Source organism: Rhinichthys klamathensis, unplaced genomic scaffold (genome assembly GCF_029890125.1).
Source record: "Rhinichthys klamathensis goyatoka isolate OS25496 unplaced genomic scaffold, OSU_Roscu_1.1 h1tg000248l_1, whole genome shotgun sequence".
NCBI lineage: Eukaryota > Metazoa > Chordata > Actinopteri > Cypriniformes > Leuciscidae > Rhinichthys > Rhinichthys klamathensis.
Genome location: NW_026606770.1, coordinates 345793 through 417881, shown reverse-complemented (window position 1 = coordinate 417881; position 72089 = coordinate 345793). Strand labels below are relative to the sequence as shown.

Sequence of the window (72089 nt, the reverse complement as noted above, 5' to 3'; positions counted from 1 at the left end):
AAACGATGCCCAATTGGCACTAAGGGGCCTAAAGTGTGCCAAGAAAACATCCCCCACACCATTACACCACCACCACCAGCCTGCACAGTGGTAACAAGGCATGATGGATCCATGTTCTCATTCTGTTTACGCCAAATTCTGACTCTACCATCTGAATGTCTCAACAGAAATCGAGACTCATCAGACCAGGCAACATTTTTCCAGTCTTCAACTGTCCAATTTTGGTGAGCTCTTGCAAATTGTAGCCTCTTTTTCCTATTTGTAGTGGAGATGAGTGGTACCCGGTGGGGTCTTCTGCTGTTGTAGCCCATCCGCCTCAAGGTTGTGCGTGTTGTGGCTTCACAAATGCTTTGCTGCATAACTCGGTTGTAACGAGTGGTTATTTCAGTCAAAGTTGCTCTTCTATCAGCTTGAATCAGTCGGCCCATTCTCCTCTGACCTCTAGCATCAACAAGGCATTTTCGCCCACAGGACTGCCGCATACTGGATGTTTTTCCCTTTTCACACCATTCTTTGTAAACCCTAGAAATGGTTGTGCGTGAAAATCCCAGTAACTGAGCAGATTGTGAAATACTCAGACCGGCCCGTCTGGCACCAACAACCATGCCACGCTCAAAATTGCTTAAATCACCTTTCTTTCCCATTCTGACATTCAGTTTGGAGTTCAGGAGATTGTCTTGACCAGGACCACACCCCTAAATGCATTGAAGCAACTGCCATGTGATTGGTTGATTAGATAATTGCATTAATGAGAAATTGAACAGGTGTTCCTAATAATCCTTTAGGTGAGTGTGTATATATATATATTCTGTTTATGTATACTGTGTATTCTACCAGTCAAAAATGTGTACACATGAATGGGAAAGTGTGTCCAAACTTTTGACTGGTACTGTACTATAATATACACATATATAATAATGCCACTGTATTATAACATACACATAAAAAATAATCGGCCGATATATCGATATCTGGCTTTTTTTACTCCCTAATATCGGCATCGGCCCCCAAAAATCCCTATTGGTCGGACTCTAGTCATAATATATCTAATGATATGATTGTGTTGTTTAACTGGTGTAACGTCTCATGAGTGTTTGTTCAGGATCTCTTACATGAGATTGGCATCTTTGGATGAGAGGAATACCCATTCTTCTCCTTCTCTCCCTTCGCCCTCTTTCACCACTCGCTCTATCGCTCGTCCCACCAGCCCACTGCCACCCGTCACCAACACACGCATCGGCCCGTCCATCTGAAAGAGAGAGAGAGAGAGAGAGATAAGGATTGAAGAACACTTCAGGTGTTAACAAATGTGTAAAAACAGGAACTACTGTAAATAATAAAGTATTTGAAGAAAAATTCTAGCAAGACCACAACAAAACTCATGCAGTCTATTTGTTACACATCTATGTAGCCTTCTAAGTGTGTTCAGAGTTAATGACCAAGACAAAGACTACAAGTGATGGTTGACCATTAGTGGGGGGAACTAAAGTAGAAAAAGAGTAGAAACAACTACATCTCTAGTTGTAGAATTCCTGAGTGCAGTGACACACCTTTTATTAAATGAGTGCACTATTTGGATTCAGTGTCTTTTAGCTGGATTTTCTCAGCTAACTTGGAACATTCTCAGAACTTTGACTAACGTCAAAGTCCCTTTAACACAAGTCATTTCACTCGGCGGCCATCTTTGAAACGTCTCTCGGGCAGGAAAGTGCAGATCGGAAAACATCAAATTCTCCAAAACTGTTCGCCAAGCTTAGGATTAAATTTCATAGTTGAAATCACCAATAAAATCTGACAACAACTGTCATATTGAGCGTTGCACTTTTCCCCATTCAAAACAATTTGAGTGAGTGACGCGTCTTGTGTTATGGTGCATTCAAGTCATCTCGTATAGATCGTATTTACGAGTTGAACACACATGAACGCCACCACAATGTCGTAAATATGAGTGGGTAGCTCGGGATTTTCTTTAAGTCCCGATCTAACGAGTTGGGGGCGTGTCAGTGAGAAACATGGCGGAATACCACAATACCGAAAGGTATTTAGCTGTGATATTGTCAGGCTTTTCTATTTACAGCGCAGTAAGCTAATTGCCTGCACAGAATATGATAGCATTATAAAATAACAATGTAGGCCTAATATAACGATAAAGTTTGCAGTGGCTCAATAAATTAACTAAAAACATAAAAAAGCAAAGCACACCTTATGCAAATCTATGTTTCTTCATTTTCTAGAACTAGAGTTTACGAACCTTGCTGCATTTTTGTGTAATTAATTAAGAGAAAGTACAAAGTCACCTTACTCCGACGAAAGTGACTTGACCGCACTACCGTCGGAAACACGACTTCCCACCTCGTAAGTACGAACTTCCCAGGAGGACTTGAACGCACCATTATTCTTTAGTCTTTGCTAACATTCTGGCAAGGTTCTCTCAAAGTAATGAGCAAACGTTCTTTCATTAACATTAATGTTTGTTCAAAGTTATCTAGTCTTTAAAAATTTTCTCAAAACGTCAGCACAAAAACATTATCTTTTGTGGATGGAAGGTCTAGAAGTTGGACATTTGTCTAACATTTTTAAATGGAATGTTCTCCTAATGTTCACATAAATAGGAAAAAAAAGGTTCAAAACAATTTTAAAAATAGACGTTTTAAACATTCAGAGAACATAACTTTTCATAACTTAAAGGAAATTTTAACAAAACATTCTTAGAATGTTTGTTAGCTGGGTTGACACGTGAGTTCCTAAATGTGCATGAAAAAAAAAGGCACTTTCAATGCTTTCATTATCAAGTTATTAACTGTATTATTGAATCCTTAAATGTTTTTTCAAAAATCTTGTAACTTATGTCCAACGAAGATTAAGAAAAAATGTATGCATTTTATGCAAACTACTACTGATGTATATTATTTTGTCTCTGTGATTTTACATTTTAATTTAAAAAAAGTGTTATTCACATCATCAGATGACATTTATTAATAATATATTCATAACTTCAAAATTTTCATGTGTTAAATGTAAAACTTGGAAAGCCACCTTGACCAGAAAGACAATTTTCACTATTCGTTCGGTTCACATGACGTCACTGTACGCCATCTTGACGACCCAATAATGCCTGCAACATGTTGTGCAGTTGGCTGCAACAACAGCCGAAAGAGGAACGCCGAACTGGTATTTTATTCTATACCAAGAGAAAAGGATAGAAGAAATGTCTCATATTGTATGTCTCATCTTTCTGTGCGCACACACCCGACCCGAAGCGCCATAGAGCCCTATACAGCGCGCGAGTAATGAATTGAGCTCTGTTTCATGTCTGAATGGACAAATACACACAACAATATGTTTAAATGTCCGTTTTAGAGAGTATTCACGTAAAATATGTCGGTTATGTCTTAAACAGAGTTGTCATCCAGTCTCTTTGGTAGAGAGAGAGAGAGAGAGAGAGAGAGAGAGAGAGAGAGAGAGAGAGAGAGAGAGAGAGAGAGAGAGAGAGAGAGAGAGAGAGAGAGAGAGAGACGAGGGGAACAAAGCATGCAAATGGGAATTATCGCGGCCGGAAAAATTATCGAGCTCTTTTTTTTTTATCGTGCGATTAAATTGATTTATTGACTATCGCGACAGGCCTAATCCAGATTATTGACAGCTAGCCGCGAGCTGTGGCTAACAACTGGCAAGCTACCAGCTGAGCCACTTAACTAGCTAACAACTCGCTACCTAGTCAGAGCAAACTACCACCAAAATCATACATTTGAATTTTTTTAATGATACCAACATTTCCCATAATTAAATATAAATCATTGGTGGCCAGGTGCCGCACTTTTACGTCTTTTACCCATCCAGCAACAGCTGATACGCGTCTGTACTCTTGAAAGCCTTCAAGCGATCCATGGGGAGGGGTTATGCACAAGATATATATATATATATCTTGTGCATAACCCATATATATATATATATATATATATATATATATATATATATAACCATGGAAGGCAAATTGGGGCAAGTCTGGGGCAGATAATAAAGGACAAAAGGAAACTGGGGGTAACAAATAAGGATCGGAATTAAAATTGTATCTCTGTCTTTCTCTCTCATTCAAATGGGCAGTTTGGGCGGCCACCGGGCGAGATCGGTCGTCAATATGGCGGCGTTCTATTTCTAGTGACGTAGGTGGCATCTATGAATAGCTCCATGCTGGGGAGCAAATTCTTGCTGGTTTATGCTGGATCTGTCTATCTATCTAAACTGTATAGTTTCCTACAGTATGTTTATTAGTGATAGAGCGGATCTTCTTTATTATTGTATTCCCATGTCAAGAAACCATTCCCATATCATGGTGATCATTAAGTATTGTAGGGTACAATGGAGCAAAAGGTGCACCAGGGAAAAAAGGCACATTTGACTTTATTCTCTATTTGGGGTAAAAGCAAAAACGTACTTTTTCTTTCTGCAATCATAGACTATGGGAGCAGTGAGAAGCAAATGTTTTGCCTTTAACCCTTCCATGGGCCTCATCTGATACATTACATTTCATAATCCATCACAATAGATACATCTCGATACACATTTTGTTTTCAGAATTTGAACTGCTTCCCTCAGGTAGGCGAAATAGAGTGCCCAGATGGAGGACTGTCAAAGCTTCTAGATCTCTTGTTTCAAATGCAGTAATGAGTGAAAATACTTATCTGAAACAAAGATAAAGGTACCGTGAACTTTAATAGTAGCTAGAAGTATCGTAAATGCTCTGGGTTTGTGATGTGTTGTTTGTGATTTATTATAAAAATTGTATGTTTGTGAGGTTGAAGCTGCTAAAATTGCTCTGCAAAAGGGACAAATAAAGATTTTACTACTACTACTACTACTACTAAAAGCACAACAGTATTTTTGTAAGGGTTAAATGATCTTAGTAAAAGCACCTCTTTTTTTCTCTCGACAGCTCACAATGAACTACTAGACCACTGAAACAGGTAAGACAAGTTTATCCACCGACACTCTGGCACAGGCGGTTGTAAAATAAGTTGAAACAGGATCTAATCGCACCAGTTTTCAGGCTTTGGTAAACAAAACTCAGGATACTGAACCAAACACGCACACACACACGCAACCATAATAGACAACCGAACTGAACCAAAAACACAGAGCAAAGGAGCTAAATGGGATTAATCAATGAACATACACTGTGAAACTACATCAAACAAAGGCAAACAGAAACTGATCACAGTCAAAACTATTTAAAAAAAGACATGTGACACACTGCTAGTAAAGTTAACCCATTACTGTTGAGGTATCAATATGACCCCAAAACACAATAATATACAGACAAAAAATACACATATTAAGTGCCTTACAATCATTTTCATCAATGAAAGTCAGTACATAAAATTATAATACGTTTAACATTCAATGAATTTTATAAAATTCATTTGAGCTTAAAATTTTTTACAGCTTTAAACAACTGCTAACCGAACAAACCATCACATCTGATGAATCGTGTATTAGATTGTGTATTAATTCTCTTAATAACTAATAAATTACCTGCTCTCTGGCTGTCGCTCTGTGAGTTCTGAGGAAATGGTAAAAAAAACGTATCCAGCTTATTGGTTTATGTACTTACACACACCTATCAGGGGCGGAGCCAGACATCGTAAACCCAAATGTAGTTTGTCCATGGGCTGATTTAAAGGAACCCCCACCCCGTAAGAAAATGTTGTAAATTTTTACGATTAAATGCATCAATCTGGTGCACTTTGAGACTCTTCAAAATTAAGCATCTACATCTAACAACGACTGACAAAGTAACAAGAGAAACACTAGGGCTTATATACACACACCAGAGATAGAATGTTAACAAGATAACAAAGGGGATAATAGGAAACACCTGGGGAAAACTAATCAACAAGAAAAACTACAAAGGACTACAAAACAGGAAATAAAAAGTCCGAACAAGACAGAAATCATGACAGAGCCCCCCCGGTGGAGGAGCAGGTAGACCGGGTGGCCAGGGCGGAGCAGTCCGTGCGGGTGGCCAGGGCGGAGCAGTCCGTGCGGATGGCCAGGGCGGAGCAGGTGTTGCGGGGGGCCAGGGCGGAGCAGGTGTAGCGGGGGGCCAGGGCGGAGCAGGTGTAGCGGGGGGCCAGGGCGGAGCAGGTGTAGCGGGGGGCCAGGGCGGAGCAGGTGTAGCGGGGGGCCAGGGCGGAGCAGGTGTTGCGGGGGGCCAGGGCGGAGCAGGTGTTGCGGGGGGCCAGGGCGGAGCAGGTGTTGCGGGGGGCCAGGGTGGAGCAGGTGTAGCTGGGGGCCAGGGCGGAGCAGTCCGTGCGGATGGCCAGGGCGGAGCAAGTGTTGCGGGGGGCCAGGGCGGAGCAGGTGTAGCGGGGGGCCAGGGCGGAGCAGGTGTAGCGGGGGGCCAGGGCGGAGCAGGTGTAGCGGGGGGCCAGGGCGGAGCAGGTAGAGCGGGTGGCCAGGGCAGAGCAGGTAGAACGGCTGGCCAGGGCAGAGCAGTCCGTGCGGGTGGCCAGGACACAGCAGGTAGAGTGGGTGGCCAGGACACAGCAGGTAGAGTGGGTGGCCAGGGCAGAGCAGGTAGAACGGCTGGCTAGGGCGAGCAGTCCGTGCGGGTGGCCAGGGCGGAGCAGGTAGAGCGGGGGGGCCAGAGCGTAACAGGTAGAGCGGGTGGCCCGGGCGGAGCAGGTAGAGCGGGTGGCCCGGGCGGAGCAGGTAGAGCGGGTGGCCCGGGCGGAGCAGGTAGAGTGGGCGGAGCAGGTAGAGCGGGGGGGGGGGGGCAGGGCAGAGAAGGTAGGGCGGGGGGGGCTAGGGCGAAGTAGATAGAGCGGGGGGGCCAGGGCGGAGCAGGTAGAGCGGGGGGGCCAGGGTGTTGCGGGGGGCCAGGGTGTTGCGGGGGACCAGGGCGGAGCAGGTGTAGCGGGGGGCCAGGGTGGAGCAGGTGTTGCGGGGGGCCAGGGTGGAGCAGGTGTAGCGGGGGGCCAGGGCGGAGCAGGTTGAGCGGGTGGCCAGGGCAGAGCAGGTAGAACGGCTGGTTAGGGCGAGCAGTCCGTGCGGGTGGCCAGGGCGGAGAAGGTAGAGCGGGATGCCAGGGCGGAGCAGGTAGAGCAGGGGGGCCAGAGCGGAGCAGGTAGAGCGGGGGGCCCAGGGCGGAGCAGGTAGAGCGGGGGCGGGGGGGCAGGGCGGAGCAGGTAGAGTGGGGGGGGGGGGGCAGGGCGGAGCAGGTAGAGCGGGGGGGGCCTGGGTGAAGCATGTAGAGAGGGGGGCAGGGCGGAGCAGGTAGAGCGGGGGGGGCAGGGCGGAGCAGGTAGAGCGGGTTGGCCTGGGCGGAGCGGGTTGGCCTGGGCGGAGCGGGTTGGCCTGGGCGGCGCAGATAGAGGGCGGTGCCCTGGGCGAAGCAGGTAGAGCGGGCGGCCAGTGCGGAGCAGTCCGTGCGGCTGGCCAGTGCGGAGCAGGTAGAGCGAAGGGTCAGGGCGGAGCAGGTAGAGCAGGGGGGCCAGAGCGGAGCAGGTAGAGCGGGGGGGCCAGGGCGGAGCAGGTAGAGCGGGGGGGCCAGAGCGGAGCAGGTAGAGTGGGGGGGCCAGGGCGGAGCAGGTAGAGTGGGGGGGCCAGGGCGGAGCAGGTAGAGTGGGTGGGCCAGGGCGGAGCAGGTAGAGCGGGTGGCCCGGGCGGAGCAGGTAGAGCGGGTGGCCCGGGCGGAGCAGGTAGAGCGGGCGGAGAAGGTAGAGCGGGCGGAGCAGGTAGAGCGGGGGGGGGGCCAGGGCAGAGGAGGTAGAGCGGGGGGGGGGGGGGGCAGATCAGCTAGGGCGGGGGGGCTAGGGCGAAGTAGATAGAGCGGGGGGGCCAGGGCGGAGCAGGTAGAGCGGGGGGGGGCAGGGCGGAGCAGGTAGAGCGGGGTGGCCTGGGCGGAGCAGGTAGAACGGGGTGCCCTGGGCGAAGCATGTAGAGCGGGGGGGCCAGGGCGGAGCAGGTAGAACGAGGGGGGGCCAGGGCTGTGCAGGTAGAACGAGGGGGGGCCAGGGCAGAGCAGGTAGGCCTGGGCGGAGCGGGTTGGCCTGGGCGGAGCAGATAGAGCGGGGTGCCCTGGGCGAAGCAGGTAGAGCGGGCGGCCAGTGCGGAGCAGTCCGTGCGGCTGGCCAGTGCGGAGCAGGTAGAGCGAAGGGTCAGGGCGGAGCAGGTAGAGCAGGGGGGCCAGAGCGGAGCAGGTAGAGCGGGGGGGCCAGGGCGGAGCAGGTAGAGCGGGGGGGCCAGAGCGGAGCAGGTAGAGTGGGGGGGCCAGGGCGGAGCAGGTAGAGTGGGGGGGCCAGGGCGGAGCAGGTAGAGTGGGGGGGCCAGGGCGGAGCAGGTAGAGCGGGTGGCCCGGGCGGAGCAGGTAGAGCGGGTGGCCCGGGCGGAGCAGGTAGAGCGGGCGGAGAAGGTAGGGCGGGGGGGCTAGGGCGAAGTAGATAGAGCGGGGGGGCCAGGGCGGAGCAGGTAGAGCGGGGGGGGCCAGGGTGTTGCGGGGGGCCAGGGTGTTGCGGGGGACCAGGGCGGAGCAGGTGTAGCGGGGGGCCAGGGTGGAGCAGGTGTTGCGGGGGGCCAGGGTGGAGCAGGTGTAGCGGGGGGCCAGGGCGGAGCAGGTTGAGCGGGTGGCCAGGGCAGAGCAGGTAGAACGGCTGGTTAGGGCGAGCAGTCCGTGCGGGTGGCCAGGGCGGAGAAGGTAGAGCGGGATGCCAGGGCGGAGCAGGTAGAGCAGGGGGGCCAGAGCGGAGCAGGTAGAGCGGGGGGCCCAGGGCGGAGCAGGTAGAGCGGGGGCGGGGGGGCAGGGCGGAGCAGGTAGAGTGGGGGGGGGGGCAGGGCGGAGCAGGTAGAGCGGGGGGGGCCTGGGTGAAGCAGGTAGAGAGGGGGGCAGGGCGGAGCAGGTAGAGCGGGGGGGGCAGGGCGGAGCAGGTAGAGCGGGTTGGCCTGGGCGGAGCGGGTTGGCCTGGGCGGAGCGGGTTGGCCTGGGCGGCGCAGATAGAGGGCGGTGCCCTGGGCGAAGCAGGTAGAGCGGGCGGCCAGTGCGGAGCAGTCCGTGCGGCTGGCCAGTGCGGAGCAGGTAGAGCGAAGGGTCAGGGCGGAGCAGGTAGAGCAGGGGGGCCAGAGCGGAGCAGGTAGAGCGGGGGGGCCAGGGCGGAGCAGGTAGAGCGGGGGGGCCAGAGCGGAGCAGGTAGAGTGGGGGGGCCAGGGCGGAGCAGGTAGAGTGGGGGGGCCAGGGCGGAGCAGGTAGAGTGGGGGGGCCAGGGCGGAGCAGGTAGAGCGGGTGGCCCGGGCGGAGCAGGTAGAGCGGGTGGCCCGGGCGGAGCAGGTAGAGCGGGCGGAGAAGGTAGAGCGGGCGGAGCAGGTAGAGCGGGGGGGGGCCAGGGCAGAGGAGGTAGAGTGGGGGGGCCAGGGCGGAGCAGGTAGAGTGGGGGGGCCAGGGCGGAGCAGGTAGAGTGGGGGGGCCAGGGCGGAGCAGGTAGAGCGGGTGGCCCGGGCGGAGCAGGTAGAGCGGGTGGCCCGGGCGGAGCAGGTAGAGCGGGCGGAGAAGGTAGGGCGGGGGGGCTAGGGCGAAGTAGATAGAGCGGGGGGGCCAGGGCGGAGCAGGTAGAGCGGGGGGGCCAGGGTGTTGCGGGGGGCCAGGGTGTTGCGGGGGACCAGGGCGGAGCAGGTGTAGCGGGGGGCCAGGGTGGAGCAGGTGTTGCGGGGGGCCAGGGTGGAGCAGGTGTAGCGGGGGGCCAGGGCGGAGCAGGTTGAGCGGGTGGCCAGGGCAGAGCAGGTAGAACGGCTGGTTAGGGCGAGCAGTCCGTGCGGGTGGCCAGGGCGGAGAAGGTAGAGCGGGATGCCAGGGCGGAGCAGGTAGAGCAGGGGGGCCAGAGCGGAGCAGGTAGAGCGGGGGGCCCAGGGCGGAGCAGGTAGAGCGGGGGCGGGGGGGCAGGGCGGAGCAGGTAGAGTGGGGGGGGGGGGCGGGGCGGAGCAGGTAGAGCGGGGGGGGCCTGGGTGAAGCAGGTAGAGAGGGGGGCAGGGCGGAGCAGGTAGAGCGGGGGGGGCAGGGCGGAGCAGGTAGAGCGGGTTGGCCTGGGCGGAGCGGGTTGGCCTGGGCGGCGCAGATAGAGGGCGGTGCCCTGGGCGAAGCAGGTAGAGCGGGCGGCCAGTGCGGAGCAGTCCGTGCGGCTGGCCAGTGCGGAGCAGGTAGAGCGAAGGGTCAGGGCGGAGCAGGTAGAGCGGGGGGGCCAGAGCGGAGCAGGTAGAGCGGGGGGGCCAGGGCGGAGCAGGTAGAGCGGGGGGACCAGAGCGGAGCAGGTAGAGTGGGGGGGCCAGGGCGGAGCAGGTAGAGTGGGGGGGCCAGGGCGGAGCAGGTAGAGTGGGGGGGCCAGGGCGGAGCAGGTAGAGCGGGTGGCCCGGGCGGAGCAGGTAGAGCGGGCGGAGAAGGTAGAGCGGGCGGAGCAGGTAGAGCGGGGGGGGGGCCAGGGCAGAGGAGGTAGAGCGGGGGGGGGGGGGGGGCAGATCAGCTAGGGCGGGGCGGGGGGGGGTGGGAGGCAGATCAGCTAGGGCGGGGGGGCTAGGGCGAAGTAGATAGAGTGGGGGGGCCAGGGCGGAGCAGGTAGAGCGGGGGGGGGGGGGCAGGGCGGAGCAGGTAGAACGGGGTGCCCTGGGTGAAGCATGTAGAGCGGGGGGGCCAGGGCGGAGCAGGTAGAACGAGGGGGGGCCAGGGCTGTGCAGGTAGAACGAGGGGGGGCCAGGGCAGAGCAGGTAGGCCTGGGCGGAGCGGGTTGGCCTGGGCGGAGCAGATAGAGCGGGGTGCCCTGGGCGAAGCAGGTAGAGCGGGCGGCCAGTGCAGAGCAGTCCGTGCGGCTGGCCAGTGCGGAGCAGGTAGAGCGAAGGGTCAGGGCGGAGCAGGTAGAGCAGGGGGGCCAGAGCGGAGCAGGTAGAGCGGGGGGGCCAGGGCGGAGCAGGTAGAGCGGGGGGGCCAGAGCGGAGCAGGTAGAGTGGGGGGGCCAGGGCGGAGCAGGTAGAGTGGGGGGGCCAGGGCGGAGCAGGTAGAGTGGGGGGGCCAGGGCGGAGCAGGTAGAGCGGGTGGCCCGGGCGGAGCAGGTAGAGCGGGTGGCCCGGGCGGAGCAGGTAGAGCGGGCGGAGAAGGTAGAGCGGGGGGGGGGGCCAGGGCAGAGGAGGTAGAGCGGGGGGGGGGGGGGCAGGGCAGATCAGCTAGGGCGGGGGGGCTAGGGCGAAGTAGATAGAGCGGGGGGGCCAGGGCGGAGCAGGTAGAGCGGGGGGGGGGCAGGGCGGAGCAGGTAGAGCGGGGTGGCCTGGGCGGAGCAGGTAGAACGGGGTGCCCTGGGCGAAGCATGTAGAGCGGGGGGGCCAGGGCGGAGCAGGTAGAACGAGGGGGGGCCAGGGCGGTGCAGGTAGAACGAGGGGGGGCCAGGGCAGAGCAGGTAGAGCGGGTGGCCAGGGCGGCGCAGGTAGAGCGGGTGACCAGGGCGGAGCAGGTAGAGCGGGCAGAGCAGGTAGAGCGGGTGACCAGGGCGGAGCAGGTAGAGCGGGCGGAGCAGGTAGAGCGGGCAGAGCAGGTAGAGCGGGCAGAGCAGGTAGAGTAGGGGGGTCAGGGTGGAGCAGGTAGAGCGGAGGGGGGGGCCAGGGCGGAGGAGGTAGAGCGGGGGGGGGGCCAGGGCAGAGCAGGTAGGGCGGGGGGGCCAGGGTGGAGCAGGTAGAGCGGGGGGGGCCAGGGCGGAGCAGGTAGAGCGGGGGGGCCAGGGCGGAGCAGGTAGAGCGGGGGGGGGCAGGGCGGAGCAGGTAGAGCGGGGGGGGGCAGGGCGGAGCAGGTAGAGCGGGTGGCCAGTACGGAGCAGGTGTTGCGGGGGGCCAGGGTGGAGCAGGTGTAGCGGGGGGCCAGGGCGGAGCAGGTAGAGCGGGTGGCCAGGGCAGAGCAGGTAGAACGGCTGGTTAGGGCGAGCAGTCCGTGCGGGTGGCCAGGGCGGAGAAGGTAGAGCATCCCGCTCTCCAGGGCGGAGCAGGTAGAGCAGGGGGGCCAGAGCGGAGCAGGTAGAGCAGGGGGGCCAGGGCGGAGCAGGTAGGGCGGGGGGGCGGGGGGGCAGGGCGGAGCAGGTAGAGTGGGGGGGGGGGCAGGGCGGAGCAGGTAGAGTGGGGGGGGGGCAGGGCGGAGCAGGTAGAGCGGGGGGGGGGCCTGGGTGAAGCAGGTAGAGAGGGGGGGCAGGGCGGAGCAGGTAGAGCGGGGGGGGCAGGACGGAGCAGGTAGAGCGGGGGGGGCAGGGCGGAGCAGGTAGAGCGGGTTGGCCTGGGCGGAGCGGGTTGGCCTGGGCGGAGCAGATAGAGCGGGGTGCCCTGGGCGAAGCAGGTAGAGCGGGCGGCCAGTGCGGAGCAGTCCGTGCGGCTGGCCAGTGCGGAGCAGGTAGAGCGGGGGGTCAGGGCGGAGCAGGTAGAGCAGGGGGGCCAGAGCGGAGCAGGTAGAGTGGGGGGGCCAGGGCGGAGCAGGTAGAGTGGGGGGGCCAGGGTGGAGCAGGTAGAGCGGGTGGCCCGGGCGTAGCAGGTAGAGCGGGTGGCCCGGGCGGAGCAGGTAGAGCGGGCGGAGAAGGTAGAGCGGGCGGAGCAGGTAGAGCGGGGGGGGGGGGGCCAGGGCAGAGGAGGTAGAGCGGGGGGGGGGGGGGGGCCAGGGCAGATCAGCTAGGGCGGGGGGGCTAGGGCGAAGTAGATAGAGCGGGGGGGCCAGGGCGGAGCAGGTAGAGCGGGGGGGGGGCAGGAAGGAGCAGGTTGAGCGGGGTGGCCTGGGCGGAGCAGGTAGAACGGGGTGCCCTGGGCGAAGCATGTAGAGCGGGGGGGCCAGGGCCGAGCAGGTAGAACGAGGGGGGGCCAGGGCGGTGCAGGTAGAACGAGGGGGGGCCAGGGCAGAGCAGGTAGAGCGGGTGGCCAGGGCGGCGCAGGTAGAGCGGGTGACCAGGGCGGAGCAGGTAGAGCGGGCGGAGCAGGTAGAGCGGGCAGAGCAGGTAGAGCGGGCGGAGCAGGTAGAGCGGGCAGAGCAGGTAGAGCGGGCAGAGCAGGTAGAGTAGGGGGGTCAGGGTGGAGCAGGTAGAGTGGAGGGGGGGGCCAGGGCGGAGGTGGTAGAGCGGGGGGGGCCAGGGCAGAGCAGGTAGGGCGGGGGGGCCAGGGCGGAGCAGGTAGAGCGGGGGGGGGGCCAGGACGGAGCAGGTAGAGCGGGGGGGGGCCAGGGCGGAGCAGGTAGAGCGGGGGGGCCAGGGCGGAGCAGGTAGAGCGGGGGTTGCAGGGCGGAGCAGGTAGAGCGGGTGGCCAGTACGGAGCAGGTAGAGTGGGTGACCAGGGCGGAGCAGATAAAGCGTGTGGCCAGGGCAGAGCAGATAGAACGGCTGGCCCGGGCGGAGCAGTCCGTGCGGAGCAGTCCGGGCGGAGCAGGTAGAGTTTGGCAAGGCGGAGCGCAGGTAGAGCGGGTTGGCCTGGGCGGAGCAGGTAGAGCGGGGTGCCCTGGGCGAAGCAGGTAGAGCGGGTGGCCAGTGCGGAGCAGTCCGTGCGGCTGGCCAGTGCGGAGCAGGTAGAGCGGGGGGTCAGGGCGGAGCAGGTAGAGCGGGTGGCCAGGGCAGGGCAGTCCATGCGGCTGGCCAGGGCGAAGCAGGTAGAGTGGGTGACCTGGGCGGAGCAGATAGAGTGGGTGACCAGGGCGGAGCAGATAAAGCGTGTGGCCAGGGCAGAGCAGGTAGAACGGCTGGCCCGGGCGGAACAGTCCGTGCGGGTGGCCAGGGCGGAGAAGGTAGAGCGGGTGGCAAGGACGGAGCAGATAGAGTGGGGGGCCAGGGCGGCGCAGGTAGAGCAGTTGGCCAGAGCGGAGCAGGTAGAGCGGGTGGCCAGGACGGAGCAGATAGAGTGGGGGGCCAGGGCGGCGCAGGTAGAGCAGTTGGCCAGGGCGGAGCAGGTAGAGCGGGTGACCAGGGCAGAGCAGGTAGAGCGGGCAGAGCAGGTAGAGTAGGGGGGTCAGGGTGGAGCAGGTAGAGCGGAGGGGGGGGCCAGGGCAGAGGAGGTAGAGCGGGGGGGGCCAGGGCAGAGGAGGTAGAGCGGGGGGAGCCAGGGCAGAGGAGGTAGAGCGGGGGGGGGGCCGGGGCCAGGGCAGAGCAGGTAGGGCGGGGGGGCCAGGGCGGAGCAGGTAGAGCGGGGGGGGGGCAGGGCGGAGCAGGTAGAGCGGGGGGGGGCCAGGGCGGAGCAGGTAGAGCGGGGGGGCCAGGGCGGAGCAGGTAGAGCGGGGGGGGGCAGGGCGGAGCAGGTAGACCGGGTGGCCAGTACGGAGCAGTCCGTGCGGCTGGCCAGTGCGGAGCAGGCAGAGCGGGTGGCCAGGGCAGAGCAGTCCATGGGGCTGGCCAGGGCGGAGCAGATAGTGCGGGTGGCCAGGGCGGAGCCGGTGGCCAGGGCAGAGCGGGTGGCCAGGGCGAAGCAGGTAGAGTGGGTGACCAGGGCGGAGCAGATAAAGCGTGTGGCCAGGGCAGAGCAGGTAGAACGGCTGGCCCGGGCGGAGCAGTCCGTGCGGAGCAGTCCGTGCGGAGCAGTCCATGCGGGTGGCCAGGGCGGAGAAGGTAGAGCGGGTGGCCAGAACGGAGCAGATAGAGTGGGTGGCCAGGGCGGCGCAGGTAGAGCAGGTGGCCAGGGCGGAGCAGGTAGAGCGGGTGACCCGGGCGGAGCAGGTAGAGCGGGCGGAACAGGTAGAGCGGGTAGAGCAGGTAGAGCGGGTAGAGTGGGGGGGTCAGGGCGGAGCAGGTAGAGTGGAGGGATGGGCCAGGGCAGAGGAGGTAGAGCGGGGGGGGGGGGGGGCCAGCGCAGAGCAGGTAGGGCGGGGGGGCCAGGGCGAAGTAGATAGAGCGGGGGGCCAGGGCGGAGCAGGTAGAGCGGGGGGGGGGCCAGGGCGGAGCAGGTAGAGCGGGGGGGGCCAGGGCGGAGCAGGTAGAGCGGGGTGGCCTGGGCGGATCACGGAGAGCGGGTGGCCAGGACGGAGAAGGTAGAGTGGGGGGCCAGGACGGAGCAGTCCATGCGGGTGGCCAGGACGGAGCAGGTAGAGCGGGTGGCCAGTGCGGAGCAGGTAGAGCGGGTGGCCAAGGCGGAAAAGGTAGAGTGGGGGGCCAGGACGGAGCAGTCCATGCGGTTGGCCAGGACGGAGCAGGTAGGTAGAGCGGGTGGCCAGTGCGGAGCAGGTAGAGCGGGTGCATGTTTTTGTCTGTGCCCTGATCTTGCAGTTAAACTCTGGATTCTGTCCAAGAACCCTCAATGCTGTCAAGTGAGGTCTATGCAGAATGAAAGAAGTCTTCTGATATGCATTTAAAAAACTACACAAGCTGTGGCTACATGAAAGGGGTAAGGGATGAAAAGTAGTAGTTATTGTCAATGTACAGGAAACCCAAGGTACTGCAGATTCAGTGTCTCTTACCACAGTAAATGTTGTGCTATCAGTTAACATTACCTTATTTTGTCATTGCAAACTGCCATGACCTTGTCAAGCGCAAGAAGACGCGAAAGAGAACTGAATTCGGCAATCACACATCCAAAGCGTGCAGAAAATGCTGCCTCTCAGATAGTGGAAAAATAATGAATTTAGTTCTCTTTCGCGTCGTCTTGTACTTGAAAGGACAAATATACACACAATTACGTCAAGATATTCTTGTAAACACAGCATAGGTTTTTAAGTCAATGTAAACAGTTGAGAAAGACAATGCGTGCATTACAGTACCAGGGCTGGATTTACCTCATATTGTGACAGTCTTAAAGTGACAGCAGCCTAATAATCCTGCTGCAATCAGTGTCATTAATGTTAACCAAAGAACAAAAGAAAAGGAAAATTACACACTTTAGCTTATTGGAATCGAAACTGGGAATCGGTAAGAATTAGAATTGCTAAAATTCTAATGATACCAACCCTATTCACTAACTGACTATAAATCAATAACAAAAAACAAAGAAAATGAAACGACACAAAAGTGTGGTCGCTACTTTTTAAATTATTTTTTAAATGTATTTTAGAGTGTCCTGCTTTTTCTTCATTTATATTTGTAAATCTAACTTCTCCTCATGACTTGGATTTGGATGAAAGTCTCTTGAAATTTTCCACATGAAAAACTTCTGGGAATTAATTTCTAGACATTGTCTACATTGTCATGTCTACTGATTTTCCAGATATGTATGAATTTGGGTTAGGGTTAATATTTTAAAAATTCTGTATATAAAAAAGACATTAAACAACATTATTTAAAATATGAGTGTATTATAGAAATCCACAGTACAGATCATTAGACAATAAACCCAGAACATACCCTGATTGACAGATTAGAAAAAAAAGAAGAAAATGTAGAGCAGCAAACACAGAGGAGCCCTAAACAAAATCTAAACAAAGTAAAAATCTAAACAAAACACTTTAAATAAATATGAAAAGAGCACTAAAATGGAAGTGTTTACTGATTTATTTTTTGTAAAAATTAAGTGTTGTTTGAAAGGTGTTTGATAAATCATTGGTTTCCAGTATTAAGATGCTTCCCCCACCGCCAATGAGATGTGAAGATCTTCATTTACGGACGATGTCATAATTTGCCGCTAACCAATCGCACGTCTCCTTGACGGCTGTAAAAGAAAAGCACTTATAAAGGTTCTTGTTTTGGTCTTCGGTTTTTACTACTATTGAAAAAAACATTTAGTTAATGCTGAAGCAAGAAGTGAAGATTAAATCACCTGCTTTGAACGGTGTGAACTTGAAGTCTGGCAGGTATTTGCGTAGTTTGGCGTTACTGGCTGTTTTCTTGATCTGGCCATCTGATTTACCAGTGTCATACTGAGAGCGGTTAGTTAAGGATTAAAGGGTTTCTGTCATTCAAGTGGTGCTTTTTTAAGCTCAACAGCTCAAGAACAATCGGTCGGGACATTCTGCAAAATATCTTATCTTGAGTTCCGTAGAACAAAGATTGCAGTTCGGTCACCTGTACAAAATAACTGCAGACAATGTTTACATTCAAAAGGATACAATCACTTCACCTTTAAACCCAAACCCTTCAACCACAGCGTCCACAGCATCCTTTATGGTCAACTCATCCTCCTCTCCGACTAGAGAGAAAGAAACAAAGACAAAGAAAATCAAGAGAGACATGATCTGGATATTTGATCAGCCATTGAGCTCTGATGAAACAGATCCAATATGTTTGATGTCAAACACTCGTCGAGTACCTGACGCAATGATGGGCTCCACCTCGTCATACTCCCTCAAAACCCACACAAAAAGACGAGCCAGATCCACAGAATAGATGAACTGACGCAGGGCGCGACCTGAACCCCAGACTTGCAGAGGTTTACCTTCCTCTACAAAACACACAAACACAGGCAAATTTACCAATATGTGGGATGCTCTGAATGTGACTGTGGCTTCAGATTGTTCTAGAAAGATAAACATGTCTTACTCTTTGCCAGGTACGTCTTGTGTACCAACCCCGGCATCACGTGGCAGTCCTCAATGTTGAAGTTATCATGTGGTCCAAATATGTTGGTAGGGATGACTGCTGTGTATCGCAGACCGTACTGCTGAAAACACGCCCTAATGAACAAACACACATACACACAATTAAAATACTGTATTTGGAAACATTTCAGGTACATATCAGTTTTTCTTAGGAAAACAAATTATTATTAATTATCATTAGCACATGTCAAACTCCAGTCCTGGAGGGCCACTGTCCTGCAGAGTTTAGCTCCGACCAGCTCCAAAACACTTGCCTGGTAGTTTCTAGTTGTCCTGAAGAACTTGATTAGCTTGATCAGGTGTGTTTAATTAGGGTTGAAGCTAAACACTGCAGGGCTGTGGGGCCATAGATATCCATAATAAAGGCTAGATGTCTCGTCCGCGCTGCTGGCCAATGGAGGTCGACGTCCACACCTGGCGGCCATCTTGTCACAGGCAGCTCGCTCACTCGTAACATTGTGTTTTAATGGTGCATGCACTTTTTAAATAACCATAACTTGCTCAATTTTGTACCGATTTTCAAATGGTTTGGTTTGTTATAAACGTCAGAGATGTAGTTATGATACTGCATACTTATGAATAATAAGTGTATCAATAAACAGTCATCCAGAATTATGGCCGCATTAACAACGTTTGTAAGAAACCAAATCGTTTGTAAATCCGTCAAGATTTCAACGAGATAAGAGTATTTGTGTTCGTGCTGATCACTCATCTTACATCAGGTACCACAGAGCCCGCCAGAAAGCTTGCCTGTGACAAGATGGCCACCGGGGATGACGATAGAGACTCCGCCGTAAGACATCTAGCCTTTATTATGGATATCTATGTGTGTGGCCCTCCAGGAACTTGGTAAACTATCGGCCAGCAGCCATCACCCTGTAGCCCAAGACTGGTTGCCCACTGAAGCTAAGCAGGGTTGAGCCTGGTTAGTACCTGGATGGGAGACCTACTGGGAAAACTAGGTTGCTGCTGGAAGAGGTGTTAGTGGGGCCAGCAGGGGGCGCTCACCCTGTGGTCTGTGTGGGTCCTAATGCCCCATTAGTGATGGGGACACTATACTGTCAAAGAGCACCGTCCTTCGGATGAGACGTTAAACCGAGGTCCTGACTCTCTGTGGTCACAAAAAATCCCAGGATGTCTTTGGAAAGAGTAGGGGTGTAACCCCGTCATCCTGGCCAAATTTGCCCCTTGGCTTCTGTCCATCATGGCCTCCTAATCATACCCATATATATACTAATTGGCTTCATCACCCTGTCTCCTCTCCACCAATAATCTGGTGTGTGGTGGGCGTTCTGGCGCAATATGGCTGCCGTCGCATCATCCAGGTGGAGCTGCACATTGGTGGAGGTTGAGGAGATTCCCACTTCTATGTAAAGCGCTTTGAGTGCCGAGAAAAGCGCTATATAAATGTAATGAATTATTATTATTATTACGAAACCCTCTCTCTTGGGTAGGCCTACTGTACATTATATAATGTTAAAATTAACAGTAGAGCCAAAACTATTAAAATCAACTGCTATATATTTTCAGATATAATAACCCACACTCAAATAACAACTTTGTTGTATACAATCGTTTAAATTGCGCATATGCAATATTTCTTTTAAATAAACCTTCTAATGATATACAGTTATTGTTCAACCCCCATTGCAAATCAGGTTTATTGGCAAGATTTACAGACTTTCAGCTGTTTGCAATGAACAAATCAAACAAAAGTATTTGAAATAGCTCAACACAACAAATGTTTCAAGTGGTTTCCCCAAATTCAACTGAAAATGCAACTTGTAATGACTTCTGCAGTCTCAAAATTATTCATTATTCAGTGTATATACACTGCCCTGCCCAAAACAAAGTCGCTGTTTAGATTTAAAAAGGCAAATTCTTAAGAGTTTATGATTGGATCATTATTGCAGTGATTATGTTTGTAGCAGGATATATGTTTGGCAACAGTTCTTCTAGGCCTAATTGATGGAATGTATAGTTTTTCATTTCTTAAACAATACATGTAGGAAGACACATCATGGCCATATTTCAGGATGACAATGTCAAGATTCATCAGGCTCAGATTGTGAAAGAATGGTTGGGAGGAGCATAAAGAATCATTTTCACCCCTGAGTCCTGAACTTAAAGTCATTGAAAGTCTTTGGGATGTGCTGGAGGAGACTTTACAGAGTGCTGGACTCTTGCATTGCCAATACAAGCTCTTGATCAAAAATGTATGCACCCCTTGATGGAAATAAATGTTGTGATGTTATTGATATCAAGAGGTGTATTTATTGGTACTTTTGGTAATTTTAGGACTTACTAATTTACTTAATTATAACATTGCATACTCATAACGAGCATACTTATTACAGGATCTTAGTGCTGCATTTGATACTATCGACCACAACATTCTTTTGAATAGACATGTTCGAAATTTGAAAATTATGTTGGCAAAATTATGTATTATATTGGCATGATTTAAGCCATACTTATCTGACCGTTGTCAGTTTGTAACAGTAAATAAAGAGATGTCATGCTGATCACAATTTCAGTATGGAGTACCGCAAGGCTCAGTACTAGGACCTTTTATTTTCACTCTGTACATGCTACCCTTGGGAGATATCATTAGGAAGCATGGCGTGAGATTTCACTGTTATGCTGATGATACTCTATATTTCTTCACACCCTGACGAAACTTACCAATTCACAAAATTAACAGAAAGCGTAGATGATAAAAAATTGGACGACTAGTAATTCCCTACTTTGCTCTGAATGCCAAATGTGGAACAGTTAGTTCATGCGTTCATGACCTCAAGGCTAGATTATTGTAATACTCTACTGGGTGGTTGACCTGCACGCTTAATAAACAAACTCCAGCTGGTTCAAAACGCAGCAGCAAGAGTTATTACTAGAACCAAAAAGCATGACCATAGCCCGGTTCTGTTAACACTGCATTGGTTCCCTATTAAGCATTGTATACATTTTAAAATCTTGCTGATTACTTGCAAATCACTAAATGGTTTAACTACCTAGTACTTGAGCGAGCTCTTAATGCATTATAGTCCTTCACGTCTATTGCAATCTCGAAATTCTGGCCAGTTGATAATAATACCTAGAATATCAAAATCAACTGCAAGTGGTAGATCCTTTTCCTATTTAGCACCTAAACTCTGGAACAGTCTTCAAAGCATTGTTCGGGAACCAGACACACTGTCAGTTTAAATCTAGAGTACTAAGCACATCTCTTTAACCTGGCTTACACATTATCAATTTCTATAACTCAAATCAGTTAAATGATTGTAGGCTGGATAAATTAGGTCAGCCGGAAACCGGGAACGCTTCCTTTAACACCTGGTTTACTCGTTACATCAGAAGAAGAATTACATTTACGCTAATATTAGTCTTAGGACCTGTGCCTAGACACACAACGACATGACCACAACTCAGGCCTGAATGTCAGCCGAGATTGTGTCAACTAGACTCTCCCATTTAAAGACCTCATCAACACAACAGCCAGTGGCACTGATCTTCAATAAACCTGTCTCCATACCGGCGTGATGAATCCGATCTTCAAACAGATGGAACTGGATAAATATTTTGAATGCTCCTGATCCACAATCTGACTTCTGACCTGTAATGCTGCCTGAATCTTCATCATGTTTAGTTTTTTGGCCTGAGGAGAACTGGTCCCTCGACTGAGCCTGGTTATTCCCAAGGTTTCTTTCTCCATTCTGTCACCTGATGGAGTTTGGGTTCCTTACCATTGTTGCCTATGGCTTGCTTACGGACAGTTAATATTTAACAATATTACTGATCTGCCTGCATTGACACCATTGTATGAGAACTGAACTGAGCTGGACGATGACATCATTGTTTTCTCTAGAGCTGTTGTATAGATAATTTAACTAAATTAATAACTTTTTATACAACATAAATGAATCAGCACTGAACTTACTTAAGCTGGACAATGAACCCATTTTCTTCTGGAGCTGCTGTACAGCCAAAACAAACTTTGTTGCATTATTTTCCTGTTAGCACTGTAAAGCTGCTTCCTTATCCTGCTTCTACCTCATTGCCAGTTTGCTGCTCTGGTTTGGCAGTATGTCCATCTTCCAGAGCTTCTCCACATTCTGCATCAGCTCCGTCGTCTGGGGTGAGACACTAGTGTTAAAACACTGCTGGGTGTTTAGTGCCCACTAGGTAAGGTGTGCAGGTCCTTGAAGTGTCCATTCCAGTCTCTTATGAATGGTTGCTGGACCTCCAGGAGGAGCCATTCTCTCTGGCTCGATAGGGGTAATTAGATGGGGCCCAGGCCCAGTTTGTCAACTGTCTCAGGGAGGATCATTGTGCACTCTGACCCATCATCCAGAACTGCTTAAGTGTCAAGAGTCCCGCCTCTTTTTGCACAGGAGAACTCTTACGGCTTTCAGCAGAACACGAGAGTGGGCAGATGGTCTGTCCAGGTAGAGACTGTTCATACTGGTGCTCACTAGACAACCTTCAGCCTTCGGCTGCTCAGTGTTGGGGCATGCGTTGGCATCATGCAGGACTCTCAGATGCTTCCCTTGACACACATCACAGAGCCTCTTGAGATCCCATTGCGCTGCTTGATGTGCTCTCCCGCATCTCCTTTAACTCTGATCCACTCTATGACCTCCTCTCTGGTGAGCTTCTGAAGCAAATGGGAATCCCCAAAGTTTTTTTGCTGAACATTCTTCTTTTTTTTTCTTTTTTCTTCTTTAGTACTAATATATTTTGGAATTCCAAAGCTGACACACAAATAATTTAACAAATGCATAAATAAATATACAAAGAAATGTGAAAAAAGAAGAGTGTATATATATATATATCTTTTTTTATTTTTTGTGTTTTTGAACAATCGTCTGAATGACTGATTAAACTCAGTCACTAATTAAAACAGTGACTTGCTGCCACCTACTGTCTGTTTTAGTTTCATATTTAAAAGTATAATTTCATTGTTTCCATTTCATATTTCTACATTCAAAATGTTATATTTCCAAAATTAATCTCATTACATTATTTATGCACTTGTAACTGCAGTGTAAATTGCAATTGGGTTTTTTCAGAAAAGTTTGTTTCTGTCGCTGTCAATGTTGTTTTTGGAAGTTACATAAAAAAATGCAGTTGCCTCAAAAATCTGAGGGGGCTCGACAGGTGCTGTCTACAATGTATGGCATGAGATGCTTATTTCACTTACATAAGCACTTTTGTTTGATTGAATCCCGAATAATTCCAATTGATGATTTGGCCTAAGACGTGTGATTAATCAGTATCTAAGAGCAGGATCTTTGAAATATGAACGCAAATAACGGCGCGCTTGTTCAATTGGATTGAAGCAATAGCGAAGATTGGTTAACAGAAAAGACATTGTTATTTTCCAACATCCTACATTTTTTTAATGTTCTTTGTACAGTATTGATCTGTCCACCTAAAACACATTTTTAGTGAAAAGGATGAGGATGAAAGAGGAAGGGAGGAGATGGCTAGACAGGGTTTTGTTTGAATAAGAAATGAATGTATGAAATCCAAATGTTATGATGTAATAAATATAAGCTGTGACATAGTTAATCTGGTTTAATTCTTTTTTCTTTTTCTTTTTTTGCTAAGTAGAAGTTCTGAATAGCTGGTAACTTAAAAATGTAGAAGCCAAATTGGCCAGTGAGTGAAAAAGTTAATTTCAAACCCTGTTTGTAGGTGAAGAATGAGACATGGACATGACATGACCCCGCCCCATGTGACTTCATGACCTCATCAGCCACTCCCACTGTAAACAAATAGCCTAAGACCCAATGGGTTTATTTAAAATAAAGCTAAATTTCATAATAGACGTGATCTGAGATACACCCATTCAAGAACCAATTAACTTTGACACTAAGAGATCAAATCTCACCTGTTGTGGACATCAATCATGCGTTTGGCGTAGGCATAACCGTAATTAGACTCATGTGGGGCACCGTTGTGCATCTGACAAAGACAGAAAGAGAGAAACACGTCTGTAGAAGTTACAGAAACACAATTACTGCAAATAGACTCATGAAACCAATCAGACACTGGCTTAAATCACTCACATCCATGCGTTTTCAATTAGTATTTCTCACCATGATGGGACGGGACAAACACCCAACAGGTATTTTTTACATAAATTTTGGCGCAAATGTTTTATAAATTATTATATAAATAAATTCAATTAATGCTTTCGAGTTTCTGACATCAAAAACCCAAAGGTCGTTTTTACAGTTGAGTCTTTATTTACTGTGAAGGAAATTTGAGTTGAATTAATGAATATCAAAATATCAAGAAACACATCTTGTGATGATTTTTGCAAAGGAAAACATACCCAACATCTGGTTATTAAAGTGTTGTCATGGTTGGGTGACTGTAATGAAAACGCAGGAGGAAGGAGTAAACGACAAAAGCAGTTTTTAAAGGTGCAGTATGTAATATTAACAGCTAGCGGTTGAAATGGATAATGCAGGCCACATTTAAAATAGTGGAGAGATGTTTCCCCGCCCCGTCCTCCTCAGACTTGATGCTCACGCTCGACACTCACTCGAGGACATGCAACAGGAGCGTGCGCAATCCACAATGGAAGGCGGGGAGACTTACGTAGTTGATTTATCCGTGTTTTAATATGCTCCCATTTTTAGATGGATGCCAAGGCTTTCTGACCCAGTTCATTTGCTGGCTTTCATGGCTGCAATACGCTGTGTTTTCTGCCAACTGGCAATCCAGGTTGTCGAAATACTATTGGGTGAATTGGCAGTAGGCGGAGTCACACAGACCAAAACAAAATCAGACATTCTGACACGGAAATGCACATTTCAAAGTAAAATAACTGGCTGTAGAAGTGTTTTTCAGTGAAACGAGTATGTGAACTTAGCATGTTTCTTAAATCTCTGCAAAGATATTTTGGTATTTTTATGCTTTAGTACAGTCAAAAAAATAACATACAGGACCTTCTGAATCAAAACATCACACTCAAAGTAAAATAGTGCTGAACTTTATTACAAAAATAAACAGTATTGACTGATGCATGAATAAATAAATATTAATATACACTCACCTAAAGGATTATTAAGAACACCATACTAATACTGTGTTTGACCCCCTTTCGCCTTCAGAACTGCCTTAATTCTACGTGGCATTGATTCAACAAGGTGCTGAAAGCATTCTTTAGAAATGTTGGCCCATATTGATAGGATAGCATCTTGCAGTTGATGGAGATTTGTGGGATGCACATCCAGGGAACGAAGCTCCCGTTCCACCACATCCCAAAGGTGCTCTATTGGGTTGAGATCTGGTGACTGTGGGGGCCATTTTAGTACAGTGAACTCATTGTCATGTTCAAGAAACCAATTTGAAATGATTCGAGCTTTGTGACATGGTGCATTATCCTGCTGGAAGTAGCCATCAGAGGATGGGTACATGGTGGCCATAAAGGGATGGACATGGTCAGAAACAATGCTCAGGTAGGCCGTGGTATTTAAACGATGCCCAATTGGCACTAAGGGGCCTAAAGTGTGCCAAGAAAACATCCCCCACACCATTACACCACCACCACCAGCCTGCACAGTGGTAACAAGGCATGATGGATCCATGTTCTCATTCTGTTTACGCCAAATTCTGACTCTACCATCTGAATGTCTCAACAGAAATCGAGACTCATCAGACCAGGCAACATTTTTCCAGTCTTCAACTGTTCAATTTTGGTGAGCTCTTGCAAATTGTAGCCTCTTTTTCCTATTTGTAGTGGAGATGAGTGGTACCCGGTGGGGTCTTCTGCTGCTGTAGCCCATCCGCCTCAAGGTTGTGCGTGTTGTGGCTTCACAAATGATTTGCTGCATACCTCAGTTGTAACGAGTGGTTATTTCAGTCAAAGTTGCTCTTCTATCAGCTTGAATCAGTCGGCCCATTCTCCTCTGACCTCTAGCATCAACATGGCATTTTCGCCCACAGGACTGCCACATACTGGATGTTTTTCCCTTTTCACACCATTCTTTGTAAACCCTAGAAATGGTTGTGCGTGAATATCCCAGTAACTGAGCAGATTGTGAAATACTCAGACCGGCCCGTCTGGCACCAACAACCATGCCACGCTCAAAATTACTTAAATCACCTTTCTTTCCCATTCTGACATTCAGTTTGGAGTTCAAGAGATTGTCTTGACCAGGACCACACCCCTAAATGCATTGAAGCAACTGCCATGTGATTGGTTGATTAGATAATTGCATTAATGAGAAATTGAACGGGTGTTCCTAATAATCCTTTAGGTGTATATATTAATTAAAACATTACAGGACAAATGTATGTGTGTGTGTGTGTGTGTGTGTTTATTAAAATACACTAGAAACATGTCATGTAAATTTAATAAGTAACACTTCACAACAAGCTACCATTTAAACTAACTTTCATGAACTAACAATGTGAAATATTTTGACAACGTTTATTGGTATTTGTAAAAAAAAAAATTAATTGACGTTAGTTTCTTTAGTGCATTAATCAAACATAAGTTTTGTAAATGTATTAGTAGTAAATTATTGAAATTGACATGACCTAACAATAAACAATACTTCTACAGCATTTATTAATCTAAGTTAATGGCACCGACAACCTGTCCATCATCTTTAAATATCAACACTATAAGACCAGGCCTGGTTCCAGAATCAAATCACAGAGGGTGTGTGTGTGTGTGTGTGCGTGTGCGTGTGTATGTGTGTGTTTACCATGGTCTCATCTATCGGGTAGGTGGTTTTATCTGGAAAAACACACGTAGACAGACAAGAAACGACCTTCACCACCCCGAACTCCTGAGACATGTACAGCACATTGTCATTGATGTGCACATTATCTCTCTGAAAACAACAAAACAATACAGTCAACGTACAGTTCAATTATCCAACAGTGATATTTCCAACCTTATACTACTGATAATAATTACCCAGAAGTCCAGGTTCTGTCTCATGTTTTTGTAGAGCCCACCCACCATGGCGGCCAAATGAATGACGTGTGTCGGACGATGCTTCTGGAAAACTGATCTCGTCTCTTCAGCGCTCCTGAAACACCACATGGAAATACAGTTATCATGCATTTGACACAAATGAAAACTATTTTATTTGAGCTTATTCTTTGTATATATATTCCATTCATAAACTAATATGATGCTTGTAAACACTAAGAAAGAACAAAATAAAATATAACAATTAAATAAGCTAATTCGGTTAAGTGATTAGGGAACATTGCAGTTTTTTATAACTTGCGCTTAGAATATAAAGTACATGATATATGTGATGATTTGATATTGTATTGATTATTGGTGTATGCGAAATCTAATTGTAATCTATTCAATTTTATTATTTTTATGGATGTCTTTTATTCATTTTTCCTTATTAATCTTTTCCTTAAGAATTCTATTACATGATTTTTCCTGTACATGTTAATGATTTCTCCGGGTGTATTTTCCTTCAGAATTGATTGTATGATGTGCCTTGGTATCAAAGTTCATCTGTTTTCATCTCTGCAGACATGAGATAATGCAAGATCTGCTATATTCTCTTAAAAGTGTTAAAACCATAATTTCTTGGGGCAGACTTGCACTTTCACTCTTGACGTCACTAGCGAACAAAATTCAACATGAACCGTATGCATATATTTTTTGTCGATATATAATTAAATGCTATGTTTAGACTTTAAATCACTGATATGCAATTTCTGTCAGGACCACTATCATCAAATACGATTGACAATTAGCATATAGTTTGGATTGGCGGTGTGGTTCTGTTCTGGGCGAGAACTCCTGGTAACGCTTCCTTTTACAGTCCTGTTTCCCATGTAGTACATACTATGTACTTACTATAGTAATTACAATTACTGGGTAATAACTAGGCACTTACCCTGAACCTACCCCTAAACCTATCCCTAACCCATGTACTTACCTTATATTAGCCAGTACTTTCTAGGTAAGTACACTGTAAGTACACGTAAGTACTGTACTGTAAAAGGAAGCGTTACCGAACTCCCTACGCATCCATGCAGTCTAGCAGCAATAACTAGTATAATGAGTTTCTTTCTTCTGCTGAACACAAAGGAAGATATTTTGAAGAACGATTGGAACTTTGGCACCATTGACTTCCATAGTATTTTTTTTTTTCTACTATGGAAGTCAATGGTGCCAAACAACTGTTTAGTTCCAATCGTTCTTCAAAATATCTTCCTTTGTGTTCAGCAGAAGAAAGAAACTCATACAGGTTTGCAACAACTTGAGGGTGAGTAAATGAGACAGAATTTTCATTTTTGGGTGGAGTATCTCTTTAATGAGTAATGTGTGTGTTTTGACTCTATTCTCTTAATGAGTAATGTGTGTGTTTTGTCTCCATTCTCTTAATGAGTAATGTGTGTGTTTTGTCTCTATTCTCTTAATGAGTAATGTGTGTGTTTTGTCTCTATTCTCTTAATGAGTAATGTGTGTGTTTTGTCTCCATTCTCTTAATGAGTAATGTGTGTGTTTTGTCTCGCAAAGGATTAAATTCATCACAATTATTTAATGAATGAAGCACACAAATTTTTTTACAACAAAGCCCTAAAACTGGCAATTAATCGGCATAACTGCAATTATTTTTTAGACAATTAATCGTCTGCCAAATTTCATAATCGTGACAGGCCTAATTGGAAGAAAATGTTTTGGTCCTGAGACTTCCACAGAAGATATATGTAATTTTATATATATATATATATATATATATATATATAGACCACTTCTATTATTGATTACTGTCAGGATGTGAAGTGTGAAGAGAGTTTCAACCAGAATAAAAAAACCTGTATAAAAAAAATAATTGCCTACCCTACCTTTAATGGTTGCACGAGAAGTACAAAGAATTTAAATACTTTCCCTTCTTTACTTTTCCCTAGTCCCTTACTGTTACAGATGCACGGCAATAAAAGACTCTTTAAAAAGGCTTCTTCTCTTTTTCCTCTCCTTGCATTCTGCAGATATCTTACTTTTTTGGGCCTGGAAAGTATTCTTACTTTACACTCTGATCTTCACAAACTTCATATGTTAAATACACTACTTTGAATTTTTATAATCTATTGATCTATAAGATTTATTTTTATTTTTTGTTATTACAATTTAACATTGATTTGATTCATTTGTCATCTATATAATTTGACATTTTATTTAATAAAATGTGTTATTCCTTATTCAAAATTTGATCTCTGACATAATCATTGCTCATCTGCCTGGATCTCACTGCATCAATTATGTTGTGATGTCTGATGAGGGTTTTCTTACACAAGATTGGCATCTTTGGATGAGAGGAATATCCATTCTTCTCCTTCTCTCCCTTCGCCCTCTTTCACCACTCGCTCTATCGCTCGTCCCACCAGCCCACTGCCACCCGTCACCAACACACGCATCGGCCCGTCCATCTGAAAGAGAGAGAGATGAGGTTTGATGAACACTTCAGGGGTTAACAAATGTGTAAATACATCAGATATCCATTGATACGTACTATAATAGCACAGTCTTTTTATACGGGTTTATTTGATCTCAGTCCTATCACATCTTTTTTTCTCTTCCTCTTCAGCTCACAATGAATCACATGCAGAGAAAACGCCCTTGGTTGCTTATACAACCCGGTGTCTGAACACATGTAAACATGCTAATCTATTGGCAGATGGCAGGGCATGATGTCATACTAAAATGATGCCTGTGCGAATAAAAGGCCACGAATTTACATGTAAACAAATCTTTTGTCTGAAGGAGACTTGCAGTAGGGTTGGGTTATGTCTTGGGGATGTCATTTTCCACAACAATACATTAATAGTTTGTAAAATACACAATGGAGTATATTCAGTGTTTTTAACCACATAATGTTTATTTTAGGTTTCAGACATTTAAATACATATAAAATTTAGCAGAACAATACTTTTATAGTTCTATTCAGTGTTTTTAACCACATAATGTTCATTTTAAGTTTCAGACATATAATTTTTAGCAAAACAATACATTTACAGTTCGTAAAATACACAATGGTGTCTATTCGGTGTTTTTAACCACATAGCTAATGTTTATTTTAGGTTTCAGACATTTAAATACATATAATATTTAGGAAAATAATACATTTATAGTTTGTAAAATACACAATGGTGTCTATGGAAGCAGCAATAACAATCCATTCACATATATTTGCCGACTTGTTTTATTCAAATCAGATACACAGTGTAACTATAAAATTGACTCTTTTCCTCTCCCAGTTCACCGCCACTTTCATGATTTTCGGGAGAAACGGATGAATTCACGTGATGTAATAAATCCAACAGACGGGAATCTCAAACAAACATGGTGGCATTTATAAAGGGTTTTAAACGACAAAACAAAGTCACTTACACGTATTTGAGAATCGGAATAGAAGATTGTTGATGACATGGGAAGCAAGTTTGTTAATATTTAGATATAAAAGCGCTTGCCTTCATCTGTCATACAGGGGGTGTTGACGCTAGCGCAGGGATAGAGAAATTGCAGCTTCGGTCCTGGAGGGCCACTCTCCTGCAGAGTTTAGCTCCAACCCTAATGAAACACACCTGAACAAATCAAGGTTTTCAGGATTACTAGATAGATAGATAGCCTACAGGCAGGTGAGTTTTTATCAGGGCTGAAGCTAAACTCTGCAGGACAGTGGTGCTTGTCACTGCCAAAGATTTCCCCTATATGGCTGAACTTGATGTGATTATTATCAAATAGGCTAAATATTAGCTAATGAGACCATGCATGAAAAAAAATCCAAGTAGCCTATAAACAGCTTTATCAAAGAATAGCGTCAAAAACGGGCAAACCATGACATTGGATGAATCATTGCATAGTTCTGTTAAAATGTGTATGAAACCCAACCCGATCTCACGACCAATTCGATGAACCCCCTAATGCTGTCAAGTGAGGTCTATGCAGAATGCAAGACGTTTTCTGATATGCATAAAAAAAAACCCCACAAACTAGAAACATGACAGGGGTTGGAAAGTAGTGGTTATTTTCAATTATGAAACTCAGTTTTAGTTAGACACTTTTTTTTGCTATAGACCATCAGTTAACAGTTTCTGTTCAAAATCTGAATGTGTGAGACGTGACGTTCTTTCTTTCACACAGGAAGCACCTATAATCTTTGACCTATATTTTTTTAATTATCTGCATCGGCCAATAAGTATACACTCACCGGCCACTTTATTAGGTACACACCTGTCCAACTGCTCGTTAACACCTAATTTCTAAGCAGCCAATCACATGGCGGCAACTCAGTGCATTTAGGCATGTAGACATGGTCAAGACAATCTCCTGCAGTTCAAACCGAGCATCAGTATGGGGAAGAAAGTTAATTTGAGTGACTTTGAACGTGGCATGATTGTTGGTGCCAGAAGGGCTGGTCTGAGTATTTCAGAAACTGCTAATCTACTGGGATTTTCACACACAACCATCTCTAGGGTTTACAGAGAATGGTCCGAAAAAGAAAAAACATCCAGTGAGCGGCAGTTCTGTGGGCGGAAATGCCTTGTTGATGCCAGAGGTCAGAGGAGAATGGCCAGACTGGTTCGAGCTGATAGAAGGGCAACAGTGACTGAAATAACCACTCGTTACAACCGAGGTATGCAGCAAAGCATTTGTGAAGCCACAACACGCACAACCTTGAGGCGGATGGGCTACAACAGCAGAAGACTCCACCGGGTACCACTCATCTCCACTACAAATAGGAAAAAGAGGCTACAATTTGCAAGAGCTCACCAAAATTGAACAGTTGAAGACTGGAAAAATGTTGCCTGGTCTGATGAGTCTCGATTTCTGTTGAGACATTCAGATGTTAGAGTCAGAATTTGGCGTAAACAGAATGAGAACATGGAACCATCATGCCTTGTTACCACTGTGCAGGCTGGTGGTGGTGGTGTAATGGTGTGGGGGATGTTTTCCTGGCACACTTTAGGCCCCTTAGTGCCAATTGGGCATCGTTTAAATGCCACGGCCTACCTGAGCATTGTTTCTGACCATGTCCATCCCTTTATGGCCACCATGTACCCATCCTCTGATGGCTACTTCCACCATGTCACAAAGCTCTAATCATTTCAAATTGGTTTCTTGAACATGACAATGAGTTCACTGTACTAAAATGGCCTCCACAGTCACCAGATCTCAACCCAATAGAGCATCTTTGGGATGTGGTGGAACGGGAGATTCGCATCATGGATGTGCAGCCGACAAATCTGCGGCAACTGTGTGATGCCATCATGTCAATATGGACCAAACTCCCTGAGGAATGCTTCTAACACCTTGTTGAATCTATGCCACGAAGAATTGAGGCAGTTCTGAAGGCAAAAGGGGGTCCAACCCGTTACTAGCATGGGGTACCTAATAAAGTGGCCGGTGAGTGTATATAATAGCCCTATATTTTTCTGTTTGGCCGATGTTTTGAAACTTTTATTTTGACTCAGCGCCAGAGCAAACAACGCTTCTATTCTCCGTCTTCATTAGCTATGGTCTAATGTGTTACTAGACCTGTTTAACACCGTAAACTGAATACGAAAAACTATTAGTTGATTAGCTGAATACGAAAAACTATTAGTTGATTAGTAACAGAAATCAAACGTCTAGGTCGTGATTAAAAGATGGCTAATTCGTAACAATTCGTACGACCTCACTCATACGAATTACTACGATTTTTGCTAAAACGTACATATTTGACGAGTTGCCCAATTCGTATGAATTCGTACGAATGACCTACCCCTGACCCCGCCCCTAAACCTACCCATCACGTGGGTTTAGACAAATCGTACAAATTCGTACGAATGAGGTCGTACGAATTCGTACGAATTAGCCATCTTTTAATCACTCGTCAAATTCGGACGAATTGGTCGTGAGATAGCTAACCCCGTTCCCTGAGGGAGGAAACACTGAACTAATGAATTGGGATCTCGCCTGAAAGCCAACGCACCTTCGAGTGTACCGTAAAACTTCAAATAGTAGCCCGGGCTTTTATTTTCCCAAATCGTCGAACTGCACCGGCTTGTAGGCCTATTTGAGACAGGCGTCTATATGAGACAGGCCTTTATAATTTAGTGTTCAGATGTTGTTCATTGAGTGTATAGGCCTGTCTCTAATCTCTAAAAATCTCCAAATGCTCCGTGCGTGAAACTGCGGTCTTGCGACCTTTTACTATCGCGTCAATTGATTTAGATTAATATGCGCGAGGGAGAGAGCAAGACAGCGCTCGTGTTGTTTGAAGACGTGAGAGTTCGCGCGCGCGCGGCCGGGGCGCTCTCTCTCTCTCTCTCTGTTCGTACGCGCCCTGTCATTCAAGCGCAGCAGTCATTCTATTCTACATCACTTACCGATCAAAAAAGGCTTTGGAGGGACAAAAATTTGCTTTGGCGGCCGCGAAAAAGCGGACGATCTGACGGGTTTAAATGCATTAAATACAACCCGAAACTATAACAGACCCGGTCTCTATTTGAGACCGGCCTTTATTTACCCAAACTTGCAGCCACACCAGGCGTGTAAAAGAGACAGGCGTCTATTTGGGACTCGGCTATTATTTGAAGTTTTACGGTAAACTAAACGAGCCAATGGAGATTAGTGGACGAGATTTGCATTACAAACTAGGGATGCGCTGATACCATTTTTTTCAGAACCGATCCGATACCAAAAATTATCGGCCGATACAAATACCAATCCGATATCAGAGCAGTTTTTTTTACCTCTTCGTGTTGAACTGATTATCACTCTTTTGTGTTAAACATCATTATAAAGAAAAACAACAAGTGAAAAAATTATATAATCATAATCTATGACAAAATACTATTATAAACTAAATTAGTGGAAAATTCAGCAACAAAAGTTACTTTAGAAAAATGATGAGTGCACAATAATTGTATTAAATCTAAACATTAAAAAAAACATTATTTCGAGAAGATGGAGAACAAATAAAAGAATACACTCACCGGCCACTTTATTAGGTACCCCATGCTAGTAACGGGTTGGACCCCCTTTTGCCTTCAGAACTGCCTCAATTATTCGTGGCATAGATTCAACAAGGTGCTGGAAGCATTCCTCAGGGAGTTTGGTCCATGTTGACATGATGGCATCACACAGTTGCCGCAGATTTGTCGGCTGCACATCCATGATGCGAATCTCCCGTTCCACCACATCCCAAAGATGCTCTATTGGGTTGAGATCTGGTGACTGTGGAGGCCATTTTAGTACAGTGAACTCATTGTCATGTTCAAGAAACCAATTTGAAATGATTAGAGCTTTGTGACATGGTGGAAGTAGCCATCAGAGGATGGGTACATGGTGGCCATAAAGGGATGGACATGGTCAGAAACAATGCTCAGGTAGGCCGTGGCATTTAAACGATGCCCAATTGGCACTAAGGGGCCTAAAGTGTGCCAGGAAAACATCCCCCACACCATTACACCACCACCACCAGCCTGCACAGTGGTAACAAGGCATGATGGTTCCATGTTCTCATTCTGTTTACGCCAAATTCTGACTCTAACATCTGAATGTCTCAACAGAAATCGAGACTCATCAGACCAGGCAACATTTTTCCAGTCTTCAACTGTTCAATTTTGGTGAGCTCTTGCAAATTGTAGCCTCTTTTTCCTATTTGTAGTGGAGATGAGTGGTACCCGGTGGAGTCTTTTGCTGTTGTAGCCCATCCGCCTCAAGGTTGTGCGTGTTGTGGCTTCACAAATGCTTTGCTGCATACCTCGGTTGTAACGAGTGGTTATTTCAGTCACTGTTGCCCTTCTATCAGCTCGAACCAGTCTGGCCATTCTCCTCTGACCTCTGGCATCAACAAGGCATTTCCGCCCACAGAACTGCCGCTCACTGGATGTTTTTTCTTTTTCGGACCATTCTCTGTAAACCCTAGAGATGGTTGTGCGTGAAAATCCCAGTAGATTAGCAGTTTCTGAAATACTCAGACCAGCCCTTCTGGCACCAACAATCATGCCACGTTCAAAGTCACTCAAATCACCTTTCTTCCCCATACTGATGCTCGGTTTGAACTGCAGGAGATTGTCTTGACCATGTCTACATGCCTAAATGCACTGAGTTGCCGCCATGTGATTGGCTGCTTAGAAATTAAGTGTTAACGAGCAGTTGGACAGGTGTACCTAATAAAGTGGCCGGTGAGTGTAAGTGTAGCACTAAATCTGTTCAAATGTTACACATTGCTCTTTGTATTGTTGTAAAATACATAAATGAAAAACAAGTAAATATATTGATTTATAGGCCTAATATGTACTTTAAAATTAAAATAGTTATTTTAAACGTATATCTGTTACGATGTGGTTGAGACAAGAAAGAAGCAGGATCCACTTGCAGCATAATTTATTAAACAAACTCCAAACTGGACAAGGACTCAGACAGGGAACAGGACTCAGGAACAGAACAACCAGCATCAACGTTACAACAACAAGAACTCACAAAGACTGTACTGAAACACAGGGCTTAAATACAGAGCCAAACAAGCTAAACAAGATAACAAGGGGGCGTGGTATACATGAACACAAACGAGGAGCGGGAAAACTGAACAGGACTGAACCAAAAGCACAAAGACAGGGGGAACACAGACAGACATTACAACATAGCCCCCCCTCTATGGGTGGCTCCCGACGCCCATCAAAACTAGAAATATAGTTCGGGAGGGTGGTGGAGCGGAGGCGGTCCTGGGGGAGGGATGGAGGGCCAGGTCCGTGCAGGGAACGGGACCGGGGTCTTGCGATGGCGGACCTGGGCCATGGAACATGGGCGGAGCTGGACAAACAGACTGCCAGGGCGGAGCAGGCTGTGGGCGTGTCCACGATGGAGCAGGCTGAGGGCGAGGCCACGGCGGAGCAGGCTGTGGGCGTGACCAGGGCGGAGCAGGCTGTGGACCCTCGGGCATCCAGGGCGAAGCTGTCGGACCCTCGGGCGTCCAGGGCGGAGCTGTCGGACCCTCGGGCGTCCAGGGCGGAGCTGTCGGACCCTCGGGCGTCCAGGGCGGAGCTGTCGGACCCTCGGGCGTCCAGGGCGGAGCTGTCGGACCCTCGAGCGTCCAGGGCGGAGCTGTCGGACCCTCGGGCGTCCAGGGCGGAGCAGACCCTTCGGGCGGCCACGGCGGTGAAGACCCCTCGGGCGGCCACGGCGGTGAAGACCCTTCGGGCGGCCACGGCGGTGAAGACCCTTCGGGCGGCCACGGCGGTGAAGACCCCTCGGGCGGCCACGGCGGTGAAGACCCCTCGGGCGGCCACGGCGGTGAAGACCCTTCGGGCGGCCACGGCGGTGAAGACCCTTCGGGCGGCCACGGCGGTGAAGACCCCTCGGGCGGCCACGGCGGTGAAGACCCCTCGGGCGGCCACGGCGGTGAAGACCCTTCGGGCGGCCACGGCGGTGAAGACCCCTCGGGCGGCCACGGCGGTGAAGACCCTTCGGGCGGCCACGGCGGTGAAGACCCTTCGGGCGGCCACGGCGGTGAAGACCCTTCGGGCGGCCACGGCGGTGAAGACCCCTCGGGCGGCCACGGCGGTGAAGACCCCTCGGGCGGCCATGGCGGTGCGGCCTTCACGGTCCCATCCAGGGTCCTACTGCACCCCCCCAAAATTTTCTTAGGGGCAGCCATGGGGTCATCAACAGGAACAGACACGGGCGCAGGATCAGCGGGCTCTGGCGCAGGATCAGCGGGCGCAGGATCAGCGGGCTCTGGCGCAGGATCAGCGGGCGCAGGATCAGCGGGCTCTGGCGCAGGATCAGCGGGCGCAGGATCAGCGGGCTCTGGCGCAGGATCAGCGGGCTCTGGCGCAGGATCAGCGGGCTCTGGCGCAAGTGTGTGCGCAGCCCACACACACCACATGGCTGTGGCCATAATGGCCAGTGTTGCGGTCACTGTGGGCTCAGGCAGCGCACGCGTGGCGTGAACAGTCTCTGGCTGGGCAGACGTGATCTGGGCAGTCTCTGGCTGGACGTGGCTGACGTGAAGCTCTGGCTGGACGTGGCTGACGTGAAGCTCTGGCTGGACGTGGCTGACGTGAAGCTCTGGCTGGACGTGGCTGACGTGAAGCTCTGGCTGGACGTGGCTGACGTGAAGCTCTGGCTGGACGTGGCTGACGTGAAGCTCTGGCTGGACGTGGCTGACGTGAAGCTCTGGGCTGGACGGAACCAGCGGCGAATGGGGCCCTGGGCTAGACATCACCAACCCAGGGTCGAAGAGTGGCCAGCGTGGAGAGTGGTGTCGGGGCTCCTCTCGACCACCTCCTCTACTGAGGCCTCCACGTGTACCACGAAACTTGACCAAACGGGTCCCCTCAAAAGAGTGGCCTCTCCTCCGCTCGGTGGCTGGAGAAGAGACACTGGCGAACATGCTGCTGGATTCAGTGCTGGTGAGTTCTTCTGTTACGATGTGGTTGAGACAAGAAAGAAGCAGGATCCACTTGCAGCACAATTTATTAAACAAACTCCAAACTGGACAAGGACTCAGACAGGGAACAGGACTCAGGAACAGAACAACCAGCATCAACGTTACAACAACAAGAACTCACAAAGACTGGACTGAAACACAGGGCTTAAATACAGAGCCAAACAAGCTAAACAAGATAACAAGGGGGCGTGGTATACATGAACACAAACGAGGAGCGGGAAAACTGAACAGGACTGAACCAAAAGCACAAAGACAGGGGGAACACAGACAGACATTACAACAATAGCACAGCTGTTTAATGAAGCAGCAACTGCTAGTCTTCTGGCACATTATGCAGTAAATCATAAGCGATCCAGTGGTACTTCTTTTAGCCACTATATGCTCCACATTTTTTTAATTTAATTGTCTACCAAATGAAGTGTAAGAGGCTACAAGCATTCATATTTTTAAAAGACAAGTATATAATCAATTGAAGAATATGGTGTAAAGTTGAAAGTCTGTTTTTATTTTACCTTCCGATTCTCTTATAGTTGGTTTAATTTGTATACGCCTATGTTTAATTTATATTATTTTTATTTTATTTTGATATTGAGGTAAAACTGTATTGCCAATTTCTTTATTTTACATTGTGAACCTTTTATATTTGTTTTAAAATATTTTTAAATTGACATTGTGTGAAATTATTTGTAATGACATTATGTAATACATTATTTGTTTTTATTCTACAGGGCTGTTGAATGCTTGATTCTGATTGGTTGAGAACGTTCTAAGGTGTGCAATTATTTTCAGGGAAACGACGGCTAAAGTAGTTCCAGGCAGGTTTGACCGCATTACAGTTCCATATCACTGCGCGTAGTTAACTGTAATAACAGAAAATAGGATACAATTCATAACAAGAAAAAACATGCAGCCCCATGCGCTTGATCTGCAATTTTCGATGTCTAACTTCACAATCAATGGACACGTAGGGTAGACTGGGTACAGTTGAGACACTTTTTGCGTTTTGATTTTTCACACAAAAATAGATGCTGAAAAGACGTGAATTTCCACATGATATGCCACATGACATTTCATGAGCTTGTAGACTAAGATATTATCAATCAATATTACTCATAAGTAGTTTATATTTTCCACAATTAGCTCATAAAAATAAGGTGCTTTTTGTCTCAACTTTGTCTCAACTGTACCCATATGTGGTACAGTTGAGACAGTACCATGGTACAGTTAAGACACCCATTTTTAATGATGTAAAGGTAACTAATCGTTCATTGAAAATATAATAAATAAAGACAAATAAAAAAAATAACAATTGGGCAACATGTTTGTTTATTCATCCATTCAAATTCATTAATGTTATTTAAATTAGCACTGGTTAAATTTTATAAAACAGAAACAATATATTTTATATATTCATTAATAATACACAGTTTAATTATCACAAATACCAAATTTTTATTTCATTTGCAGCTTATGCTGGCTAATTATGACATTTAACCTGTTATCATAACACTGAACAACTAAACAGTGTGTTTCCTAATAGAACTCTATCGCGGGTACAGTTAAGACAGTGTGTCTCAACTGTACCCTGATGGCCACCTCGCGCATTTCTCTAGATTTTGCAATGACCATGCCTGAAACAATCCCATGAAATATGCCCGTTTTTAGGGCACAGAATAACGTTTGTTATTATACCAGTTACGTTTAACAGTCACATAAGGATAATAAGCTATTCATTGTGGAGTGTGCATGGTGAAGTGAACGTCTTACCTTAAAAAAAAAACTTTTGCCGATATCTTCGGAGCGGAGATGCGTCCATTGATCAAATTTCCCACGACCAAAGAGGACACTAATACGCATGTGCACAGCAAAAATCACAACTTGTGCTGGCTGCGCACGCAAGTTATTTAAGGTGTCTCAACTGTACCTATGTCTCAACTGTACCCAGTCTACCCTACAGTTAATTTTTTATAATGTAGTCCTATCTATAGGCTAAATAGAAAATTAAATTGAATAGTCTATATAAATAAATTGATAGTCCTGCTGGGTTTTCGTAATTTTTCCAGATAATATAACAAATAAATAATTATTGATATTATCTCTCTCTCTCTCTCTCTCTCTCTCTCTCTCTCTCTCTCTCTCTCTCTCTCTCTCTCTCTCTCTCTCTCTCATAACGGCATTAATAACTGCATAAAGCCGGGACACACTTGACTCACTGACTAAGGCCAGTTATGAATGTAATTTGATACTTATGACTGATCATGCCCAAACGCGTGTTCAGCGCGTCTGTACTAGCCTATTCACAGTCTGTGTTTAAGAGAGTCGATGGAAACAGTCAGTCTTCGAATGTTTCAGCGAGTCGTAGCCTAAGTGTGTCAGCGCATGTCTTCGCTTCGCGTTGTGACCGCATTACCACCTCGGGTGTGCATTATTTTTCTAATAATTCAATGGCCTGTCGTCAATTATTCCTTACTTATCCTTGCGAAGCACTAGATTTGCCATGCACGGGACAACGGTTCAGTCTCCAAATTATGACCAGAATTGGATAAATATTAAGTCTGCTGTTTAAAACAAATAAAGAACCGTACGTAGAACGGTTATTAAGCGACAACAGCGGGAAACTCTGTATGTGTGCGCATGTAAAAAAAACTATTCCGAGTTGAATATTTTGACTTAAAAACGCGCACATCAACCCGATCATGCATCACATTACGATGTTTAGCATAAACTACAATACATACAGATTCATCGGAATGAATTCAGTCCGATTGAAACAAAAGTTGTGCATGTAAACATATCCAGTCTCTGCGGAGTTGCCAGTTATGTCGGACTTTCCAGCTCTTAACGCTGCATGTGCTCTTGGATGGTTATAGCCTACATGATGGGCTAATGTAGGAAAAAATAATAACTTAAGGTAATTTTGTGATGACTATATTTTGGAAATCCTGCTTTTTTTGTCATTAAGGGAAATCATCTTGTCTCATACAAATTTGACTGGTAAATCATAAAGAATGTTTTTCTGGATGTAACTTTTTATACTTTGCGGTAAAAATGGCTCTACTGACTTTGTCCTATCAATGCGGCTCTCGTGAAAAAAAATAGTGAAGACCACCACGGGACACTGTTTGCAGTGCAATATTTGACTGGAAGGGTAAAATAACATCATGGAGAAGATCACAGCTTTGCAAAGGCAAATGGATCGTTCCGGACACCAAAATGGACCATGAGAATAGCCGTGTAAATTGGAATATGGCTACTCGCCCCAAAACCAAACAATCCCAATCTTATCTGTTTTCGGCCGCCCTCAACCAGCACTGGCCTTGGCCAAGGCCGCTGTTGGAACAACAACTCCCCCGGAAGAGCACTGCAGCGAGCCGCTCTTGCGTTCCTTCCCCGACACCCCAAACACCTGGTGATTGTTGACTCTGTCTGGGACCTGATCAAGGTTGTCTCCATGGCAACTCACTGTGTATCGCTATGACAATCCTGCGGACTGAGGCACCTGGATTATGATGCCAGGCCTACACACACACATGAACTCTTACATACAGATATGCAATCACCCGTCCCATACCCCATCCCTCGCCTTCGTCGCTTTGTACCCCCAGTCTTAAATGGCTGCATCCCCCACCTCCACCCCTCACCCCTCACCCCTGTTGCAAGTCTTGTTCATGTAAAGTGTACTGATTGTGTGCTAATGTTGCTGAGGTGTTTTTTTTCCTGTTCCCACACTGTACTCCTTGAGGAGCATAGTCTGGGGGTTGCCTTTTTTTTCTCTCCTCACCTCTCCTCATGTCATGCTGTATTTTTCCTTGAAATTTCTCACTTGTGAGACGAATAAAGGCATTGTCTTATCTTATCTAAAACTGGCGGCTATTTTCGTCGTGAGAAATATAATGATTCAGCAGAAATGGAGTTTAATTTATTAGGGCATTCCTCAAGTGGAATGAATTTGACTGACGGCGCTCTGAAAAGTGAACAGACATATGCGCTGAGAGACGGTGAAAGTGGGTGGGTCTGGGTCCAATATCATTGGTCTTAAAAAGTGGGTGTGTCTTGTCCTATCCATGGTTCCGACGCCCATGGATTCTATAACAAGAGTGCACCTCAAAAAATATCTATAACATAGTTCTGACCTTCATGCAGTCGATGCACACACTTTTAATCATTGAAACTGGTTTTCATCCTAAAGGTTCATAATAAAACATATATTCTAGTATTTGTCAATAAAAAAATATAAAATAATATTATCCTCTAAAAAGTAGATATAGCCTATAGACCTAGGCCTACTATCCCATAAAATATATTTTTTAATCGCCTTTTTTAAAAATCACATATTTTAGTAATTATCATAAATTAGGTAGGCCTATCATTCGAAAGTTTACAAACTCAAAATTCAAAAAAACGTTTTGAAATTGGACATTGCGTTACAATATGACCTGGGCTGCGTTCAGCCCTGACAAAACATTGCACAACGTTTTGTAAACAGAAACGGTGATCCGTTGAACACACTGTTCTGATGACGCAAGAGTTGCAACTATGGCAGCTGAGAAAGGCCATTCTTTGTGTTCTTTGTGTAGAATTTTCGGAGCCTGAAGTCGGTAAATATGTGTTTAATACTACAAATTATGCCCGATGTTACAGTTACTGCACTTGCCGCCCAGAACATCCCAATCAAGTGAAGGGATTTGTGGAAACTGAAATGGAAGCACACATCTTACCTAATTAAAACACATCTGTTTAGCCTCACATAGGCTACTGACTTTATTTGTAGTTCATACTGTTTTAATACCCTGTATTTTCTTTCTCATTTTTAGGAAAAGCACTTAATTACCATTGTTTATTTCTATACGAAATGTCATACACTTGGAATGAAGCTAAAAATATAAACAACTACATCATTATGTTGATATCCTATATTTTTACAATGAAACTAATGACAAACATGTCTTCTAATATCCTCAGTTGTTGCGTATACCGAGCTGCGTCGAACAAATTTGTAAATTACTTTCCTTAATTGAACCCATTGTGCGAGTTCATTTTAATACCGCGCGCTTTATATACATGTTGCTGCTGATTGGACTGCAGTTCTGAACTTCTGACACCCCCCCACCAAACAAGAGAAAACGTATCTCAAACCCCGTTGCACACCGGTACACGCCATAGCAGGTACACGCCGTTTCCAGGAAACATGACGTTCAACCCGGAAACCGAAGCAAAACGTTGCGCACCGTTTTGAACTTGAACGTGCCCCTGTTAAACTGGTCATATTGGGCATTGTCATATTTCATAATTTATAATCAAAATCAATCTCGACAAAACACATAGCCTATTGTCGGAAAGGTCTGAGTCTCAAGGTTTCATATTATTTAGAAGTGAAATTTGGACAGACATATATTACAATGGAATGTCGGCCGGCGGCCATTTTTGGTTCGTCTAAGGAAAATCTCATAGGAACTTATTGTGATATGATATCAACTACAAATTTGGAACACAACTTATTTAGACATATGACTTTGTTTTTTTAGTAATTTTAGAGTAAAAATATTTTATGAAATAGGCCTATATATTTTATATAAAAGAAAAAAATATTTAGTATAGTATAGCCTACATTTGATTTAGCCTACTACAGTAGCCTAAATCTTTGTCATACCTTTTTTGATGTGCTTTCACTTCAGAAATAGCTGAATGTCTTCTTTAAGGGATTAAGCTTCAGAAATCGATTTTATCCATTGACTTCATTGATGAAAAGTATTATAAGGCATTTAAGATGTATATTTTTTGTCTGTATATACATACTGTAGAAAACTGTACAGTTTAGATTTATAGGCTATGCATTTATTTAACGGAAAAACAATATAGGGCGGCTAATACATTTGTCACAGATGGTGGTTGTAAATAGGCACACGCCGATGAAGACGTCAATGTAAAGACGACACACTGGCTGCGTGGCGTAACCCCTCATTTACACTGCACACGTCTGCGGCGCATTACGGCTGCGACACGGCTACCGGAGCTGATCGCGGCCATTCTAGTCAATGCGTGTGTTTACACCGGCCGCGAAGCGGCGCGTTTCAGAAGCTTCCCAGAAGCGGCTCTCCGCGTCTGAAATGCTCCTGGTGTGAGTTGGCACTGTGTGAAGGACGGAATAAAACCGTGTCGCAGCCGTAATGCGCCGCAGACGTGTGCAGTGTAAATGAGGGGTAAGCGTCTCAGCTGCGTGGCGTGTCCGTTTTTATTTCGGCTCCCATGTTTGCAGACTGCTTGCGTGACACGCGCGTCTCAGGCGCGGCATGAGCCGCGCGGAAAACGCGTGCATGCTAGAAATAGAACCGACGCCTATTTTTCACGCGACACGCAAGTGTGTTGGAAGCGTTTCCAGGCAAAATAGAATAGGAAACGATGTTTATATGTCATTTTGTACAGGAATACATATTCATAAATTACATTTTGTTGTTTGAAAGTCTAGGTTTTGACATAAATTCAGATATCAATGTAATTTAAACAAATAATAATAATAATAATTATCGATTTTCAAATATTGCCATTATTTTTGCCTACATATAATTTTATGTCATTTTTATTTTTTAAACAATCGAGTCCTGGTGTCCACTACAGAGGTCATAGCAATTGTAATTTTGTTAATTTGTAATTGTTTTAGATGTGATTTTATTATTAATCAATGTCAAAAAAAATAAAATAAAACATGAGACAAAATAATAGAAATCAGTGGTAATTTACTACAACTTTGTTTTATCTTGTGATGCATATGTTTTCTTAATCTACAACAAATACAAGTGCTCCATTTTACATGCATATTTTACGCATAAAAGCGTCAAAATGTTATTTCGTTTTTAGTAAAAATGTATTTAGTAAAATACAAAAAAGTATTGTTAGTAAAATTATTTAAGAGTTAAAAACACTTCAGAACAAAAACATTTTTAAATGCGCCAAATAAAGGCATAATCATGAGCAGTGAATAGAGAAGAGCTCCTTCAATGTAATGTTAATAACAACTTGAAAATGAAAACTCAACATTTAAAGTTGCTGTTTTTAAATGATTTTATGCACATTTGGGAACTCACGGCTAAAATACACTAAATCCACATAGTGCACAAGAACTTCATAAACATGTAGATATTGGTAAGATTATTATTTTAGAATTTTATTTCGTTTATTGGTAGATTTTTCATCTGCATTTAATATTAGGCAACAGGGCTGCAACTAATTAATTATTATTTTAAACAATGGAAAAGTCAGCCGGCTATTTATTAACATGTTAATTAATGTGCCTTTCGCCGTTTACCCCAAATACCATACTTTAATAACAATATATCGAGTCCAACCTTTTAAACTGATAATCCCTCGTTTTAATTTATCTAGGATCTTTCGATTTGGAGCGTGCTCGACAGTGCATAAAGGTGCCCGATTATGCAGTGTTTTATAAACTAATAAAAAAACTTTAAATCAATACTTTGATGAACTGGTAACCAATGTAATTCCATTAAAACCGGTGGAATATAGGCTACTCTCTCCTTTTTAATTGCATTAGTAGGCAACTCTATTGCATTTTGTATCAATTCTAGCATTTCTGAAAGATTGCATTACCTGCTCTCTGGCTCGTTGGCTGTCGCTCTGTGAATTATGAGGAAGTGATAAAAAGAAATGTCCAGTTTACTGGTTGTTACACACACACACCTACATTGAAGGACGGTGTTCTGAAATATTCAGTGTCTGATATTCGGTGACACTGGGCGGAGCTTACATGAATATTCTCCTGTTTTGCTTAAAAAACTGGCGGAGCAAGACCATTTAAGATCTAAAAAAAAATTATTTTAGCAAATGAGGCATCCTTTCATCATGCTGTTTCAAACTGTAAAGGGATGGTTCACCCAAGAATGTATAAGGAACCAAAATGTTTTTTTTTTTGTTCTGCTAATCCCACAGGAAGATATTGTGAAGTCAAGGCAAGACAAGTTTAGCACATTTCATACACAATGGTAATTCAAAGTGCTTTAGAGGAAATTAAAATAATCAAAAGAAATAAGAATAATTAAAACAGTTTAGAAAAATAAATAAAATACAGTACAAACAGTGCTTATACAGTGCTACAGTAAAATATAGTACTGAATGTCAGTAAATGTTCTAGGTAGGGCTGTACCACATGTAACACTGGAAAAACTAGTTGAGGAACGACCACTCCTCAAGTAGACAAAGGACCTTGCTGAAAATCAACATTAGAAACTCCCCCTCGAGCACTATTGAGTGGAAGGTCTCACCTTATCTCTCTCACCTAATCTACATTACTTCCCCTCATCCTGCACTTTTGCAGAGATCCCCCAACTCACACAAGAATCTATATGTTTTAATGTGAATAATTATCATCGAGTATTATACATATTTAGTATCATTCGAAATGTCTCAGGGTGACTACAAGTGTCTCATTCCCAAAAAAGTCAAACAAAAGGTAATAAGGTTTTTAAGAGTAGAGATCTGGCACACAAAGGAATGTGGTCTCTTGACAAACGGTCTCCTACACACACAACACACACACACACAGACACTACCCCACACCACGGTCTCCTACCCCCAGGTGTAACCTCAATGCAAATACCCATTATTTGCACATGTTTCAAATTCCATGTGAAAGAAGTTTCTGTCTATATAATGAAATTAGCAAGAGGCTCTGGGCTTTCTATATTTCAGATGAGCCCGTGAGGCTGAGAGCGGCCGAGTCTCTCGAGACTAGTCAGCTTCATGTATTTCTTAAATGTCGTGCATTTGATGTTTTGCATTGATTATCTTTGCATTGATCATGAAATTCGCATGATACATTTACCTGACGTAATAAATTGTTACATTTGATTATTCTAACTGACTTTGACATTATTTTCATTAGAGTTAAAAGGAATAGTCTAACATTCGCTCACATTTAATGATGCACGGATATCATTAAAACCTTTTCATTTATGGAGTCAGATGAAATAACGAGAAAATACATATGAGGAAATGTATTGCATTTAATCAAAATACTTTGCCATGAGAAAAGACAGTAACACGTAAAGACCTTCCGTGCTGGTCGGATGCCGATCGAGCGCGAGTTTACATGATCCAACAATTTTAGCAAACATCCCAGTATGATTTAACAGAAGGAAAACATATTAAGACTTAAAGGTGCAATGTGTGGTATTTCTGAGGATCTATTGACAGAAATGCAATATAAGATCCATAACTAGGCCCTTATGGGTTCAATGGTGTATAAAGACCTTACTCAATGAACCGTTATGTTTTTATTACCTTATAATGAGACATTTATATCTACATAACCGCGGGTACCCCCTTCTATGAAGATCGACATATTGTGACGTCATGTTTCTACCGTAGCCGACAGCGAACATCCCTACCTTGAAAGAGAAGCCGCAGAAAGCTAGAAGGTAGCCATAGACACCGTGAGTAGTGACTTTTCCCCTTGTCAGTGGTGTAAAATATGTAGTTGGATTGTTTCATGTAACTTTGTTCTTCTCCCTCGCTGTGTTATGGCTTTGACAATCAGCTGATTAGTACTCTTGTCATTGACCGTAAAACAGTAACGTTACAGGAGTCACCAACCGGTCAAAAAGTCGATCTTGGAAGCATTTTAAGTCGATCACGAAGAGTTTCCAAAACCAGAGGAAAAAAACAATATTTTTATTCATTATTATTTATTAATTTGTGTGTAGTAAATGGTGTCTAGGGGATGCTGAGGTCCCCTAGACCTTTGCGCCCATGCGGACGCGTCGAGTATAAACAATGCTTTAACCAGCTCAGTCACAGCCCTACAGCGCAAGGATTTGTTTTATTGTCAACATTTTGAATGGCCGTCTCGTGAGAGCGAGAGCCTGTTTAAATGAATGACGGCAAGGATGATGCTGTGCTGGTCTCCCTCAAACAGGAGCGGAGACGGTGTCTGGGTAGGGGAAAACAAAGCACGCGGGGACGTGGCTGGCGTGGGATCGTTAACCTCCCTACCCTCCGGTTGACGCTGGCTGCGGCGCTTCTTCTTCCTGGGCCGTAGAAGGGCAGGGAAAGGAAGCGTGGGTGAAGCGGCGTCGCCATATTGGATGAGACCGAGCCACGACCGCAGCGCCGAGACGGGCATGCCCTTGCAGACCGAGCAACCGCCGGCAGAGAGTGCAGCTTGAGCTCTAACCGTAGGGCCTGATTCAACGGCGAAGCTTTCAGAGGACTCAGAGACGTGAAGTATGTCGCTGAAGGAGATGAAATCTGCTATAATGGCTATTTCAGGGGCTTTTATGGGCACTGGCCACGCCCCTTGTGGCGGGCTCTGACGTGTATGACGTAATGATAGCTCATTGGCACACACGTTGGAGCCGCCCGCGCCATTGGATGTGCAGTTGCCGCAGCACAGCCAATGAGTGAGTCAGTCACTCAATGTGCTAGTTGTCCAGTTGCAAAATGCGTTTTACATTTTAAGCTTCAGAATTTCGAGGAAAGGGGGTTTCCCCCACTGCGTATAGCTACGCAATACGAAGTGGACGTTCTCGAAAGGGAACAGTAGGGTTTCAGCACTTCGTGCTTGAACCCCTAATAAACATTTATTTGTATAGCACTTTTCAATTTTCATACATGTAATGCAACTCAAAGTGCTTCACAAGCATAAAAACAAATAATGAATACAATTTCACACAATGTCAATTTAAAAAACAACAGTTTCACTGTTCAATTTTAATATCAGTTTCACCTCAATATCAAAATAAAATAATATAAATAAAACGTATGCAAATTAAGCCAACTATAAGAGAATCAGAAGGTAAATTAAAAACAGACTTTCAACTTCCACCATATTCTTCCATTAATTATAAACTTTAAAAAGAAATGTCTTATAAAAATATGAATGCTTGTAGCCTCTTTCACTTCATTTGGTAGACAATTAAACTAAACATTTTTGGAGCATATAGTGGCTAAAAGAAGTACAACCGGATCGCTTATGATTTACTGTATAATGTGCCAGAAGACTGGCACTAGAGGATAATAATAAATTTTATTTAAAGCGCCTTATCAGGACACCCAAGGACACTGTACAAAGCAGATAAAAACCATTAAAACAGTAAACAATAAAATTGGCAAGACAACATTTAGGTGAAATGGGTCAGGCGGAATATGAATGTCTAAACAACAGAGTTTTGAGTTTGGATTTGAAAAGATTAAATGAGTCCATGGTACGTAGATCTGGAGGGAGGGAATTCCAAAGATGGGGAGCAGAGCGACTAAACGCCCTGCTCCCCATTGTGACAAGACGAGCAGGGGGAACAGAAAGCTGGCAGGTGTGAGAGGATCGGAGTGAACGAGTAGGGATGTTTAAATGGAGAAGATCTGAAATATATGGAGGGGCCATGTTATGAACTGCTTTGAAAGTAATGAGAAGTATTTTAAAGATGATCCTCTGTTTGACAGGAAGCCAGTGAAGTTGTTGCAGGATGGGAGTGATATGATGAGAAATGGGGGTCTGAGAGATCAGGCGTGCAGCAGAGTTCTGTAGGAGCTGCAGCTTCTGGAGCGACTTATTAGGAAGGCCAAACAGGAGTGAGTTGCTGTAATCTAACCGGGATGTGATGAGGCTGTGAACCAAGATGGCGGTGGTTTTGGGAGTAAGAGAGGGACGGAGGCGGGAAATGTTGCGCAGGTGGAAATAGGCTGACCGGGTGTGTCATGATTCTGCCATCATGTTATTGATTATTCCTAGTCTTGTGGCAGGATCATGACAGAACCAATGTTTTGTGTACAAGCGCATGGCCAATTGTTTGGCCATGTGCTTGTGTTGTCTCGTTACGTTACCCCGCCTCCTTGTTATCCTCGTCTCGTCATTATTGTCTAGTCAGTTTCACCTGTCTTTGTCTAGTCAGCTTCACCTGTCTTTGTCATTAGTGTCTCCCTATTTAATCCCCTTGTGTTTGCTGTCCTGTGTCGGTACATTGTCTAACTTTGCGTGTATTTCCCTGTGAGTATTTAACCTGAAAACCTGTTCAATTAATTGAGAGTTTGCTTCTTGTCAAGTCAGAATCTTGTTTGTCATCGTGTCTTAGTTTAGTCGTACTCTGCCCCTGTCTTGTTTTGCCCCATCGTGGGTTTTGTTTTCTGTTTTGTCTTCAATAAACCCCTGTTTGTATCATCTGCTGTCTGCGCCTGGGTTCCCCATTCCATCCACATGACAGGGTGATGTTATTTAATGTGAGAGTGGAAAGATAATGTGCTGTCAAGGACGACACCCAGACTCTTAACCTGAGGGGAGGGGAGGACAGTTGAGTTATCAATGGTAATGGAAACGTTATTAGCTTTGGAGAGGGTATGAGGTGTGCCCACCAGGAGGACTTCAGTTTTTGAACTGTTCAGTTTGAGAAAGTTGGATGAAAACCAAGAATGAATTTCTTGGAGACAGAGGTTAAGAGAGGTTGGTGGGAGTAGAGAAGATGGTTTAGAAGAGAGGTAGAGCTGGGTGTCGTCCGCGTAACAATGAAATTTAATGTTATGTTTACGGAAGATGTGACCAAGAGGGAGGATGTATATGATAAAAAGGAGAGGCCCCAATACAGAGCCTTGGGGCACTCCAGCGGAGACGGGGAAGGTAACGGATTTCTGGGTTTTTAGCTGTATGAACTGTGTGCGATCAGAAATGTATGAAGTAAACCAGGCTATGGGAGTGTGGGTGATACCAATAGATGATAATCGACTTAGGAGGGTGGGATGAGAAATGGTATCAAAATCTGCTGTGAGGTCCAGAAGAATGAGAATTGAAAGTAACCCAGAATCAGAAGCCATGAGAAGGTCATCTGAAATTTTGATGAGTGCTGTGAAGGGGACGGAAGCCATATTGAAACTGCTCGTAGATGTTATTCGACATGAGGTGGTTATGAAGTTGAGAGGCGACTGTTTTTTCCAGAATTTTGGATATGAAGGGTAAGTTAGATATAGGACGGAGATTGCTAAATTTAGTGGGGTCCAGACCAGGTTTTTTCAGAATGGGTGTGACCGAGGCAATTTTGAGTGAATGGGGGACTGAACCGGAGCTTAAGGAGGAGTGGATAATCTCAGTGATGAGAGGGGCAAGTGAAGAGCAGCAGGATTTAACCAGGGTGGAGGGAAGTGGGTCGAGCTGACGTGTGCAGGGTTTAGATTTATGAATAATGTCCGAAATGGCTTGGACAGAGGGAAGGTCGAAACTTGAAAAAGTAGTAGTTGGGGATGGATAAGGGGTGTTAAAGTTGCCTCCAGAAGCTGCAGCTCCAGATGAGGTCAAGTGTTTATGGATGTCTGTGATTTTGGAAACAAAAAAGGACATAAGTTTATTGCAAAAGTCTTGGGATTGCATATGGTAGGAAAGAGAGTCAGGAGGTTTTGTGATGGAAGTGAGGATGGAGAACAGGGTTTTAGAATTATGATTATTAGAGTGGATTAAGTGAGAGTAATATGCAGATTTAGCTGAAGAGAGGGAATCCTTATACAAATTAACATGTTCCATGTACATATTTTTATGAATGATGAGTCCAGTTCTGTTAGCAAGACGCTCCAGCTGACGGCCCTCAGATTTCAGGAGGCTGAGGGCGGGAGTGAACCAGGGTGCTGAGCGGGTGAAGGAAACTGATCTGGATCTCATAGGAGCATGGGTGTCCAAGAGAGTGTGAAGATGTTTGTTATAGTAAGAAACTAATTCATCAGGTGAACAGCAGGCAGGTACACTTGGAAAATTATTGATATCAGATGCAAATTTAACAGTGTTAATGTCCTTGATGTTCCTGAAGGAAATGGTGCGCGGGAGGGTCAGTTTAGCTAGCGGGAGGGTAGTATTAAAAGTAATAAGCATATGGTCGGAAAAGGCAACAGAGTGAGTTTTACAGGCAGAGGGGATGACACCGGAACAACAGACTAAGTCCATTATATGCCCACCACAATGAGTTGGAGAGTCGATATATAGGTGCAGACCGACGCTTTCCAGGGAAGATGAAAAGTCTCTGGAGAGCGGAGAACTGATGTTATCCATATGAATATTGAAATCACCCAGGATGATTAAGTTATGAGATAGAGTTGAAAGATAAGTGAAAAGCTGGGAAAAGTCATTCAGAAAATCTTTGTTATATTTTTGGGGACGGTAAACAGTGACCACGACTGTGGGCGAGGGTCCGGGCAACAGTGAGGCAGAGTACTCAAACGATGAAAATAGAGGAGAAACAGGAATCGGCAAAACTTTCCAGGTCTCGCGATGAAACAATGCGAGACCTCCGCGACGTCCAGAAGCGCGGGGCTGGCAATTGTAAACAAACCCCGGCGGGGCAGACGCGTTAAGAGAAATAAAATCATTAGTCAGCTGCCAGGTCTCAGTCCAACATAAAAAGTCAAGATTATAGTCCATAATGACATCTCTGATTAGTGGACCCTTGTTGTTGAGAGAGCGAATGTTTAGGAGACCAAAGTTGACGGTGGCAGAGCTACTTTTACAGGCAGAGTTAGCTCCTCGGCTAGCGCTACGAGAACGACGGCGTGTGGTAAACCAAGTTGTTATGGAAGAATAAGAGTTCTTATAAAAGCGCTTACCGCGCGGTCCACGGTGGATGTGTCTCCGGTTCGGCTGGAAAAAGATGTCCGATGGAATGGAGCAACCAGATGGGGGCTGGAGAACATCAACATGGCGTCGGAGCTTCAAAAGCTCAGCAACAGAGTACTGAAACAGAGCGTCGACTTGCAGGTGGGCAAGAAACACTAGAAGCCAGCCAAGCACGAACCAGAAAATTGACCGATGAGTCCACGTCATCTTGCACTGGAGAGAGAAAGAGAGGCTGGGGGGCCGGAGATCCTCAGGTAAGCAGCAGCAGCGGTGAAGATGTTAGGACGCAGCCGGGATCACAGAAGAGCATTAATCCAACAGTTAGTGGTCATGAGCAGCAACCAATGTTGTACAGGCAATATAATGATTCAATTTGATCAGATTGAAGCACTATCTGTCTGAAAATTCGCTGGAATTGTCAAGATGTATGCCAAAGTTCTACCGGTGAGTAGCGGCGACAGTTTTATAAACTAATAAAAAAAACTTTAAATTAATTAGTGCTGTCAAACGATTAAAATATTGAATCGCGATTAATCGCACATTTTTATCTATTCTAAATGTCCCTTGATTTCTTTTCTCATTTTAATGCTCTTATCAACATGGAAAACTGGATCGGCTTGCTTTTTTGCAATGTTTTTTTTTTTGTTGAAAACAACATTGACACACTCACCTAAAGGATTATTAGGAACACCTGTTCAATTTCTCATTAATGCAATTATCTAATCAACCAATCACATGGCAGTTGCTTCAATGCATTTAGGGGTGTGGTCCTGGTCAAGACAATCTCCTGAACTCCAAACTGAATGTTAGAATGGGAAATAAAGGCGATTTAAGCAATTTTGAGCGTGGCATGGTTGTTGGTGCCAGACGGGCCGGTCTAAGTATTTCACAATCTGCTCAGTTACTGAGATTTTCACCCACAACCATTTCTAGGGTTTACAAAGAATGGTGTGAAAAGGGAAAAACATCCAGTATGCGGCAGTTCTGTGGGCGAAAATGCCTTGTTGATGCTAGAGGTCAGAGGAGAATGGGCCGACTGATTCAAGCTGATAGAAGAGCAACTTTGACTGAAATAACCACTCGTTACAACCGAGGTATGCAGCAAAGCATTTGTGAAGCCACAACACGCACAACCTTGAGGCGGATGGGCTACAACAGCAGAAGACCCCACCGGGTACCACTCATCTCCACTACAAATAGGAAAAAGAGGCTACAATTGGCAAGAGCTCACCAAAATTGGACAGTTGAAGACTGGAAAAATGTTGCCTGGTCTGATGAGTCTCGATTTCTGTTGAGACATTCAGATGGTAGAGTCAGAATTTGGCGTAAACAGAATGAGAACATGGATCCATCATGCCTTGTTACCACTGTGCAGGCTGGTGGTGGTGGTGTAATGGTGTGGGGGATGTTTTCTTGGCACACTTTAGGCCCCTTAGTGCCAATTGGGCATCGTTTAAAGCCACGGCCTACCTGAGCATTGTTTCTGACCATGTCCATCCCTTTATGGCCACCATGTACCCACCCTCTGATGGCTACTTCCAGCAGGATAATGCACCATATCACAAAGCTCGAATCATTTCAAATTGGTTTCTTGAACATGACAATGAGTTCACTGTACTAAAATGGCCCCCACAGTCACCAGATCTCAACCCAATAGAGCATCTTTGGGATGTGGTGGAACGGGAGGAACCATACTAATACTGTGTATTACCATGGCTTAATACTTTCTTTGAACATAGCAGTCAGGCTACTGCTCTTTATACATCATCAACCCAGCCTCTTATTTCAGAAAGAATGAACAGGTAAGCCGACTAATTATTTGCTTTGAGCCAGTTACTTGGCCCATATTGATAGGATAGCATCTTTGGGATGTGGTGGAACGGGAGCTTCGTGCCCTGGATGTGCATCCCACAAATCTCCATCAACTGCAAGATGCTATCCTATCAATATGGGCCAACATTTCTAAAGAATGCTTTCAGCACCTTGTTGAATCAATGCCACGTAGAATTAAGGCAGTTCTGAAGGCGAAAGGAGGTCAAACACAGTATTAGTATGGTGTTCCTAATAATCCTTTAGGTAAGTGTATATTATATTGTTCAATTTCACACTAACATTCACACTTGGAGCAAATATTATTATTATTATTATTATTCTTTATTTCAGACCCATGGGTCCATATATAAAAAAAGAAGAAAATACAAACATAATTTTACAAACAACAGACAAATTTTTAATAATCTCTCACACAATGTAATAACACTCCATTAATAAAAGGGTGGAAAAAAAACTTTGTAACAGAAACAGCCTTTTCAAGGGATCAAAACAGGGCGATACAATTACAAAGTGCACATCTAAGGTAAATGACTCAGCCTATAGTGTAGTTAAACCATGGCTTAATACTTTCTTTGAACATAGCAGTCAGGCTACTGCTCTTTATACATCATCAACCCAGCCTCTTATTTCAGAAAGAATGAACAGGTAAGCCGACTAATTATTTGCTTTGAGCCAGTTACTCAAACAGAAAAGCTTGTTGACATTTTCAGACAACAGGGAAGCTCGCTTCTTTTGTACAACATGCCCAGACAGTGAAAACGACCTTTCAGAAGGTAGGCTAAATGATGTGGCCGGTGGTGCTACTTGATTGCAAGGCAGACAACACAGACAACTTCCGGCAAATTTAGATTTGCTCTGCAAGTTAGTCTGGCAAAGAGCTCATTCAAGCCCATTTCTAATCCGTCGGAATCGCGGCACCAATCAGAAACGTTGGGGCGGGCTTTACACGATGACGACAGCACAGCGACGGTGAAGCAGATTTTGTACATTTACAAAGATGGATGCCGCCGTGGAACTAGGGGTGTGACGGTTATAGTTGAACACCGTCATTAGAACTCTATAACCGCCAAAACCATGTTATAAAAATATTTTTTTCACAAAAATGTATTTTCACAAAAATGTATTTTCACAAAAATGTATTATCATAGAGAATGTTTAAATACTAATATCAGCTTACGAGGGAAACGGAGGCGGAGTTAGTGGTGCTTCGGAGGCTGAGTGCTGGAGATGATTCGGGAGAGGTCTGTGCCCCTTTACCGATCAGAGCGCGCGCTGACACGGAGTAAAGCCTTGTTTATACTCGAAGCGTCCGCACGAGCGCAAGGTCGGCAAGACCCCATATCGCTTGGCTGTGTTCACAGCTTTTTTGTAACAGCGCGCGCCGCGTCCGAGGATGAACGACTTCAAGCCGAATCTGCCCGAGCATGTACGTCTCACCGCACCGGCACGCAGTTTGCGCGTCTAAATTGCAAAGTTCATTGCAAAGTTTTTTTTGTTAAAGGGGTCATATAATGGTACATGCACTTTTACAAGTTGATTGTACTGAAATGTGTGTTGGCAGTGCCTGTACACAACCATCATATAATGATAAAAATCCATGCAGTGGTTTTGTTTTAATCTCCTTATATGTTTTCCCCTGCCTCAAATCGAGCCGTTCGAGCCTGTGACGTCGCAGGCTCGCACGCCCCTCCCACGATTGTTGATTGACGGGAGCGTTTCAACACAGACCCGCCCTCGCTCATGAGGGAGCTGTCAATCATAGTCTGCGCGGCGCGGACCGGCGCGCTCATTGTTGATATGCTGGAGCACTGTCTATGAGCAGAATGGCGTCTAAGCGATTGTGGTGTTCTGTTCTTGGGTGTAATAACGAACACAGTAATTTTAATGTTCCTAAATCCGAACCGCTGAAGACGCAGTGGCTGAGTTTTGTTTTCGAAGGGAATATTCCCCACGAGCAACGTCAATGCTCTCATGTTTACGCGAATCATTTCACACCAGACTGCTTTATAAAGGAGGATCAGTATAAAGCTGGATTTGCTAAGAAGCTTTGCTAAAAAGGATCGGTACCAGATATTCGTGTTCCTGCTGAATCTCCAGAAGAACGGAAGTGAGTGAAACGTTTTATTAAACTTTATATTCATATATTAATCTTTGCAAATCGCTAGCTGCACGCTTCACAATGAATGCGTCTAAGGTTTACACTCAGTCAGGGTACATTACGACATGTTTTCTATGTGTGACGTTCTCAATATAATTCATAATTCCACGTTTATACTGAACAACGCGTTATGGTTATTGTGTTATTGAGTTACAAACGGTGTAGCACAGAACAGAGAGGCGGAGTCAGCAAAGCTCATTATCATTTAAAGTCATATGCACTGAATCGGCGTGCTGAAAACAGAGCTGTTTTTGACCAGGTAAAATAAGTGTTTTCTTACAATACTAATGAGAATTTTTAATTAAAGTATATTACAAACTTTTAATTTAGACCTTAAAGAATCATATTAGCTTGTACAAAAATGGCATTATATGACCCCTTTAACCCTCTGGGCTTCTTCGTAAATGGGTTACACTTAGCTTCCTCCCGGTCAAAAACGGACGAAGCCTTAAAATGTAACTTTACTTTTTCCCAGGATAACCAATCAAATATTGTTTTGTTCTATAATATTTTCTGATTATTATTTAGAATTTTTAGAATTTTTTATGATACTTTGCATTAATTATATAATTTTTATGAGCTATTTTTTCCATTAGAATTAATATATATATTTTTATTTTATCTTTATTTTTAAATAAAAAAATCAATAAATGCAACATTTCACATCAAAATAGAGTGCCAGCCTAAAAAAAAAATGTTCAAGTAGAAGAGCGCCATCTAGTGGCTTTAAAAAATAGTTAAATGTGTTCAATGTCCTGTACCAGCCTGTAGGCTGCCTATAGCTTCCTATATAAATACATAGAAAGGCTTTTTGATTCCTTTTGTTGTTTTAGACATGATTTCTCTATCTTATTCGTTTTTTTTATTTAGATATACATTTAGATATTCTAAAAGACTACTTTATTTTTTTAACAAATTTTTTTAGATAAGTATCAGGTTTTGCATTATGATTAAAATCAAACCATAGCATTTGGTTAGAAAGGGAACACAATGCAAACATTTTTGTTACTCAGTATTTGATCATTCAAATAAGTAAACAAAATAAGGGATGGTTAGTGATAATTCAAAACACTTTATACAGACATTTAGCAATAAATTGGTATTTTTTATTTTTTTATTTTTGCATATTCTCAAAATTTGCTGTTGCAGTCTTACCAGTTAATCTCTCTCTCTCTATCTCTCTCTCTCTGTGTGTGTGTGTGTGCATTTGAGAGAGATTTTTTTTTTCATTTATTGATTTTATTTTGCATATTCTACAAATTTGCTGTTGCAGTCTTGCCAGTATATCTGTGTATGTGTGTGTTTGTGTGCGTGGGTGTGTGTGTGTGTGTGGGGGGGTCTTATTTGCACTCTTGATGTTTTAGAGTGTCACCCCTTCATTGCTGTACACTTTTTTTCTGCACAGTGGCTGATCTGTAGCTTGTACCACCAAAAGTTTCTCTGAGTTTTCCTATTTTTTCATATTTCCCATTCATTTCCTATGTCGCCCGTTTTTGACCGGGAGGAAGCTAAGTGTGACTATTTTTTTTACGACCCTTTAACATATCAGAATCATCTCCTTGATTTTTGTGTGTGTTCATATAGGTAATACAACAAAAGTCACCAAGTTTCACCCCCATCCGATGAAGCAAAAAAAATTAAACAATTCAAAATGTAAACGTTTTCGGTCATTTTCGGACGAAGAAGCCCAGAGGGTTAAGGTGTTGTTTACTGTGTGTGATTTATTTAATGGATAGCACATTCACTTCTAGTTGTCTTGCTGTTAATTTTAAATAAACAAAGAGCAAGTGTAACAGTTCGAAATAGACCCAAAAGCGCCGAAAGCTGGTTAATGATTTATTGAAAAGTAAAATGATAAATGCAACACAGGCTGTCTGCCGATCACAGGTAGTCTTGAACGCAGAACAGGAAAATGATCTCCAGAGAGAAACCAGGCCGGATGATCGTCACAGGTTCGCGGTCAGGTAGTGCTCGCAGGAATACGCAAGCGCAGACTCCACCAGGCAGTAACCGCAGCACAGAGAATCAGACTTGACACAGGATAGCCGGAGCAGTCACTCATCTGACATATGCGTACACACAGGACAAGAAACAGTTGCAATGATACACAGACGTCAGTAACGGACATGAACGAACAAACAATAAACCGACAAGAGGGGAAAAGAACATGAGGTCTAAATAGAAAGAAAATCAGGGCAAAAGGGAAAGAGGTGTGAGGAGAGCAGGAGAGTAAACGCTGATTAAGAATGGGTTCAGCTGTGCGAGAGCACAAGTGAAAGAGAGAGAGAAAGAAGCAGAGGAATAAGACTAGACTCCTGACAGCAAGTAGCTAATCAGTAGGTGCGTTCCGTTCGACAGGGTCCCTACCATAGACAGTATAAGAAGTGGACAGAGCATCTCATTGGAACTCAGTTGAGACAGTTGAAGCCCATTTTTAGCGATTTTTGAGCACTTCCGTTCCTGACGCGAACCGACCCAAACTAAGCTTGATGGCGTGAGCAACCTGTCTGACAGACGTTAATCTTCTAGTAGCTGTGCGTGAAAATTGCCAACGGTAATCTTGCAGAGACGGGGAACTTGAGCAAAGAGTTCTTTGGCGTGAGTGAGCAGGAGTAAGAATTCCGTTGCTTTTATGGACTCATTATCTATGGGCTTCTCCCTTGACGGGACGTCCCCCCGATTGCCTGCGAGCTTCTCCTCCTGTCTGTACGGTCATTTCTGTACAGCACGACAGAGAGTCGAGTGGTTATGACGCAATCGTTAGCCTATTTTTACTAAATCTGTTTCTACGGGGCCATAATGTAACATAGAAGGTAATGGAGCCCTTTATACATTGTCGTGTTTCTTTAGAAATAAATAATGGACAAATGGAGTCTTTAAACGCCTCAGATGTAAAGTTATTCGCTGTCAAAGTGACACAAAAATGAATGGGAGTCAATGGAAATGCTAACGCAAGTGAAGTTCTGCTACAAGATGGCGGCACCCGGCCGGCTTCAACTTCCGGTCGATGGATTACCCCCTTGGTCCCTACGCAGTGTTCACGGCTCCCTACTCCCTGAACACGGTACATCAGTTGAAGTGGACTTCGCTGACAATAATCACTCATTTGGAATGCCCTGCAACGTCATCAAAGAAAGCCAACAACAGGGTCGCGCAGATTATGATATAACTTAATTAAATTTTGTAATTTACTTTTCTTTCTAATTTAAAATCATATAATAGGCCTATAGATACATTCATTACCCCAACCGTTCATAAATACTAGTTTGTATAACAATAACAATATTTATGAATACTCAATGCATACGTAAACTCAGAGCCGTTAGAAATTTAAATTTAAAATCTCTTCCAACGGCTCTGCTCTATGGTTAGTTCCGACTGGTGACGCGGTGCACAATGACAGTTGGTTGATTTTCGCTCTCCACTTCCTGTGAAGTGATGTATCGATGTTCCCTTATTCCCTACGCCGTTTGCAGTGCCCTTCGAACTGAACATGTTCGTTCCCTTCGGATTGGAATCTCACTTAAGATGGCGAAATACCCTGTGAAGTCCACTTCGCAGTCCACTTACGGTCGAATGGAACGCACCTAGTGTCTGCTCTATAACAGACGAACGTCGCTCTGCATACGTCATCTCCTTCATCGCTCTGATTGGTTTTAGGTCTATCCAATTGCGCCCAGAGGCATTTGAGCTACGTCCGTTGGTGACGCCCCTTTGGAAATGATTTGTCTATGAAGCTTTGCCAGAACATAACTCAGTTGCAACTGAGAATGGTCTGGTTTTAACCAGGCTAAGGCGGCCCATTCACTTTGATCACTTTGGTCTTGTCAGTGGAGCCATTTGGCAACCTTTTAAAAGTAAACTTTTCATTGAGGAGCTTATTGGCATCCATTTCGGCGTCTTGCGCTCGCCATCCACTCAAAATGTAACCTTAGCCTACTACTCTTTGGCCGGTGCTGCGTTCCAGTCCACGTTTAGACACGCACTTGCGAACTTCCCTAAGCACTTCCCCTCAGGTGAATCCCTGCCGCCATTTTGAAGTGCGTTCCACTTCGTGAAGTGATGAGGGAAGTTTATATGGACAGACCCACTTCATATGTACACTTCAGGCAGCTCCATATACCACAATGCAACACGATTGTGAAGTCACCGCAGATTTTGTCTAATCACCACCACCACAACAACAACTCTATGATATAGCTATTAATTATGATTTTTTTATTTATTTAAAACAACCTAAACACATCTATATACATGTGGATGCTGCATTAAACAAATTCATAAAGGGAAAAAATAAATAAATAATAAATCAACTCCATAGCTGATTCCAAGTGATCAAGGGCTTAGGACGTTCTAGTTCAGCCCATTGCAGTTTCCGCCAGTAGTGGGCACTCATGCAACGTAAGCAATGACGTACATCCGAGTGAACCTGAGACGGAGGGAAGTTATGGTGCGTTCTATTATTTATCCGTGTCGGAGTTCCGACTAGGAAGTCAGATGTTGCCTAGCAACACACACCAACACGCCCCCTTTCCTCGGATTTTCCCGCTCGGATTTCGGACAACCGTGAGGACACCGAGCAAGAATTCTGATACGGAATCCAAGATGGCTGCGCCCTGTGTGACTTATGATGCGTTCTATTATTGTCAACGAACCGACTCGGCCCTCGGATATGACGCCATTTCCACACTTCGAGCGTTCTGGTATGTTTTGCGCGTCCAAGTGGGGAAAAAAACATGGACGCCACCCGGAAAGCTGTTGCTATGGCAGCACTGGCCGAGTACCAGGCGCTTATCAAAACTCAGCCATTTGAACTTCTAAAATTTTCACTTTATTTCATGTTTTAGTTTATCTAACGGTGTTACTAACGCTTGCCACGTTAGTAACACCCGTTTTAAACGAGGCTTCATTCAATATTGCACTCACAACAAGACCGATTCCAATACCCACAGGCAGTGATACGGACGTAGTAAGGTATGCAGTAATATGAGTGATTAACAATAATGTCAAGTTCGTTGACAATAATACGCTGATTTCATTTTAAATGAAATACGCAGCCGCCATTTTAAAATCTCTCCGGTGGGAAGAAAACCGGAAGTGTCGCTTTCAATCATAGGAGAGTCGCGAATGCGATGGCGTATTGTTGTGTTTAATGTAGAAATGAGTTATTCTAAAAATGTACATACATTTCTTTCATACTTTAGACCAGGGATAGGCAACGTCGATCCTGGAGTGCCGCTGTCCTGCAGAGTTTAGCTCCAACCCTTGATATAAACTCGCCTGCATTTAGCATTAGTAATCCTGAAGACATTGATTAGCTTGCTCAGGTGTGTTTGAATAGGGTTGGAGCTAAACTCTGCAGGACAGTGGCACTCCAGGATCGACGTTGCCTATCCCTGGTCTAAAGTATGAAAGAAATGTATGTACATTTTTAGAATAACTAATTTCTACATTAAACACAACAATACGCCATCGTATTCGCATATATATAATTCAGAACGTAAAAAAAGAAGGAACTATATACATATCCTATATTGGATATTAACATCCAATAGTGTAAATTGCGGCAGCAGCTTCAGGTTGGTAGTCCAAGGCATTGTTCTGTCTATACTTCCGGGGTTCTTCCCACCGGAACCTCGCTTTCGATTTCAAAATGACGGCTGCGTGAAATCAGCTAGGGATGTGCACGAATATTCGAATTTTCGAATATTCGATCTGTAATTATTATTCGAAAAATAAAATAGGCCTACTATTCGAATTTTACTACATTGCTTTGCTGGCCGTAAATGCAGTGAATCCATGATAAATCCCAAGCACTAACTCGCAGTTATAATTAAATGCACTGGGTGGCGCTGTGGAGTGTGTTAACAAGTTGTGTGTATTTGATCACATAATGTTGTCGTCTGCCTCGCGAAGTTTGGAATTACTTGAAAATTATCTTACTAAATGGAATTACTTTTGATCGAATTAATTAATTAATCTGAGTTATAATATCATCAACACAATGAGAAATCACATGAAATCCAAACAGTTGAATGAGGAAAGACAGCTGTCCAACACTGCATTCACGACTGCAGGTAAGCGCAGCTGGACCCCGCGTGATCCGAGAACCGAGATGATAACTTATCTTATAGCAAAATGATTTTGAGACATATACTTCCTTTAAGTTTCGTCGAGGGATTCAGGTTTAAGAACAGAAAACGCAATGTGCTGTTAGAAACTTAGAACACCGTTATCTTTGTGTCTCTGAAGCGTCTGTCAGCGAAGCGCCTTTTCTCACTCGAGCATAAATTGCTGGCGGCGCCCAGCTGAATGTGGATATTGTTTTTCTCAATAAAAACGTGAAACAATATAAACACGATAATCATATGCTGACTCGTGTGTGTGTGTGCGTGTGTGTGTACGTTCTGTACGATATCTGGCGCAATCTGCTTTATTAGGCGTTTTTTTCCCGTTCGCGCTGCTTAAGCATGCTTTTATTAATGCTTTTGTTTTTTATATTTTTTGTTTACACATAGGCCTACTATTTAATGTTTTCAACTAAAAGAAAACTTAAACATATATTGTAAGCTTGTTGTGTATATTGCCTAATTGTAAGCTTGTTCAGAAGTGGACAAAAACGTGAAAAAAAAAATAACTACACGCGACGGGACTACACGTGTAGTCACGTGTCCTAACTACACGTGTCCTAACTACACGCGACGCGACGCCGCGACACGCGATAAAAGGTATCTTTTCCATGTTAATCAGAGTTTTTATCCTAACCAGACGCGACAGCGACACACGAAGTTTCTCATTTAGAAATGGTTCCTATTTCTGCGACGTCGCGGCTGACAGATCCGCCCACACAGAGATCTCATTGGATGGAAGTTCTGCCTGAATATTTAACCATCAAACATGGAGGACGAGGAACTGATTGTCGAAGTTCAAAGGCATTCAATTCTCTACGATAAATCCCACAAATTCCACAAAGATATCAGGAAAAAGGATTCCGTCTGGAGAAGTATAGCTGAAGCATTATGTCCTTACCCATTTCCAATGTGAGTACGGGCCAGCAGTGCACTTTCACATAGAGACTCCGCCCACACGCTGTTCTGAATAGCTGTGATTTTTTATTGACGTGTGGCGTCTCACAGTCGTGTCGCGTCTAGTGTGGACAGGCACACTTGCTGTCGCTGGAATTTTATCGCGTCGAGTGTAGTTAGGACACGGTGTTAGCGAGTGAAGGGCATGACAATTTTGGACTGGATTGCTGCGTTCACACCAAACACGAATAGAGCGTCAAATTCGCGTCTACCGCGTCTAGTTGGACGCTTGAACATTTTGAATCCATTTGCGCGTCTAAAGCGAAATTGACGCGCGTAAAAAGCAAGCGTTTGAAGCGAAATTGACGCACGAATGATTCGCGTCTGCCGCGCAAAACACCTAATTCGCGCTGCAGGACCTCTAGACGCGCGTGAACGCGTCTTTACATTGACTTGAATTATAGCCACGTTAATAACGTTTGTAAGAAACCAAACCGTTTGTAAATCCGTCAAGATTTCAACGAGATAAGAGTATTTGTGTTCGTGCTGATCACTCATCTTACATCAGGCACCACAGAGCCCGCCAGAAAGCTTGCCTGTGACAAGATGGCCGCCGGTGATGACGATAGAGACTGCCTTTATTATGGATATCTATGGTTGCAACAGCATGTGAAAAAAAAAAACGAAATGCCAAAATGACCGTTAATCTCGCGATAAAAAAAATTGAAGCCGTTAAAATAGGTTTGCGTTAACGCCGTTAATAACGCGTTTAACTGAAATCAATACTTTGATGAACTGGTAACCAATGTAATTCCATTAAAACCGGTGTAATATACTCTCTCCTTTTTAATTCCCTACTCTGGCTATATTGCATTTTGTATCAATTGTAACTTCACTATTGAACCCTTTAGGTCTGCCAGAATACATAGTATTTCTGAATGATTGCATTACCTGCTCCCTGGCTCGTTGGCTGTCGCTCTGTGAATTAGGCCTATGAGGAAATGATAAAAAGAAATGTCCAGCTAATTGGTTTATGTTACACACACACACCTGCATTCTCCTGTTTTGCTTAAAAAACTGGCGGATTAAGACCGTTTAAGATCTAAAAAACAAGTAGGCCTACTAAGTAAATTGAATCAATTGTTCCCAACTCAAAAAGAAAACTCAGATAAAACACTACAATGATGAAACATATTTGGCTTTTTATCTAAGACCTTAAGAGCTTGTTTAAAAACACTTTCAATAAGTTTAAGAATAGTCTTACAAGGTTTGATATGTGGAAGAATCATGGAGTTCATAAATAAAACTGCTTCTTTTTTAGTCAAACTATTTCTAATATATCTAAAATTAGCTAAATTTAATTTCACATCTGATGCATGGAGGAGATCCAGTCAGATGATTAAGTCAAATGTTATTACTTATCAACAGACAATCAAATAATAAATCAAGAGTAAAATGAATTCATCCATTATCAGGATTAAAAAGTTAATAAAGAAACATAAAATAAACAGATAAAATCACTAATATTTCTAAGTAAAATATCATTAAAACACTCTGAGTATAATATTCTTACCTAAAGATAAGCAAGTTGTTTGAGAGATCTCTCTTTGAAAAGACAGGTTGTGAAGGAGTAAGGTCTGAGTCCAAATGATAGACGGATCTGTATAGAAATTGATCTCCCTATTATTCAGTTGCTTATCGAAACAGAGATAAGTTCCTCATTTCATAGTACTGTATATTGCATCGAAGCAGACACACAACCAAACATATAGTTCTCACACTCTGAGGTGTCAGCCCGTACACTGCAAGATGTTTAGCTAAGATTACATTTGTTTACCACTTTATTCTGACACATTCAACGTTTTCCCTCATCTAAACCGCAAGTACAAAAGTTCACCCTAAGTCAAGCTACATTTGAGGCATAAAGATGAGTAAATCATCTACAGGACAATCCGGATTCTACCATCTCTTTATGTACACAATGTTAATCTTTTATATTGTAATCTTTTTATGTTTAATATTTGGCTAGTTTGTGTGCTGCTGCGCGTCCATGTGTGTGTAATTAGTGGAGTGTGTGTGTGTTGTGTGGACCCCCTCCTACTGACGTGCTCTTTAAATAACAACAAAAAAAAAGTGCGCCGTTGACTTTAGACCAGGGTTCAGTATGTCAATGGCTCAGTCTACTTGCTTAAAAATAGCAACGTGCCAACAATTTTCAGACCAGCAGCCCATGGGCGTATAAATAGGTCATTTGCACCTATTTATACGCCCATGGCATGGGCTGCTGGTCTGAAAACGAGGTGTGTGTTCAGGCGCATTGTTGGCACGTTGCATTTGCTATAAACAATGTGGCGCAGGATGTGAAAATGAAAACTGCTGTGATAGAAATATTTTATTTAATGGGTATTTTCAACATTAAATGTACAGAGAAATGCGGTAACACTTTATTTTAAGGTGCTTGTAATAAGCAGTAATTAACAGTTAATAAGACACTTATAAGACCGTATAAGATGCATATAAGATGCATATAAGCATTAACTAATGATAATAAATAAATTAAATTAAATAATACATTTCTCAAGTATCAATACATTGCACTTTTAGAACAGCCGAACAAACATAAATGGTAACACAAACTCCCAGGCCCTTAAAAATGGACCTTCCCAAGAGGGAGTAGTTTCCCTGATCTCTTCAGGGCCTGAACCTTTAATTAACCCTTATATGAAGTAGTTAATGCTTATATGCATCTTATATGCATCTTATAAGGTCTTATAAGTGTCTTATTAACTGTTAATTACTGCTTATTACAAGCACCTTAAAATAAAGTGTTACCAGAAATGCAGACTAAGGATGCTCAGGTCAAAGACCATAAATACTTATCCAAAAAGTGCTTAACACAGTAGAACTAACTAAGTCATATGATTAGCTTAGATCATTTTAAACTAATCACCAGAACAAATCACAGTGAAGAAGACTTAAGTGATACATAGCTGCCAACTTTTGAGTTTAGCTTGGAGTGAGATTTTTGGATGGATGGGGGGGACACGATGTAAAAAAAGAAGAAAAAGCATTACTACAAGCGTAGGCTATTGTTGTTGTCAAAACATTTGGTAGCCTAACTACACATTTTATTAAGTTTAGTGACAGCATGGTGCAATAATTGGTATAGGCTACTGCTTTTATTATTGCTTGATACAAATTTTACAATTTCAATTTAATTATTGTGGTTTTATTCTGATCTTGATTGTATTTGGATACATATTATACATAGGCTATAGATGTTAATTTTTCTCAAGAAAGTAAATCGCACCTAATGCTGTAAACATAGACTACATCGAGCCCTGTCAGCTGGTATTTTTAAAGGTTAAAAATGACAACTCAAATTAAAGGCCTAATGCGGTTTTTATTACAACAACTTTATAATATTTTAATGATATAAGTAAAAAATATAATAAATATGTAATATAGTGCACATATTTAGCTAAATACTAATTTATACTAATACTAAATATATTATAAAATAGCCTACTATTTTTTTCTAGCCAACTTGCGTGCTATGGTCATTAAATGGCTTTCCTGAGGTAAATATAACGTTATGTGACATTGTAGTCTACTCCAGCTATTATTGACCTCTTTCCACAGTTGAAAAACACTGATAACAGTATGTATGAGGCATATACATTTCAGTAAGTTACTGTATCTTTCAACACACACACACCTATTGATAATTCGTGTTTATTTACTATTAACTAGGCTAGTGAAGAGAGATGATCGGTTCACGTGCCATTTGAACTGAGGCGCTACCAGTGCTGGACGAAGTACACATACCATGTACTTGAGTAAAAGTAAAGATACTCAAGGTAAAATATTACTCAAGTAAAAGTAGAAGTGCTGCCTTTAAACATTCACTTGAGTAAAAGTACAAAAGTATATGCCTTCAAATGTACTTAAGTATCCAGTACTTTGATTTTTTTATGGCTATAATGTCCTATTATAATTTGTCACAAGACTCTTGCTTAACTCAGTCTAAGTGAAGACTAATGTCACTCTTGGCACACCAATCTATTAATGAAATTACATTAATTAGTCTGATATATATATATATATTATATATATATATATATATATATATATATATATATATATATATATATATATATATATATATATATTTGAATTGAATTAATTTTTTGTGTGTTTAATTTTGGAGGGAAGGGAACTGTTCCTATAAGCAATAAAACATTTACAGTATTTACTGTATAGCCTATATTTTTCTCCAGCGCCTATGGTCATAATTATTAACATCTTAATATTATGATACATTCACATAAACCTGCACAACGCCATTAAATATATATATATATATATATACATACATACACACACACACACACACACACACACACACACACACACATACATACATACATACATATATATATATGTTATGGGAGCAGCCAGGGGCGGATCTAGAAAAATATTTATGGGGTGGCAAGAGGGGGGCAGGAATTTTTGAGGAGTGGCAACATGGCAGACGTATATATACTGAATTTAATCACAGTTAACACAGTTTGATGAGAAATCGTATGTATACACACTACAAAAGGGCATTATTTGTATCTGTTTTGAGGGGGGGGGGGGGGGGGGGGGGGGGGTTGGGGTTTGGGGTCACCTGTGAGTACAGGGCTGGACTGGGACAAAAAATCGGCCCGGGCATTTTGGCCCAGACTGGCCCACTACATATGATCATAAACACAACCGAACTTTGCACTACCTTGAATATGTATACCAACTCCTATAAAAACCTCTGAGTAAGAGTTAACAGATGAAATAACTACTAAGTTGAACTATACTCCACAGTGATCAATCCTAAAACAAGCTATAAGCTGCATTGGGATAGCAATACCGGTTTTTCCCATTGGATTTTGGTAAATCTGTGGTGAGTGCACCTCTGTCCTTCTAGGGGGGTTCGGGGGCATGCTCCCCCGTAAGAAAATTTTGTGCTTTTTAATGTTAAATTCATCAATCTGGTGCTCTTTGAGAGTTCAAAATAAAGAGCTCCAACCCATATTCAGTGTGCAAATTGAACAAAGAAAAACTCAAAACTCTTTTTAGTTGTGATATAGTGTCTGTCTACATTACACTACTATATAATAATAGTTATAATATTATGGCCAGTCCAGCCCTGTGTGAGTATAAAGGCAGGGGTGCGTTTAACTTTTGGAGCCAAGGTGTGCCGACCTTTTTTCCCTTTTTTATATATATTATTTTGTTGAGCACCCAACAAGAATCAATTATATCATTTAAATACTACTAAGATCCATATTACTATCACACGAGCCAATGGCAATTAAATGCACGGATGCATAACGTTAGTCAGATTAATGAATGAAATACAACTGTTCACGAACAGAAGATTGTATTGGACTCATGCTGCATACATACGCAATGACAATTATGCCTACTGTAAATATAGAGTTACAACTACGATTAGAGTTGTTAAATAAAATACCCTGTGAACATTCACACGTTTGCTTTATGATAGGCTAAAATTTATCTCCATAAATATTAAATAATATTTTCTTAATTCTGCGCATGTATTTTTACTTACATCAATTGCTCGATCAATATTATTATCACATATTTTACATTTATATTTTTAACTGTACACAAACAACTTAATATAGCTAAGTTTGTGTATATTTTACACGTAGTAAAATACTGTAGGCTACTGCATGGGCGTCAGTTTGGTTTGAAATGTGGGGGGGACAGAGACGCATTCGGAAGGGCATTTTCAAAAGTGCTGGGTACAATGACGCGTTCATTCTTTTTTCTCTTTCGCGCAGGTCATGGTTTGAAAGACGCCGATGTCCTGTAGCTTACTGATTTAAATAAATAAAAATGTATACAAAGATGTGATGATGTCCGACCAAAAATGTGATGGTACTTTGGGTTTAAATTTAATATTATATTAAGATCTAATATAATGTTGTTAGTATCGTGAATTTTTACGTGAATATATATATATAGATCCGCCTGCGATGCGTATGTACTGTAATGGTCCAGTGGCAGAATTTTTGCCAAGCGTGTCGGAGGTTGAGGGTTCTAATCCGCACTCGTATAGTTTTTTTCCCCACATCAAAACCGATAATTGTATATCAAGAATCTTGATATACTTTATCACTGATAAACATTATCGGTTTTGATGAGGGGGAAAAAAAACTATACGAGTGCGGATTAGAACCCTCAGAAGCAGGGACACGTTTGTGTGCATTTTGAATTGTGATTTCTCTGGAACGAATAGAATCTCTGCAACGGATTGAAGCGCGCGTCCGAGTGAAGACAACACATTTCAGCGCTAGATCGCCTCTTATTTAACAAATGAATTAAACGAATGCTGCTAGTTAACTAGAGATTTTTTATTTGTATTGGTACATCCGTGACGCGAGATGTTTCAAAAGTGGTGGGGACAATATCGACCCTGGCAAAAAGTGGTGGGGACATGTCCCACCCGTCCCCCCCGTAAATGACGCCTATGGGCTACTGCTTATAAACACCAGACAGATAATGATATGTGAAACAGATGTTCTTTACTCATCTCACTTGCACAAAATAAATCCAGTAATATAAAGCATAGAAACGCACAGGTGAAATACACTGAAAATGATATGCATTTAAAAATGTGGTCGGGTTGAAAACTTATCTCTCTGGTAATGGAACTCGGTCGCTGTTGTCTCTTGCTCTCGCTGTCTCCCGCTCTCGCGGTCAGATCACCGGAAGTTTTCGCCGGAAGTATTTGCCCACACAATAAAGTATGAACGTCAACGGTCGTCATATTATGCACGGAGCGAATTCACTGCAGTCGGACATTGGAGATTCGCGTTCGTAAATTGTCAAATTGGCCATAACTTTCAATTCGTTGCTGCCAACTGGGGTGGCAGCAGGGGAGGCAAGGCTTTCTTTTAGGGTGGCATTTGCCACCCTATGCCACCCCGGTAGATCCGCCCCTGGGAGCAGCCAATTTCCCTCCAAAATTAAACACAAAAACATATTAATGCAGTGTTTCTGCTAGGCTACTAAGCTATTATATGCAAGTAATTTTAGTGGCAACGTAAGCAATGTAGCCTACATTATGCGTCAATACTTACCAATAATTGCTGCAAGCTGCTGCTCTCTGTCCCGCTTAAAATCATTGTCAACGCGATTTGTTTGGAACTATTGAGAGCTACACGAAAAACGTGACCGCGCGGCGGCGAGATCACTGTGACAACCGTCTATGTTCGCAACTCTCATATTTAACGGCTCTGGTTCGCGCTTAGTAGATACCGCCAAGGCAAGTTCAAAACAAAGCGTGCGCGCTGTGATTGGTGGCTTGTTTGACCAGTTACGTTTTTATCCACTCATAAATAAAAAGGAACGACTGATTTTGAAAATGTTGTTGAGTAAAAAGTAAGATATTTGACTTTGAAATGTAGTGGAGTTAAAGTAAAAGTCTCCCAAAAATTTAAATACTTGAGTAAAGTACAGATACACAAAAAAGCTACTTAAGTACAGTAACGAATTACATTTACTTCGTTACTGTCCACCACTGGGCGCTACAGCGATCTGTCACATTTAAAAGCGCCAAAACAGTATTAGAATTTCGTAATAAAATGTACAGAATCTGAGAGCTGTGAATTTGCTCCATATCAAAAGTAACCTTCACCAGGGTTCTCAAGTTTTATCAAAAGCTTGGAGTGAGATCACATGCGGTTAGGGGAGGAGCCCAAGGGGAGGAGCCCCATTGGAGCCAGCACAAATTGAAATTATAACAATTGGTAAATCTGATAAATGACAGAGCAATTCATCACATGAAATATACTCTTTAATGTTATATTTCAAAATCACAAAAATATAACAAATTGCTCCAAACAGTTTGGAAAAACAAATTCTTTTTGCAATTTTCCCTGAAATCTTTGAAAAATACAAATGCAATGGCAATGATTAATGTACGTTTTGACAGGATATAAAATATTACCCAGAGCACTCTGCTTTAATACATGTAGCCTTAATGTAACTAGAAAGACTATTAATACAGTATAATATATAATTTAATATAACATTTAGAAATACATCTTCATTCCTTCCCATAGCCACTAACATTTGCCTTAGCCAAAGCTTCTGACCTGGTTGCAAAGTAGTTGTAGAGTTTTTGACTGCACCAATAATAATGTATACGATGGGATATATATAAAATGTTCTAGCCTAAAAATGTTAGACAAGTTTTCTTCCAACTTACCTTCTCCATCACGACCTATGATCACGACGTGTGTTCGCGCGATATTGTTGGTTACCTAGTAACGAACGTACGGTGGCCGAGAATAGGTGTGTTCGACATCGGCTGCGGCTGGATGTAACTGATCGGCGAGAGTAGCCGCGTGCAGGCGGGGAGGAGCTGCAAACGGAGACGTGAAGTCGGACACTTTCTGGTTCCAGTAGTGACCGCTCACGTGGTGTTTGTATACTTTAGCACAGCTGAAGTGAAATAAATGCAATATTTGCCAAATACACAGATGTTTCAGAGACATTTTCATTCAATACTTTATGTAGCTGCTACTGCTTCATACAGCGTTTGTTTGAACAAGAATAAAGTTTAACATAAGCCTACAGCTGCTATCAATGAAGTGGAATCAACTTTTTTAATCAGTTTTATTTTGATAAACATAACACAATACATCGCGACTACATGAAAAGAGTGTTTACTGTTATAAAAAAAAACTGATTTGTGAGCTTTAGTGGAACTAAAGGTGTGAGAATAACCTTGCCCTCCGCAAAATGGCGGACCCGTTGACGTATCGCAGCAACGTTCCAAAGCGGCCAATAGGGCGTCTATGTATTTATTATGTCTATGCGTGGCGTCGGCGCTGTATCAAGCAAGGGGGTAATCCATCGACCGGAAGTTGAAGCCGGCCGGGTGCCGCCATGTTGTAGCAGAACTTCACTTGCGTTAGCATTTCCATTGACTACCATTCATTTTGGCGTCACTTTGACAGCGAATAACTTTACATCTGAGGCGTTTAAAGACTCCATTTGTCCATTATTTATTTCTAAAGAAACACGACAATGTATACAGAGCTCCATTGCCTTCTATGTTACATTATGGCCCCGTAGAAACAGATATTGTAAAAATAGGCTAACGATTGCGTCATAACCACTCGACTCTCTGTCGCGCTGTACAGAAATGACCGTACAGACAGGAGGAGAAGCTCGCAGGCGATCGGGGGGACGTCCCGTCAAGGGAGAAGCCCATAGATAATGAGTCCATAAAAGCAACGGAATACTTACTCCTGCTCACTCACGCCAAAGAACTCTTTGCTCAAGTTCCCCGTCTCTGCAAGATTAACGTTGTCAATTTTCACGCACAGCTACTAGAAGATTTACGTCTGTCAGACAGGTTGCTCACGTCATCAAGCTTAGTTTGAGTCGGTCTGAGTCTGCGCGTCAGGAACGGAAGTGCTCAAAAATCGCTAAAAATGGGCTTCAACTGTCTCAACTG

At 44.5% G+C, this 72089-nt stretch overlaps 2 protein-coding genes across 3 annotated transcripts in view; both read right to left on the bottom strand.

Annotated features, from left to right (window-relative positions):
* The window catches only part of LOC130100814 (GDP-L-fucose synthase-like), a 22755-nt gene extending 17204 nt beyond the window's left edge, over nt 1–5551 (bottom strand). Inside the window, exons 1-2 of the mRNA XM_056266432.1 lie at nt 5533–5551; nt 1113–1249 (exon numbers count right to left, since the gene is read on the bottom strand). Coding sequence (XP_056122407.1) covers nt 1113–1249 — 137 coding nt within the window. The 5' untranslated portion in view covers nt 5533–5551. The remainder of the gene's footprint in view (nt 1–1112; nt 1250–5532) is intronic.
* Nucleotides 5552–16393: 10842 nt separating this feature from the next.
* Nucleotides 16394–63572, bottom strand: LOC130100812 (GDP-L-fucose synthase-like). 2 transcript variants are annotated; one of them, XM_056266431.1, is made up of 10 exons: nt 63506–63572; nt 28797–28933; nt 26445–26559; nt 26230–26358; nt 23397–23470; nt 17442–17575; nt 17212–17343; nt 17012–17091; nt 16723–16822; nt 16394–16614 (listed from the first exon to the last, which is right to left on the bottom strand). In XM_056266431.1, exons 2-10 carry the CDS (start codon nt 28931–28933, stop codon nt 16559–16561), a joined length of 957 nt encoding a protein of 318 aa, XP_056122406.1. In that variant the 5' UTR covers nt 63506–63572; the 3' UTR covers nt 16394–16558. The 2 variants fall into 2 exon arrangements, with proteins under 2 accessions (XP_056122406.1, XP_056122405.1); XM_056266430.1 differs by lacking the exon at nt 63506–63572 and adding an exon at nt 44551–44625.
* Nucleotides 63573–72089: the final 8517 nt, after the last annotated feature.

Excerpts from the sequence above, each read along its gene's own strand:
- LOC130100812 (XM_056266431.1), bottom strand. The coding sequence starts at position 28,933 with ATGGACGGGCCGATGCGTGTGTTGGTGACGGGTGGCAGTGGGCTGGTG. Across the intron at positions 26,359-26,444 it reads GACAGAACCTGGACTTCTGG|AGAGATAATGTGCACATCAA; the intron begins GTAATTATTATC and ends TGTTGTTTTCAG. Across the intron at positions 17,576-23,396 it reads ATGATTGATGTCCACAACAG|GGCGTGTTTTCAGCAGTACG; the intron begins GTGAGATTTGAT and ends TTTGTTCATTAG.